General features: G+C 41.3%; 1 pseudogene; it reads right to left on the bottom strand.

The window, feature by feature from the left end:
- Positions 1-29,125: 29,125 nt before the first annotated feature.
- Positions 29,126-29,748, bottom strand: LOC110205959 (large ribosomal subunit protein eL14 pseudogene; annotated as a pseudogene).
- Between the last annotated feature and the right edge of the window lie 42,341 nt (positions 29,749-72,089).

The raw sequence follows: 72,089 nt of genomic DNA, 5'->3' as shown, positions 1-72,089 counted from the left end.
ATTCCAAATTGCCATCCCAATATAAAGTATTTGGACTACATTTGTTTATAAAACTAATCTGGTAAGGTACTTTCTTAATTTTTGAAAATAATTTGTGTATTATTGGTCTTAATTATTCTTTGAAAGTTCAACAGAATTCTTCTGTGATTCTGTCAGGACCAGGAAGTTCTTCCTGCTCATTTTGCAGCTCTTTTACAACTCATTCTATTTCCTTTTCAGAGATTAGATTATGTAAAGTCTCTCTTTTGTCTTCTATTAGCTTAGGTATTTTATATTTTTGAAGGCATTTTATTTCTTTTGTGTTATCAATTCTGTTTGCATATAATGGTAGTTATAATAATTTTATCCCTTACTTTCATTCATTTTATTGTGGTTTCATATTATTCATTTGTTATTGTGTTGATTTGATTTTCTGCCCTGATCTTTTAAATCTGTTTGGCTAAAGATTTATCAGTTTTCTTAGTCATTTCAAAGAACCAGCTTATCAATTTTATAGTTTGGGGGGATTTCCAGTTTATCCCTGTCTCCTTTAATTTTTAATATCACCTGTTTTGTGCTTATTTTGTGTTTATTTGTTGATTTCTAATAATGCATATTTAGTTAATTGATCTGTTATTTTTTATTTGTTGATGAATATTTATAATGATATGATTCTTCCCTTGAGAACTATTTTTAATCCTAGAAATTTTGGCTTCATAGAGTTTCTAATTTAGGATTATATTGGAATAAAAGTAAGTAGTAAGATGCAATGGGACTAGTTCTGGGTTTGGAACCAAAGGAATGGTCTCAAATGACACCTCTACCACTTAATGGACTGTGTGACCATGCGCAAGTCCCTTCCTTGCTCTAGGCTTCAGTTACACATCTATAAGATCAGGAGGTTCATCTATTTATTAAATAAATTAGTTTTCAAATTTTTTTGTCTATTTTTTTTTAAACTCCGAACTTTTTAAACTCAGAACACCAAGTCAGGTAATCATTGACATATAGATAATAGAATAGAACAAGGATGATACATGAAACCACAAATCTCCATTACATTGAAGTTGCTTGTCTTGGTGAGTATATAATAAATTCAACCTGTAAGTTTCAAAGGTCATCTGATTGCCTGTGATTTCTTCTGTTTTTCCTTCTCTTCTCTTTTGTGATAAATAAATGATTTAATGAATCACTCATCTCTCTTGACTCTTCTATTTTTTTTGGGGTGTGTGTGTGAGAGAGAGCTCCCCTACTGCTGTGTTTTTGCCCCATTCTGTGCCTTGAGTCTATCCAGTCTTTCAGAAGGCATACTTCATCACTGCTCCTCTGGATTCTTGGTTGGTCATTGCACTGATTAAAGTTCTCCAGTCTTTCTAAGTACTTTATCTTTACAACATTGTTGCTCTCTAAGCTGTGGCCCCTGTCCTGCTGAATTCTCTCTCTATTTCCCTGAAACCATCCCTTTAATCACTTCTTATGGCACAATAATGTTCCCTGACATCCATAGACCATCATTTTTCTCCCTGCAATTTCCCAACTGATAGGCATCAACACAAACTTGTCGAAGCCTACCATGAGATTGGATCTGCAGATATAAAAACAAAAGCAACACACCTCTGGCCTCAAGGAGTTTACCCTCCATTGGAGTGGATGAAGTGTGTACATTTTTGTTGTTGTTCAGTCATTCAGTTGTGTCTGATGCTTCAATACCCCATGGACCATAGCACAGCAGGCCCTTCTGTCCTCCACTGTCTCTCAAAGTTCACACAAGTTTGTGTTATTTTTTCCATGATGCTATCTATTCATTTTATCTTCTGCAGTCCCCTTCTCATTTTGCCTTCAATCTTTCCCAATATCAATGTCTTTTCCTGTAAGTCCCATCTTCTCATTATGTGGCTAAAATATTTAAGCTTCAGCTTCAGTATTTAACCTTCCAGTGAATAGCCTAAATCATTTTTTTTAGTATTGAGTAATTTGATCTCCTTGATTTCCAAGGGTCTCTCAAAAGTCTTCTTTAGCACTACAATTCAAAAGCCTCGATTCTGCGGTGCTCAGCTTTCTTTATAGTCCAACTCTCACAGCCATATATTGGCTGGAAAAACTCTAGCTTTGACTATGTAGACCCTTGTCAGCAAGGTGATATCTCTGCTTTTTAGTGTGCTATCCACATTTGCCCTAGCTTTCCTTCCAAGAAGCAAGCATCTTTTAATTCCATGGTTGCAGTCACCATCTGTAGTGATCTTTGAGCCCAAGAGTATAAAATCTGACACTGCTTCCATTTCTTCTCCCTCTATTTGCCAGGAAGTGATGGAGCCAGTCTCCAAGATCTTAGTTTTTTTTTTTCTGTTAAGCTTCAGTCTGGCTTTTACATTCCCCTCTTTCTCTCTCATCAAGAAGCTTCCTAATTCCCCTTCACTTTCTGCCATCCAAGGGGTTTCCTCTGCATATCTGAGACTGCTGATATTTCTCCAGACAACCTTAATTCTTGCTTTTGATTCCTCCAGCCTGGCATTTCACATGAAGTACTCTGCATAGAAGTTAAATGAATAAGGTGACAATATATAGCCTTCTTGTACTTTTTTTCCAATCTTAAACCAATCATTTGTTTCATGTTTGGTCTAACTGTTAATTCTTGGCCCACATACACATTCCTCCAGAGACAGGTAAGGTGATTTGGCACTCCCATCCTTTTGAGGATCCAGGGAGGATAATGTACATAGAGAAGTCAATAGAAAGATGTCTAAAATAGGGGGAAGCTAGGTGGCACAGTGAATAGAGCACCAGCTCTGAAGTCTGGAGGACCTGAGTTCAAATCCGGCCTCAGACCAAACACTTGACACTTACTAGCTGTGTGACCCTGGGCAAGTCACTTAACCCCAATTGCCCCAAAAGAAAAAAGATGTCTAAAATAAATACGAAGTACCATTGGGGGAGTAGTCACTAGTAACAAGGGAGTATCCTTTGAGGTTTCATGTGGGAGGTGGCCCTTAAGCTGAACCTTGAAGGAAACAAGGGATACTAAGAGGTGCAGGTGAGGAGGGATTGCCTCCAAGTCTGGAGGAAAAGCCTATACAAATGCATGGAGGTGGGAGATGGAATATTTTGCATGAAGAAAAACAAGTAGGCTGCTTGGCCCCAAAGGAGAATACTGTACATGAAAGGGAGTGATGTGCAATGAGCCTGGAGAGATAGGCCAGAGCCTGAATGTGACAAGTTTTAAAGAGCAAATGGAGGATTTTTATTTTATCCCATAGACAATGACAGAGCATTGTAACTTCTTGAGCAGGTAGGTGACATGTGTGTGACTGGAACTTTTAGGGAGAACAAAAAAGGGGCTTAGTAGCTTTAGGGCTGGCCATCTCAAAATCTGCAATACTCAGAATTATTCTGTAAGATGTTTCCATAGTGGCATTGATTTAAAAAGATGTTAATGAGCTTTGGTCTGAACCTACATTGAAAGCTCTCACCACTGGTTTTGTAATTCCAGTGGAGGGCCAGGGCATCTGAATATGATTGGGTTTGGGCCCTGTGGGCATGTACTAGCGAGATGACTTTAGTGAAGAGAGATTGCTTTGCTTAGCTTCAGTTTCTTCATCTCATAAAATGAAGATAATGACATTTGTCACCACTGATCTCAAAGAGTTTATTCGTTCATTCAACAAACATTCACTGAGTAGGTTCTGTGTCTAGTACACTAGACTGGGTATTAGGCAGATAAGTTGTGGTTAGATGACTAGGCTTTGAGTCAAGAAGGCTTGATTTAAATCGGGCTTCAGTCACCGATAGTTGTGGAATTTGAGGCAAGTCATTTGACTTTGGTTTGCCTTGGTTTCCTTAACTGTAAAATTGTGATAACAATAGTAACTACCTCTCAGGGTTGTTGTGAAGATGAAATTAGATAATATTTGCAGAGCACTTAACATGGTGCCTGGCATAGAATAGGTGCTACGGAAATGCGTGTTGTTGTTGTTATCATTAATATTATTTTACTGGGGAAAGGGACCAAATGGTGAGGAAAACCTTCTGGAAAACAAACATTTGTGGAGATAGGACCTGCCAACTGTATTTGCAGGTGCTGAAATCCCCAGCCAGCACCATGGCCCCCAGCTACTGAAGACCTGCAAAAGAAGGCTGTTGCCTCCAGCATCTGTCTTGTCCCTCTCAAAGTGGTCAACATCAGAAGAGGAGATAGTGTTCTTGATGGAAGTAACACCATAGAAGAGGCAATGTCATTGGCTTTTCTGTTATACTCTTAATGATCATGGGGATATCCCACCACCTACTCAGGGCTGGGTAACCTGTGGCCTTGAGGACACATGTGGCCTTCTAGGTCCTTGGGTATGGCCTTTTGACTGAGTCCAAATTTTACAGAAGAAATCCTTTCATTAAGAGAATTTGTTCTATGAAGTTTGTATTCTGTCAAAGGGCTGCATTTGAGGCCCTAGAAGGCCACATATGACCTTGAGCCTGCAGGTTTCCCATCCCTGAGTCCCAGATGGTACAATTGATAGGGCACTGGCCTAGGACTTGGGAAGACCTCACTTCAAATGTTGTCTCAGGCACTTACTAGTTGAGTGATTCTTTTTCTTTTTTTTTTTTTCTAGCCCAAAGAATTTTTTTTAAGATTCATTAATTTATCTGTTTTTAGTTTTTGACATTCACTTCCTCAAGATTTTGAGTTCCAAATTTTCTCCCCATCTCATCCCTCCCCCAACCCCAAGACAGCATGCATTCTGAATACCCTTTCCCTAATCTTCTCTCCCTTCTATCTCCCTCCCCCCATCTTATCCCCTTCCTCTTCTATTTTCCTGTAGGGCAGGATAGATTTCTGTACTCCCTTACCTGTATATCTTATTTCACAGTTGCATGTGAAAACAATTTTTTAACATTTGCTTTTAAAACTTTGGGTTACAAATTTTCTCCCTTCTTCCCTCCCCACCCATCCTCACTAAGAAGGCAAGCAATTTGATAAAGGTTATACTTGTGTAGTCATGCAAAACACTTCCATAGTATTCATACTGTGGAAAACTAACTATATTTCCCTTCATACTATCCTGCCTCCCATTTATTCTATTCTTTCTTTTAACACTGTGCCTCCTCAGAAGTGCTTGCTTCTGATTACCCCTTTTCCCAATCTGCCCTCCTCTCTATCATCCCCCTTCTCTCTTATCCCATTCCCCCCTATTTTCCTGTAGGGTAAGATAGATTCCCATGCCCAATTGAGTGTGTATGTCATTCCCTCCTTAAGGCAAATCCAATGAGAATAAGATTCACTCATCCCATCTCACCTTCCTTCCCCCACTTCCCCTTCATTGTAAAAGCCTTTTCTTGTCTGTTTTATGTGAGATAATTTACCGTGTTTTACCTCTCCCTTTCTCCTTCTCCCAGTATAATCTTCTCTCTCATCCCTTAATTTTATTCTCCAGATATCACCCATTCATCTTCAACTCACCTTGTGCCCTCTATCTATCAAGCTATCTATACACATATTTTTTTCACCCTCCAACTATCCTAATACTGACAAAAAGTCTCATGAGTTACAAATATCATCTTTCCATGTAGGAATGTAAGTAGTTCAACCTTAATAAGTCCCTTATAATTTCTCTTTCCTGTTTACCTCTTCATTCTTCTCTTGATCCTTGTATTTGAAAGTCAAATTTTCTATTCAAATCTGGTCTTTTCATCAAGGATGTTTGAAAGTCCTCTATTTCACTGAATGTCCATTTTCCCCCCTGAAGGATTATACTCAGTTTTGCTAGGTAGGTGATTCTTGGCTATAATCCTATCTCCTTTACCCTCCTAAATATCAAAGTCCAAGCCCTGCGGTCACTTAATGTAGAAGCTGCTAAATCCTGTGTTATCATGATTATGTTTCCATAATACTTGAATTGTTTCTTTCTGGCTGCTTGCAATATTTTCTCCTTGACCTGGGAACTCTGGAATTTGGCTACAATATTCTAGGAGTTTTCCTTTGGGGATCTCTTCCAGGAGGTGATTGGTGGATTCTTTCCACTTCAATTTTACCCTCTGGTTCTAGAATATCAGGGCAGTTTTCCTTGATAATTTCTTGAAAGATAATGTCTAGGCTCTTTTTTTTTAGGCAGTTGGGGTTAAGTGACTTGCCCAGGGTCACACAGCTAGTAAGTGTGAAGTGTTTGGTCTGAGGCCGGATTTGAACTCAGGTACTCCTGACTTCAGGGCCAGTACTCTATCCACTGTGCCACCTAGCTGCCCATAGGCTCTGTTTTTGATCGTGGTTTTCAGATAGTCCAATAATGTTTAAATTCTCTCCCTTTGATGTATTTTCCAGGTCACTTGTTTTTCCAATGAGATATTTCACATTGTCTTCTATTTTTTTTTCATTCTTTTGGTTTTGTTTTACAATCTCTTGATTTCTCATAAAGTCATTACCTTCCAATTGCTCCATTCTAATTTTAAAAAGTATTTTCTTCATGAGCTTTTGGACTTCCTTTTCCATTTGGCCAATTCTGCTTTTTAAGGCATTCTTCTCCTCATTGGCTTTTTGGACCTCTTTTGCCATTTGGATTAGGTTATTTTTGAAGGTGTTATTTTCTTCAATATTTTTTGAGTTTCCTTTAGCAAGCTGTTGACTAGTTGTTCATGATTTTATTGCATCACTCACATTCCTCTTCCCAGTTTTTCCTTACTTCTCTTACTTGCCTATTTAAATCCTTTTTGAGCTCTTTCATGGCCTGGGACTGATTCATATTTTTCTGAGGCTCTGGATGTAGGAACTTTGACTTTGTTGTCTTCTTCTGGTTGTATGTTTTGATCTTCTTTGTCACCAAATAAATATTCCATGGTCTGACTTTCTTTTGTGCAGTTTGCTCATGATCCTAGCCAATTTCTTTAGTTTTAAACTCTTTCTTAAGGCAAGGGTCTGCTTCCAGTGTGGAGAATGTACTGTCCCAAGCTTCGGGAGTTTTGTGCAGCTGTTTTCAGAGATAGTTCTAGGGACCTATAAGTTTTCAGTTCTTCCAATGTGGTATGATCAAGGGCAAGGTGTTTACTCCTTTCCTGGCTTGTGCTCTGGTGTATGAGTGACCACAAGTACTCTTTTCTGCCTTGGAACTGTGAGGAGGATTCTCTCTTCACCACCACTGCAAGCCCCACCATGCCAGCACTCCTCCTCACCCCAGGATTGCCATCTAGAACTGTGACCCAGATTCAAGCACAGGCAAAGCAAGAGAATCCTGCCTCAGCATCAGCAAAGAGATCCCTGCAATCCCTCTCTGATCAGCCACTGAATTCCCCCCCAGTCTGTGGGCCAGAAGCTCCAGAAGTAGCTGCCACCCCAGGATCGCACCAGGACTGGGGCTGGGACCAAGCTTCTCTCTTACTGAGGCCATAGACTTTTCCTATTGACCTCATAAGTTGTCTTTGGCATTTTGTGGGTCGAGAAGTCTGGAAACCACCACAGCTGCCCCTGATTCAGTCCTTTCAGCCCTGCTCCAGGTTTGCTGAGGCCTAGTCTTTCCCTGCATGTACATCTATGCTGAACTACGTTTCCCTCCAACTCCGGTGCAATAGATCTTTCTAATCAACCATCCAGGTTGTCATGGGCTGGAAATTTGTTTCACTCTGTCTTTTGTGGGTTCTGCTGCTCTAGAATTTGTTTAGAGCCATTTTTTACAGGTATTTGGAGGAGTTTGGGGGAGAGCTCAAGCAAGTCAGTACTTTACTCTGCCATCTTGGCATAGTTGAATGATTTTTTAAAAAATAATTAATTTGTTTTGTTTTATCAACAATCACTTCCATAAGCTTTTGAGTTTTAAATTTTTCTCCCCCTCCCTCTTCCATCTCCCTCCCCAAGATGGTGCACAATTTGATATAGGTTATGCATATACATTCCTATTAAACATATTTTCACATTAGTGTTGTTGTAAGCAAGAATTAGAACCAATAGAAGAGCCACCAAAAAGAGGAAACAAAACACAATAGAAGGAAATAAAAATAGCAAATAGTCGGCTTTGATCTGCATTTGAACTCAACTGTTCTTACTCTTAGTGTGGACAGCATTTTCCATCATGAGGCCTTTGGAGATGTCTTAGATCCTTGTATTGCTGAGAAGGGCTAAGTCTATCAACATTTGTCATCGCACAACATGGCTGTTACTGTGTACAAGGTTCTCCTGGTTCTGCTCACTTCACTCAGCATCAGACCATACAAGTCTTTCAAGATTTTTCTGAAGTCTGCCTGGTCCTCATTTCTTATAGCACAAGAGTATTCCATTACATTCATATGCCACAACTTGTTCAGCCATTCCCCAGTGGATGGTCATCCTTTCAATTTCCAATTGTTTGTCACTACAAAAAGAGTTGCTATAAATATTTTTGTACATGTGGGTCCTTTTCCCATTTGTATGATATCTTTGGGATACAGCCTAGAAGTGCTATTGCTAGGTCAAAGGGTATACACATTTTTATAGCACTTTGGCCATAGTTCCAAATTGTTCTCCAGAATGGTTGGATCATTTCGCCACTCCACCAACAATGCATTAGTGTTCCAATTTTCCTATAAATTCTCCAACATTTATCATTTTCCTGTTTTGTCATGTTGGCCAATCTGATAGGTGTGATGTGATACCTCAGAGTTGTTTTGATAGATGGCTTTAATTTCTTCATCTGAGAACTGTCTGTTCATATCCTTTGACCATTTATCAACTGGGGAATGACTTGTATTCTTATAAATTTGCATTTCTCTAATCAATAGTGATTTAGAGGAATTTTTAATATGACTATAGATGACTTTAATTTCATCTGAGAACTGCCTGTTCTTATCCTTTAACCATTTATCAATTGGGATAGTTGAGTGATTCTTAAAACACATTTATATAGCTTTGTAAAGTCGAGTGATTTACAAATATTATCCCATTCCATCTTCACAGCAACACTAGGAAGTAGGTGCAATTATTGTCCTCATTTTACAGATCTGGAAACTGAGACAGACAGTGATGAAATGATTGCTCAGGTGATACAGGTAAAGTGTCCGAGGCTGGATTTGAACCCATGGCTTCCTGATTCTAAGTCTAGTGCTCTATCCACTGCATCACCTAGCTGCCTTTTTCTTATCTAAAAGTGATCCCTTCTTAGGTGTTTTGAGCTCTAAATCCATGAACCCATGAAGTGCTTCGTTGTTTTAGCTGTCTATCTGGGTTGTCTTCTCCTATTAGAAGGTGAGCTCTCTGGAAGCCTGGACTGTCTTGCTTTTCCATTGGTATTCTCAGTACTAAGCACCTCACTTTTTTAAAAAAAATTTTATTAATTTATTTTGATTTATCAACAATCACTTCCATATGCTTTTGAGTCGAAAATTTTTCTTCCCCTTCCTCCCCCTACCCTCCCCAAGATGGTGCACAATCTGATATAGGCTTTACATTTACATACAAATTAAACATATTTTCACATTAGTGAAGATGTAAGTAAAAATTAAAACCAATAGGAGGAACCATCAGAAAGATGAAACAAAACTCAACAGAAGGTAAAAATAAGTGATAGTGATTTGACTTTCACAATTCTTTCTTTGGATGTGGACAGCATTTTCCATCCCCAGGCCTCTGGAGATGTCTTAGATCCTTGTAATGCTGAGAAGGGTTCAGTTTAACAATCTTAGTCATTCCATAATGTGGCTGTTATTGTGTACAAAGTCCTCTTGGTTCTGCTCACTTCACTCAGCATCAGACCATATAAGTCTTTCCAGGTTTTTCTGAAGTCAGCCTGTTCATCATTTCTTATAGCACAATAGTATTCTATTACATTCATATACCACAACTTGCTCGGCCATTCCCCAATTGATGGGCATCCTCTCAATTTCCAATTTTTTGCCAACACAAAAAGAGCTGCTATGAATATTTTTGTACATGTGGGTCCTTTTCCCACTTGTTTGATCTCTTTGGGATATAGCCCTAGAAGAAGCACCTCACTTTTCAAGGTGAGTGTTCAATTCACTTATTCATTCATTTAGAAAATACTAAAAAAAATGTGTTATTGAGAGAGGAAGCATGGTCTAGTGGAAAGAGCTGGATTTGGAAGAAGGAGGTCTGAATTCAAATTTGGGTCTGATATGTACTGCTGGCTGACCACAGTCAAGCTACTTTCTCTTTCTGAAACTCAGTATGCTTAGGGGCCCTCTGAAGGTTAGTGATTCTAGGGATCTGTGACTAATCCTTTCTCTTCATTGTGTAGTGACAGGGAGGCTTGTCAACTGGTCAATCAAGCAGTATTTATTAAGCACCTACTATGTTCCAAGCACTGTGCTGGGGTCTGGGATATAAAGCCAGAAATGAAGAATGGTCACAGTCTGCAAGGAGCTTCCTTCTTTCAGGGTAGGCAACATGTACTGGGGTAGAGAAGTAACAACCTCCCCTCCTCCCCACCCAGCTTATGATGGTCCATGGTCCTAGAAAGGTTCCTCCATGAGAAATGGGCATGCAGTGAATTGTGCTTCCCTAGGCCCGAGGCTGCTCTCTGTAGTTTTCCTTTCCATCACCCATCACAGGTGCCTGTTCCTGCTCCTATGCCAACATCTGTAAACAAATGGAAACAACCAGATCAGAGCCTGTTCTGAGGAGATGGGAGGGCTTGGCTCTCCATGCATGCTAGCTGTCCTTAGTGTTCATAATCAATGGAATGCTTCAAGGAAAGGGGCAAGCTTCACTAGAACCCATTTATAAATCCCAAAGATGGGCAGGTAGCCCCATTTCTTGTGCCACCCTGACATTTAATCAAATTAGGATCCATTGCCATAGAAACAGAATTGTGTGTTTACAGAGCAAAATAAAATGAATGATCAGCAGAGATTTTTTCTGAAGAAAGAACATGTGGACAAACATTCTCTGGTTAACCATCAGTTAACCAGGTATAATCTGCTTTATGCATAGGTGGACTAGAAAGTCACCCATATGATGTGATACTTAAAAGTCCTGGAAAATGGCCCTCTGAATATAGCTCTCCCATTTGTTCCCTTATTGGCTAATAATCCTTAAAGTGCCTCTCACAGAAGGCAAAGCCTTTAATTTCACAGCAAGAAACCAGGTTTAGGATGTAATTCTTGGATGTTGCCTTAAATCCACTTCATCCCATCAGTGACTAAGTTTGGAGCCTTTCCTGAGTGTGAGCTGTGGTGCCCATGTTAGACATACTGAGAACTTGAAGCAGAAGGGCCAGCCACAGAGGATGGCCTAGGGCAATGAAGATGAACCTTACCAGATCCACACTTCTTTCAACTGAACACTTTCCTATGACAAAGAACTTATCCCTTCTAGGACCGCCTGCTGGTGCACAAATGTGGGGGGAAATCAGCCATATGCACTTCGATTCTCTAAACAGAAAGGGATCTCAGAGGAGAGCTGGGATATCTCATAGCTGAACAGCAATTACCTGTATACCCTCCAGAATATCTTCAACAACCCCCTACCTGAGACTTTCAGTAATGAGGAACTCTCTAGCAAGGAAGACCATTCTGTTTGGGGATGGCTCTGGTTGTTAGCAAGTTGGTATTCATGTCAAGCCAAAATCTGCTTGCATTTCCCTGTCCCCCCATGTTTCTAGTTCCACATTATGAGGCCAAGTGGAACATAGCAAATCCCTCTTCTCCAAGACAACCCTTCAGGGTCTTCAAACTCCCTTTCCTTCTTATTCTTCCCTCTTCCAGGGCAAATTTCCCTGACTCACTCAACTAATCCTTCATCCCCTTCTTCTCCTGCTAGCTACTCTCAAGATGTGTGTGTGTGTGTGTGTGTGTGTGGTGGTGTGCCTGTGCACATGTATACACATACATGCACATGCATGCTTGTTCAGGTTTGGCAAGGACTGGCTAGTCAGTTACCAAACATTTATCAAGTGCCTACTATCATCTGGGCACTGTGCTAAATCCTGGGGATACACAAAAAGGCAAAACACAGTCTCTGCTCTTTAGGAGTTCACAGTATATGATGAAGAAAGACAACACATAGAAAGATGGAAAAGGAGAGGGAAAGAAGGGGGGTAGGTATGGAGAAAGTGGGCATAATGAAGTCCTATCACCAGGTGGAAATGATGAGGTGTCTGTGCTGGGTGCCTTTCTTAAATAGAGCATCTGGGAAGAGCTCTCAATGTCCCTTCTCCACCCTTTCCAACCAGAGAGAGGAGTCCAAAGGTCAAGAGGTATTGAGGAGGTGTGGGTTTCACAGCTGATTTGATCTTGCTGGAAGATGAGTCTTTAGAGACAATGGTGAAGTCCAAGTGAGGAGCTAGGTGGGAAAGTGGCTAAATGAGCTTTCTGTCATGGAAACTTTCAGATGTGTTGCCTTCCCTTTCCTCCTGACCCCTTTGATAATGAAAGGGTTGGATTCCTAGCCTCCAAGGTCCCTTCCAGGGTCATGTCATGGATGCCATGATGGGGAACCTACCAAAAGGCAAGACATTTTAGCTGGGGATTGCTGAAATTCTTAAGAAATTTCCCCTTATGCTGGCCCCAAACCTTTAACTCTATCCTGTAAAAGACATAGACCCTATAGAATATACAGAAACATTGACTCTGGTAGGAAATCAGAGAAACAGCACATGGAGTCAGAAGTGGTCATAGTGAAGCACTAATTACAATCAGTGTTGCTCACTGATGGATGTTCTGAGACACTCTCAGATGCTGTGTGTGCTAGAAGGTCCATCTGGATACTGTGGTCATGGGAGTTGCTTGCTTAGAAGAAGGTGCTCAACAAGGAAGTGCTTAATTTTGAAAATGCTTTGGCTAAAGGCCTGGGGAGAAATTTTGGTCTGAAATTTAGGGAAATAGATAAAATTTAGAAAGGAATACTTGAGGTGTTTACTTCTCGCTTGTCCCTCATTCCCTTCATGCCATAAGTACTCAAATTATTTGGAGAAATGTTGCATCAATGAAATAAGCAAGAATAGGAAAGGACAGGCAAGGGGGTGGAGACAGCACTGGCTTGGAAGTCCCAGCAGTTAGAGAATTAGCTCTATTAGTATTAGAGAGGATTATCTCCCTGCTTTCTTTCTTAAGTGACCATGTGTGAGTCTCTTATCCACAAGATTGAGCCTCAGTTTTCCTCATCTGGAAAATATAATTTGCACCATACCTGTCCAAATGTTTATTGGAAGGAAAACAAGACACATTGTATACATCATAGTGATATAGGAATTGGAGCGAATTATCATTGTTATGACCATTCCTTTTGTGTAATGAACTACAGCTGAATGTTAATGGTTTACTCCAAATAGGTCAGGAATATTAACATGTTAGGTGAGGAGAAACATTCAGATTTTAAGAAGAGGAAGACAGGATGTACAGTTGGACAGACCGGTATGCACAGAAAAAAAAAGCTGTTGGAAGAGACAGTTTTGCAGACAATGAGGGACAGATGTTCAATATCTCTTACAAGGGTACCAGGTGATGGGAAAATCATGGACAGTATGATTGCCCCCCCCCCAGCCAACCAAGAAGATGTGACTAATCACTGACCCATATGTCAAATTTCTTTCTTTGATAAGTATTAATTTATTTATTTTAATAAGCATTTACTATCTTCTCCTCACACAGCTCCCCCATTGAACAATTAAAAAATGAAAAAAAAATCCTTTTAAAAATAAGCATAGTCCAGCAAACAGAATTCCCTAATTGATCATATCTCTTTCTGCAGCTTGAGTCCATCCCCTCCTGTCTGGAAGTGAGTGGCAGTTTCATTTTCAGTCTTCCGGTCTCATATCTCATCATTCCATTGGTCAGAGGCTGAAAGTCATTCAGAATTGTTTTCCTCTATCATGTTGTCATTCTGTAAATTGTTCTCCTACATCCTTTGCCTTTGCCCTCCATCAATTTGTGGAGATCTCAGTTTCCTCTGAACTTCTCCATTTCATCATTTCTTATGGTATGATAATATTTCATTACACTCATATGTACCACAGTTTGTTTCATAATTGCCCAATAAGACACTTATTTTAAGTTCTTGTCTGCTATGAAACATTTCTGTATACCTATGTATTTTCCTTTTTATCTGCTGTCTTTGAGATATAGGCTTAGCAGTGGTATCATTAGGTCAAAAATGATTCCCAGTTTGGAGACTTTTTGGATAGTTCCAAACTGCTTTCCAGAGTGACTGGACTAATTCACAACTTCACCAACACTGTATTAATGCACCTAGTTTTCCACAACCCTTCCAACAGGCTAATTTCTTATTAATTTCTACCAAATCATTATGAGAATCATTGATGGCCATGGCAGAAGTATCCCTGATGAAAGTTTAAGAAGGGAATAGGCCATCATTTCCCTCATCGTGTTACCAAGCAAACCACATCATCATGGTAACACAATGGATAGAAATATGTGTAGAACACAAATCTGATTGTGCTTATTGTCTGCTTGATCTGGTAAAGCAAAATTTGGTCACAAAGATTCTTTTCCAATGATGTCTCCCATGTATATCTGAGTCATGCTACCTTACTTGAAAGATGCAATAATTCTCAAAGTTAATATTAAGCACAAGACAAGCTCACCAAAGGTGTTCCGTGAACCATGAACTATGCCCAAGAAGAAGTTAAAAAAGTTTTAGTTCAGTTTAAAGCTTACTTAAAACTGCACTAATACATTTGGGACACTATGCCAGACTGTTGGATTTTCCCCAGCTGGGAGCAATTGTAAAAAGGTTAGAAGACTATTTCTGACAAGACATTGTTTACCAGGATGTCTGGAGCAGTGAGGAGAATTTGGACTGAGGGTCAAGAGAAATGGGATCTGGCCTGGCTTTTTTGGGCCATTCATTGGCACTCTCTAGCCACTGTTTCATCATCTCTGTTAGCAAGGGGTTGAGCCTGATGGTCTCTGAGATACCCTCCCAGCATGGACATTCTAGAGTGCTATGATCCCATAGACCTTTCCCTGTATGATATTCCCTGAGTGATATTCAGGTTCCTGCATTGTCTACTAGGCTGGCATGGTGGCCCTCCTGGCCTGGTCTGCTCCAACTTGTTTCTTGCCCCCCCCATTTCTTCTCTTCTCACCCTCCACCTCCCCGTTGCTCACAGCAATGGACATTTGATAAAATGTGTCACTGTCCTGGAGTCACAGTTGTTCCTGGCTGAGGAGATGGGGCCAAGTACAGATTCCTGCCAGGCTGGCTGGTGGCAGCAGCTGTGGCTCCTCCCTCAGTTACTGGGAGCTAAGTAGAATGATCTCCTATCGCTCTATGTCTAGGCTAGTCCCTTCACCCAGGGGTGGTCAATCTCAAGCAAGCTGGTCATCAAGGCATGGAATGATCTAGCAGCTGCCAATGGCTGTTGTGATCTTAGAGCAGTGGGCTTCAAAACAGGGGTGGAAGTGGCCCTGCTGGGTCTGCCGTGAACACACCCCATCTAGAGTACTGTGGTCAGTCCTAGTAAGGAGGCAACTTGGAATGATTGGTGGGATGAAGAGAAGGGAAGGCTGGATCCTGATTATTGCCTTTGAACATCTGGAGGACTTGCTTGTGGATGAGAGGGTGCACTGGTTTTGTCTAGCTTCAGAACTCAGAACTAGGAGTTATAGAAGAAAGTTACAGGACAGCAGCTTTTGGCTAGTATAGGGAAGATCTTCCTGACAATGAGAAGCATTCTACAAGGGAAGGAGGGAGCATGGCAGGTAGTGAGTTACCTGGTACTGGAAGTCTTTAAGCCAAAACAGAATAATCAATGGGCAGGGACATGGGGGGTGGGAGGTGGGTAGGGAGCTATTCTTCTAATGATGAAGTTGGAGTGGATGAGCCATTAGGACCTTTCCAGTTTTTATTAGGTACACTGTCACTGACCAATCCTGTACCAGGCTAACAAGATGATTTAGGAAGGCCTTAGAGGCTCCTCATTGGACAAGGACATTACTTTGTGGTGGCTACCTTTTAAAAAAAGAATTACAGCAAAAGAAAAATAAATGTGTATGTGAGAGAGAGACAGAGAGACACACAGAGACACAGAGAGAGAGAGAAAGGGGAAGGGAGAGGGGGAAAGGGGGATACAGGAAAGAGAGAGAGAAGGAATATAATCTGTACAACCCAGAGAATAAGATATAAAGAGAGGATTTAACTCAAGTGCATAAAATCTTAAATGGTGTCAATGACTCCTGACCAAGTTGCTATTTTGGGCTTGCACAGAAGGTGGAAGAAGGACCCATAAATGGAAATGAGGTGGGGTGGGGGGAGGCCAATATGGATTGAGAATGCAAGGCTCATTCCAGAAACAATTAAATGGTATCTGGAGGGAATTGAATATTAAAGTTGAAATGCATTTTAATGGGCTGTGTGGCCTTTCCTTGCTCTCCCCTGGAATTGGCTTCCAAGCATTCCTAAATTTTGTAGCCTTAACCCCAGGATAATGCATGAGGTCTGTTATTGGATCTTTTCTGTCCCCAAGTACTATCAGTGTCGGGCTACTTTAGTAAGAGCAGTACTAGTAGTCATAATACCCAGCCCAAGGATTGGCCTTTTGATTTCATTGGTTCCAGGTGAGGTGAGGTGAGAAGAAATGGGGAAACTCTCTCTGTCAAAGATTTGGTCAGCACTTCATAGTCCTGGACAGCTCCCCAGAGCACTGAGAGATTTGTCCAGGCTTGCATACTCAGTAAGAATGGGTCAGAGATGGAATTTGAAGCTAAGGCTCACACCTCCTCTCCTGTTGTGACAATAGTGACAACAAGAATTCAGTTTTTCAAAGCTAGTACTTACCGAGTCCTTTAAGATCTTCAAAGGGCTTTACAAGTTGTGGAGGACCATAAGGTTGTCAATTTAGACCTGGAAAGGCCCTTGGATGCTATGGGGTTCAACCCTCTGCTTTTATCTATCTATCTATCTATCTATCTATCTATCTATCTATCTATCTATCCTCATCCAATGAGTTGGCTCATCGAGGTGGGGCTTGGACCCAACTCTCTAAAGTCCAGGGGTGGCATTCCTGCCCTTAGGTCCAAATCCCATTAGACATTTATGGCCATGCGACCCCGGCCAATTCCCAAGTGCCCCAGCTTGTCCTCACACTGTCTTTACCTTTGAAGTAAGACTAATAAGGCCCATGTAGAACTTGTCTCATGGGGCTGTTGGGAGCCTTCTGAGATTCTCACAAAGACTTTGCAACCGTGAAAAAGCTATGTCAACCTGATGGAGTATTGATACCAATGATTCCTTAATTAAGCAGTTGGTATTTTCCCTGAACAGACTTCCCTTAGGGAGGAGGCTTCTTGTGGCCTGTGTGCACTGGTAGCAATAACTACAGTTTTGGGAGTGGGATTAACTGGGCAGTCCTTGAAAGCCCCTTCTCTCACAGGAAGCTTACAGGCTCTGCAAGCTCACTCCCCCAAGCTCTGCCCTAATTGAAAGCTGAAGAGCCACTGCCTGCCAGAGGATGCTCCTTGCCCATGAAAGCACTAGACCCACCTGAAGCTTCAATGGTCTCTTTCTGACCTCCTTTTCCTTGATTCTAACTCTCAAGCAAGATGGAAAAGGTAAAGGATGAATGTTCTGGGTCCTCTGTCCCCCTTTCTCTCTAAGATTCTGTCATTTAGAAGAGGTAAGTGGCCCCTTTTCATCTAGGGAGCTCACCTGAATTGAATTTTGTCTGTCTCTTTCTGTCTCTGTCTCTCTCCCTCTGTCTCTCTCTGTTTCTTCCTATTTCTCTCTCTAGACCTAACACTTGGCCTGGGTCATCCCTGCCAGCCCTCCTTGTTCAGGCCTTCCTCCTTGTTGGCCTGGGCCTGCTATCCCTTCCTTCTCACCTCCCTTCTGCTTTGCCCTTTCCCAGCTGCCAAGGAAATCTGCAGAGATGAGGTGGTGGTTCTCCTGCACAGAGCCTTTCACCTGAAATTTGGAGGGCTGGGTTCAGTCTTTCTCTCTGAGTTTGAGTTTCATCAGTAAACCATGGAGTTAATAATCCATGCCCTCTCCACCTCTCAGCTCTTTTGGGAAAAATGCTGTCTGAAGCCTCAAGTGGTGAGAAAAGGGAGTCTTTTCATTCTAAGCCCCAGGTGTGGCTCCTCTCTCTCTGCTGCCTGGAGACCAGAGCCCAATAGCCTTAGCCACTGATGGTCAAGGCCCTTCTTTCCAGTCTTTTCTCCCAGTGTTTCCTCTAGAGGGCACTGGCCCCATTCCCAACAGTCACCTTGCCATCCCTCCCCCACCCCCATGACATAATGCCTCCCCACCCAAATTTGCCCATTCTGTTCCCCAACCCTGGAATGCCATCACTTCCTTCCCATTGGCATCTTCACATACACAAATCTTCCCTATTGATTATGGCTGGCATAGACAATGCTTCCCCCATAAAGTCTTCTTTGATCTCCCCAGTCAAAAGCTGTGAATACTCACAGCACCATTTGTGCCCCTCTCAAGTACTTGCAGCATACCCCATGTTGCACCTATGTCTGGTGGGAGTTGGAGTACAAGAGACCCAGATTTGGATCCCAACTCAAATGTCTACTTGGGCAAGTCATTTTCTCTGAACCTCAGCTTCTTCATCTGTAAAATGGGAATCCTAATAGTCCCTACCTCCTAGGATTTGGGGAGGATGGATGAAATGAAATGAAATCCAATGTTTTGCAAACCTGTGAACAACTAGAATAGCAGGAGTAGTTACAAGAATTGTTATACCGAGAAATTAGCGAGTTGACCACCCAGGTTAATTTTAAATTGTGGACTTTATTATATTAGCGCGCCGCTGCCAGGGATATCACATCGAAATCAAGCAGCCCTCATCAGGGGTCAAGCCAGGGTTTATATAGGGAGTATACAGGACAGGGAGGGGGATGGATCTTTGAAGTCTGGCAAGAGGAAGAGTTTTTTTTTTTTTTGGCTGGTCAAGGACACCTCTCTCCCTCTATCTAGATATGATAATGCTCTGCAAACTTTCTCACAATGGAGGCTTCCAGAGATATGATCTGAGGGCTGTGGCCTGAGCAGCCAGATAAGGGTCTTGCTAAGGAATTTGGAGGTTTCCAGAGATATGATCTGAGGGCTGGAGCCTGAGCAGCCAGATAAAGGTCTTGCTAAGGAATTTGGAGTTTTCCGTGGCCTAAAGGGTTCTACTACCTAAATGGTAAAATAATGTTCTGTATTACAGAATGACCTGCCCCTCTTCCCCACTCCACACCTGTGTGTGAGCTTCCATTGCTTAGGCAGTTGGCTCTCTCCCCTCCAAGCCTGACACAGAAGCAAACAGGAGATGCTTGAGAAATGTTCATTAAATTGAATGGAATTTAGGATGTGGTTACCTGCATGACTTAATTACTAGTGCAGGTAGGCCCTGTTTGCTATTCTTGTCTCTGTGGTCATGTTGTTACTCTCTCTGTTGCTTTCATTTAGAATAAAGTGTTTTTTGGGGAAAGTTATTAGCAGTTTCATGTGCAATCATCTTTTTTTTTATTCTACTGTGTTATGGAAATGCTTGTTTTATTTCATAAAATAAAAAAATTAAAGTTATTAGCAAAAGTTTCAGAGTTGCATCAGAGAGAGGGAGAGGAAGCCTGGTAAAATAGAGAAGATACTTAGCTAGGAGGCAGGAGAAGGTCAGAGTCACTCTCTCTCCTCTTTAATCCGCCCACACTTGGTGACCTTGGCCAAGTGGCTTCCTCTCCTGGGCCCTGGCTTCCTCATCTCTAAACCAGAGACCTTAAATCATTGCTCCAATGATAGCCCTGATAGTCCATTGTCTAAGTATCCCCTAGCTTCAATGTTTTGTATTTTTAGGATCCTCTCAGCTCTCATGTTAAATAACAAGTTTCCTTCTCAAATTTGGTGTTCTTAAGGGACCAGTCTCTTATGAGAACAAACATACAGGTGAGTTCTTGAATGATTGGTTATCTGAAACACAGAATATTGAAGCCAAGAAGGAGTGCCTGTTGTTCAGTCATTTCAGTCATATCTGACTCTCTGTGGCCCTATTTGGGGTTTTCTTGGCAAAGAGACTAGAGTGGTTCGCCATTTCCTTCTCCAGCTCATTTTTTACAGATGGGGAACTGATGCAAACAGGGTTAAGTGACTTACCCAGGGTCACCCAGCTAGTGTTTGTGTTTGGATTTGACCCAGGAAAATGAATCTTCCTGATTCTGGCCCATTCTATTCACTGCACTCTCTAGCTGCCCCCAAGAAGGAACTTAGGACATAGAATACAATGTCAGAATTTGAAGTGACCTTAAAACATAGACAATAGAATGCCAAAGCTGGAGTGGGATTGAATGGGGTGGGGTGGAGGGAGTTTGGAACAGAGACTTTCAGAGCTAGGAAGGGTCTAAGAATACCGAATGTCAGAGATGGAAGGTGCCTTAGAACAGAAAATGTCCCAGCTAGGAGGTGTGTTGTTAGGACAAGGAATGGTACAGCTTTCAAAGTACCTGGGAACCACAATACTACCAGAGCTGAGGGGAACATTAGGCCATAGTTAATAGAGCATCAGAGCCTGAAGGGACCTTGAGGTGATTTTGGGGGTCCATATCCCTCCCATTACTTAGGCAAACTTGGGACCCAAAGAATTTCAGTGATTTGCCCAAGGTGGTTCTGGGCTCTATACTCAGCAGACTCAGGTCTCCAAATCTTGGACCAGCATTTTTTTCTTCTACCTTTCACTGCTGTTCAATAACTGAACGAATGAATGAATGAATGGATAGATGAGACTTAAAAAATACCATTGGCTTCTTGCTCCCTCTGGATCTAGAGGAGCAAAGGCTGTCTATGAAAGCAGGCATACTCTGTCTAGTTGTTGGGCAGTGGTGGATCAAGGTCCCACAAAAGCCACAAGCATCCATTGTTGATTAAAGAGGAGATAATTTCTCTCTGAGAGCTGCACAGATTGGGGGTGAGGTGGTGAGGGGGGTCACTATTGGAGTGAGATAACCCACATTTCCAATGCATGACTTCCTGTGCAGTCTCTGAGCCATTTCTGAACAAAGAAAAACTATCCAAACCCATGGTTAGAAGGCTCCAGAAGCCTTGAAGATATTCACTGAAACATCATCTTTTATAACAAAGAATAAAAGGAAGCAAAAGAGCGCAATAAATATAAACAACATATCAATGACGCGGAGCGGCTCCACCTCTGCAAAGGTGCAAGATGAGGTAGCTTCTCATAACATGTCTATGGGGCCAAGTGTAGTTATAATATTACAGCATTAATATTTTTGGCAAGTTTTCTAGTTTTATGAAATATTTCCCAATTACATTTAAGACATTTTATACCATTCATTTAAAAACACATTGAGTTCTAAATCCTCTCCCTCCCTCCTGCACTTCCCACACCCCTTTTAGAAGACAAGTAATATAATATTCATTATACATGTAAAGTTATGCAAAACATATTTCCAGATTAGCCATGTTGCAAAAGAAAACACGTGTGTGTGCGCACATGATGCACACACCCACACACAATAAAGAAAATAAAAGAAAAAGTCTGTTTCAATCTGCACTCTCTTCATCAGTTGTCTCTCTGCAGGTGGCTAGCATTTTTCCTCATGCATCCTTGAAAATGTCTTGGATCACTGTCTTGATTAGAGCAGCTAAGTCTTTCATAGTTGGTCATTGTACAGTATTACTGTTAGTGCGTCCAGTGTTCTCCTGGTTTTACTCATTTCACTTTGCATGAGTTCATGTAAGACTTCCCAAGTTTTCTGACAGTATCCTGCTCATCATTTCTTATATCACAATAGTGTTCCATCACAATCATATGCCACAACTTGTTCAGCCATTCCCTAATTGATAGGCATCCCCTTAATTTCCAATTGTTTGCTACCACAAAAAGAGCTGCTATAAATATTTTTGAACAACTAGGTACTTTTCCCTTTTTTATGATCTCTTTGAGATACAGACCCAGTAGTGGTATTGCTGGGTCAAAAGGGATGCAAAGTTTTATAGCCCTTTGGGTATAGTTCCAAACTCTTCTCATGGATAGCTGGATCAATTCACACTCTCCCAACAATGCATTAGTGTCCCAGTTTTCTCATATCACCCTCCATCATTTACAATTTTCCTTTTCTGTCATGTCAGTCAATCTAATGGGTATAGAGTAGTATCTCAGTTGTTTTAATTCACATTTCTCTAATCAATAGTGGTTTAGAGCATTTTTCATGTGACTATTAATAGCTTTGATTTCTTTTGAAAACTACTTGTTCAGATCCTTTGACTATTTATCAGTTGGAGTATGGCTTGTATGTGTGTGTGTGTGTGTGTGTGTGTGTTTTAAATAAATTTGGCTCTGTTCCCTGTATATTTGAGAAACGAGGCCTTTATCAGAGAAACTTACTATAAAAATTTCCCCCAGTTTCCTGCTTTTCTTCAAGTTTTGGATGCATTAGATTTATTTGTGTAAAACTTTTTTAATTTATAAAATCAAAAATATTTATTTTACTTCTCACAATCTTTTCTTTCTCTTCTTTGGTTATTCTCTTTCATTATCCATCCATCTGACAGGTACAATTTTTCCATACTTCCTTAATTTACTTATGATGTCCCCTGTTATGTCTAAATTGTTTTTCTACTTTAACCTTATCTCGGTATTATGGTGTGAGATGTTGGTCAATGCCTAGTTTCTTCCAAATTGCTTTCCAGTTTTCCTAGCAATTTTTGTCGAGTGCTGAGTTCTTACCTCAAAAGCTTATATCTTTGAATTTATCAAACACTAGCTTACTGTGGTCATTATCTACTGTGTATTGTGTATCTCATCTATTTCACTAATCTACCACTCTATTTCTTTGCCAGTATCAGATTGTTTTCATGGTTAATACTTTGTAATAGAGTTTGAAATTTGATACTGTTACAGTGAGGGTCTGCTTTTTTTAAGATCCCCCCCCACACTGCTTCCCTGATATTTTTGATCTTTTTCTTCCAGATGAATTTTGTTATTTTTTCTAGATCAATAATATAATTTTTGATAGTTTGATTGGTATTGCACTGAATAAGTAAATTAACTTGCTTAGAATCATAATTTTTATTATATTGGTTCGGCCTACCCATGAGCAATTAATATGTCTCCAGTTGTTTAGATATGTTGTTATTTCTGTAAAAAAATGTTTTTTAATTGTGTTCATACAGTCTTTGGAGTTGTCTTGACAGTTTGACTCCCCAGTATATTATGTTGTCTGTAGTTATTTTAGTTGGAATTTCTCTTTTTATCTATTCCTGCTGAGTTTTTGTTGGTAGTATATAAAAATGCTGCTGATTTATGTGGGTTTATTTTATATTCTGCAACTTTGTTAAAATTATTCATTATTTTAAGTAGTTTTTTTTTTCAGTTGATTCCTTAGGGCTCTTATCATATCTTCTGTAAAGGAAGATAATTTTGTTTCCTCAATACTTATTTTTATCCCTTCAGTTTCTTTTTCTCATCTTATTGCTATAGCTAGCATTTCTAATACAACATTGGATAATAGTGGTGATGGTGAACATTCTTGCTTCACTCCTGATCTGATTAGAGGGCTTCTAATCCATCCTCATTACAGATAATGCTTGCTCTTGGTTTTTGGTAGATTCTACTTATCATTTAAGAGAGGATGCATTTATTTCTATACTTTCTATTGTTTTTAATAGGGTATTTTGTCAAAAGCTTTTTTTGCATCTATTGAGACAATCATATGATTTTTTGTTGATATTGTTACTGATATGGTCAATTATACTTACAATTTTCCTAACATTGAAGCAGCCCTGCATTCCTGGTATAAATCCTACCTGATCATCGTGTATGATCTTTGTGATATATTGCTACAATCTCCTTGCTAGTATTTTATTTACAGTTTTTTACATCAATATTCATGAGGGCAATTGACTTATAGTTTTCTTGCTCTTCTTTTTGACCTCTGTGGTTCAGGTATCAAAATCATATTTGCATCATAGAATGAATTTGTTAGAACTCTTTATAAACCATTTTTTTCATGGTTTATATAATATTGAGATTAATTGTTCTTTAAATGTTTTGTAGAATCCACTTGTAACTCCATCTGGTCCTGGGTATTTTTTCCTAGGGAGCTCATTTATGGCTTGTTCAATTTCTTTTTCTAAGATAGAATTATTTAAGGATTCTGTTTGTTCATCTGTTAATCTGGGCAATTCATGTTTTTATCAATGTTCATCCATTTCATTTAGATTGTCAGTTTTACTCAGCATTTCATTTAGATTGCTTCATTGTTGTTTCCACTTGCAATGCTGTAGTCATTCTGGTACTGCCTATTTTCCCTTGCATCAGTTTACATAAATCTTCCCTTACTTTTCCATATTCATTATATTCAGTAGCATTGTTATTTTCACTACATTAGCAAAGCCTAACCATGAGCACTGAATATTTCTCCAATCATTTAAAAGAAGTACCTTAAGTAGCATTTTGTAACCATATCTATATATGTATTGGGAAAGCTTTGCGCTTTCTAATGCTTTTGAATGGTATTTTCTTTTCCTTTCCTTGGGTTTTGTTATACTGATATAAAAATGCCATTGATTTTTGTGGGGATTTTCTAACTTGCTACATTTATTGGAGCTTTTAATTATATCAACTGGGATTTTTCTGATAGGAATTGAATAAAAGCAAATGACATCCACAGGAGTTATCTTCTAGTTTGTTAAAAGGAAAATCGATCATGCCCTATGAGCTTGGCTAAAACAGCAAGCCAATCAGGCATCAGGCTTTGCACTGTTAGGCCAGCCTGGTGGTGGAACAGCTTCAGCCAGTCCCCTAAGGCTGAGTTGCCTGGGGAGTAGGGAGGAATGGGGGACAGCTTTTCTCCCATGTTCCCCAAAGGTTGGAAAATGTGGACTTCTGTTAGTGTCAGCAGCCCCAGAACTGCAATGCTTGCATTAAGCGTCAAAACCAAACAAGACTCACCAAAGAAAGGCTTCAAGACTCTACAAGGACTCTGACACTTGGAACCCGGCTGAGAATTGTCTAGAATAAAGGGAAACTTCATGAGGATTCCACAAGGAATGAAAATGACTTCCCTAATTAGAAACTCTGAGCCAGTCCTTTGCCATGTATGCCTACTGAGGTCGAACTCACTTTCCCCTCAACTCTGTATGTACTTGTGAGAGAGAATGTCCCATGGTTTTTGGAATGGAGATTGCTTTATAACCAACGTTCTCAAGCTACCATCTTATTAACTGATCAATTCTAAAAGCTAAATTAACTCTTAACTGGCTAGCAATTAATGTGGAGCAGATTGGATATAGGTCCATGAACACTGTTATTAAAAATCACCTCCAATTCCTCACAGTATCCCCCCAGAACCCAGAGGGCAGGAGTCATCACTCACCCTCTGGGGCTCTGATCCATCAGTATGAGTGAGGGTCAGGAAAAGGAGCCCGGAAGGAGTGATGCATTAGTATAGCTAGAACTATTTCTAGAAGCAGCTAGGTGGTACAGTAGACCTGGAGTGTGAAAGACCTGAGTTCAGATTTGGCCTTAATACTAGTTGTGTAGCCCTGGAGAAGTCATTTGATCTCTGCCTCTGTTTCCTCAAGTATAAAATGGGGATAACAATAGCATCCAGCTCTGAGGGTCATTGTGAGGAGTAAATGAGATAACATTTGCAAAGTCCTTTGCAAACTTCAAAGCACTAGGTTTAACTATGAGGAAATGGGTCATCCTTACTTTATTCCTATATTTATTGGGGAAACTTCCACTGTTTCCCCATTATAAATAATGCTAGCTTTTATGTCTAAATAGGAACTTTTAAACATATGAAAAAGTTAATTTTATGGTTATGCTTTGCTGAGGTTTTTTTGCATAAATAAGTTTTATACTTTCTCAAAGGCTTTTTCTTGAATATATTGATATAATCATGTATTTTTGTGTTTAATATTATATATAGGTATATATGTATGTATATATGTATATGAGTGTATACATATGCATGTATATGTGTATATGTATACATATACATATGTGTGAGTGTGTGTATTTTGTGTGTGTGTGTGTGTGTGTGTGTGTGTGTGTATAAACACCTTGAACGGAACTTTCATCCTTGGTATAAATCCCACTTGATTATACTGAATGGTTTTTTGCATAAATTGCTCTAGAGTTTTTACCATTTAATTTTTTAAAGGTGATATTCATTAATGATATTGGTGTATCATTCTTTCCCTTTGATTTATCCTTCCCTGGTTTAGATAATACGACTATAATTGTCTCATAAAAAGAATTTAGCAGAGTGATTGCTTTCTCCCTTTTTTGAAAGATGAGTTTGTGTAGTGTAGGTATTATTCATTTTTCTTTAAAAGGTTTGTTAGAATCCTCTTGTAAATTCATCTGGACCAGGACCTTTCCTTAGGAATTCTCCAATGTTTCCTCCATTATGGGACACAGCACTTGATCTTTCTCCTGCTGTCTCTGCTTCTCTTTCTTTTTCCCTATGTCTTTTGTCTAGGGGAGGGTAAACCAGAATTCTCAAGCTCTTTGAGTTCGTGTCAGATGGAGGAGCTAGGCTATTTAGCTCAGAGGTGAGAAGACTCTGGGATATCTGATAACTTTCTTCAAGTCTCTGAGTTGATTTCATATGCGAGGGAGATAAGACTTTTCCTAGTTGGGCTCTGAGGAGAGGATCAGGAGCAAGGGATGAAAGTCACCCAGGGCCAAATTGAGGCTTGTAGTCATCAAAAAAAGCCCTAGCAGTTTGAGCCATCCAAAGGAGGGATGGGTTTCTTCAGAAGATCACGACCCCCACCCCCCACTGGGCAGGTCTTCAAACAGGCTGGAGGTCCAGATGAGTGGGGAATCCTTTGGGCTATAACTTGGACCAGAGGACCTCTGGCATGCCTCTCCACCTAAGAAGTTCTGTGATTTTCTTTGTGTCCCACTTTCTGACTCTCCTTTTTCTGATCTCTGTCTCTTCTATGTGCACATACATAAACATATAACAAACATGTATATACACATATCTATCTATCTATCTATCTATCCATTTATCCATCCATTTCCTTACCTATCTGTTGATTATTGCCTCTAACTCTCTTTTGTCTCTATCTCTCCATATCTCTCTTTCACAGGATGGTGAAGGGCCCTGAGACTCTTCCATATGAAAATTAGCTGGTGGAATCTGGGGTACCCTATGCCTAGATTGCCCTCCTTCCTTACTCATCTCCTTCAGACATCCAGCTTCCAATGCCCAATGTCCTCTCGAGAGTGGAGCTCCTGTCATTCACTGATTTCAGCATCCTATATCTCTCGCATGCAACTACATAGAAATATCCTCCATGGACAGGTTTTATTTCCCTTGATAGTTGAAAAAGCTCGTTAAACTCAGGTACCATGGTGCATAATGAGCCTTAGATTAAAATCAGAGGAACTAGTGGCTGGTAAATAATGGTGTTGGGCCCCTTACTCCCCTATGCTGGGACTCAGTAACCCTCTTCAGGAAATGGGGCTGGGCATGTGTGGGATTAATGTCAAGGTCCCTTTCCACTCATGAACTTCAATCTTTTTCCTTTTCGTGTTTTCCCCAGCACCAAGCACAGTACCCAATACATAATAGTTATACAATCATGGAATTGCCAGAAGAGCTGGAAGGGACCTTAGAGGCCACTGAGTTTAACTCCCTCATTTTACAGGTGAGGACACTGTGGTCCAGACAGGAGAAGTAACCTCTTATTATCAGATAATTGAATTCAGAGCTGGAAAGACCCTTCAAGGGTATGTAATCCAACCATGTCATTTTTACAGATGAGGAAACTGAGGTCCAGAGCACTGAAGGGTCTTACTCGAGGTCATATAAGGAATAAGTAACAAAGCCAATATTGGAACCCTCATCTTCTGACCCCAAGTTTAGTGCTCTTTCCACTGAACTACACTGTTTCCATAAGTGTCTGGGTTGAATTAATCAAATCTCCTTATATCAATATGAATGTCTTGAAAACTGAGCTTTTAGGAGTGCTTTCTTCCAATGTTCTCAGCTCTTGAATTTTCACTCCTCCTGCTCATCAACTTAGGGGTCTTAACTCCCTCCTACCATCAAGTTCAACATTCAGTATACATGAGATCATTGGTGTGGAAGCCTCTAAGGTTGGCATTGATCCCAACCCTTCATTTCTAGCCTTGGCAGATGGCCCTCATGCCTTGCTGGAGCCAAGAGCCTGGTCTCCTGCTGGCCTGGTGGTGCTGAGCCCCTCTGTGATTTAGCAGGACTGTTCTGGGATGACAGGCCATCCTGGAGGCCTTCCAAGCTTAGTCCATTTGGCTGGGTCTTTGAGAAGCCAGGATCCATCTCCCTTCCTCCTCAAATACACTAAGACCTCAAAGGACATATGAGTGGAGGCCTCTCTTCCTGCTAGGCAGAATTGCTCTATACTCAGCATTTAGAACGTGGGCTTATGCTCTGTCTCCACCAATCCCGCTGCTCTTGTAATCAGGCCTGGGTTTGGCAGAAATTACTCTAAGTACCACCTTGTTGACTGAACCAGTGATTTGAGTTACAAACAGCCTGCCTTCCTCCCTAATTAAGCAAAATAGTGATTCCCATGGGTTCCCATTTGCTGCCGGCTTCTTAAGGAAGATTTCATCACGGGGCAGCCTGCTCTGATTGCTAACCCCGGCTTTTGGAATGACTCTGGGGAACCATGGTATGGCAGAAAGAGCATGAGGTTGGGGATCAGGGGATTAGGGTTGAGGGAAAGCCTCTACCATGTGCCTCTTCCTCCATGAATTACCCTTTCTGACCCTCTGCTTTCTTGTATATCAATATGGAATTCACACTTCTGTCATGGAATAGGGGACAGAACTGGCCTCAAGTCAATAAGAGCTGAGTTCAAGTCCTGTCTCTGACACATTGTTATATGCCTGGGAAAGTTACTTAACCTCTCATAGCCTCAGGCAGCTTTCTATGGCTAGATTGCAGAGAATGTGGCAACCTGCCTAAGTGGATGGAGACTCCTCACCTGGGAATTCTCTGTCTCAAATGAACTAGAACAGAGGTGGGGAACCTGCGGCCTCAAGGCTGCAGGTTCTCCATTTCTGAACTAGAAGATTTAATACTAAAGAAAGAAAAGATTAAACAAATTAATGGAGGTAGAAGAGGTGATTTGGGGGTAGAGGGTGGGAGAGGTGAGACAAGTGAGTCATTCAGAGAATGGGGAACCTGCAAGACATCCTGGTTCCCTGAAATAGTTTGGGTTTTTTTTGTGTAGAAAAATCTTTATTTGATTTCTGGCAGCCTCTTATTTTTTGGCCTTTGGAGCAGCAGTTTTCTGAGTGGGTCCCTTCTGGACAGGTCCCTTCTTGGCTGGGGCCTTCTGGCCGGAGGCTTTCTGACATTTCTGAGCCTTCTGGCTGGGGTGGCCTTCTGACCCTCAGCCTTCTTTGAGGGGACCTTCTTGGCAAAGCCCTTTGCAGCCAGTGCTTTCTGGGCAGCCCCCTTCTTAGGAGACCCCTTCTGGGTGGACGCCTTCTGGAGCTTCTTTACTTCATGGTTGATATTTGGTTTCTCATTTTCTTGGCCTTCATGACTTTGTAACAGGCAAAATCTGCCATCTTAGCTTTCCTTTCACTGGCTTCAATCTTCTTGGCCTATCTTGTGGCTTTCCATTTTGTGTTGATCTTTTCTTTCTCCCAAGCAGCCTGGACATACTTCTGATGAGCACTGTGTGGGAACTTGAGTACGAAGTCTGTAAAGTTGCATACATTTAAAAGGCATGGCCTGCCTCCTCACATCACTGCATGGGCCATCAACCGAAACCGTGTTCTGATCAACAACATCCACAATAGCCACCAGCTTGCCGGCATGTGGCCCAAAGGAAATGTAGGCCACTCGGCCAGTTTCCACATAGCACTTGAATACCATGTTGGAGGTGCTGAACGAGAAGAAAGAGGGTTTTTTTTAATATCACTTAAGTTTATTTCAGATGTGACAGCAATGCCATGTTAAAAGTGACAGGTTTAATCCTTAACTGTACCAAGTAAACTCAGGCACTTAAGTGTTTTTAAAAAGCTATTCCTTCCTAGGGCAGCTAGGTGGTGCAGTGGATAGAGCACTGGCTATGAAGTCAGGAGGACCTGAGTTCAAATGCAGCCTCAGACCAAACACTTGACACTTACTAGCTGTGTGACTCTGGGCATGTCACTTATCCCCAATTGCCCCACTAAAAAAAAACCAACCAACCAAACAAAAAGTTATTCATTCCCCCCAAAGGAGGGAGCTTTTCTTTCCCACTGGCCCATAGCATAGTTTCCTGGTATTTCTGTTATGGCCAACATATTCTTCATTATTTCAACTGGTGACCAAGCTGCTGGGAAAATTTGAGAACAGCCTTTCCCACAGACGGCCTCTACCTGGATGAATGTTATTATTTGCATAGATTTTGTTTGCGTGCTCATCCCCTTGGAAACTTTGTTGATTAAGATCCTATATACATTTTTAACCATTAAAGCACTAATGGATGTTTGCTCTAATGGTCTTCCAATTAATGGGATTCCTCCTTTCCTAAAATACCAGAAGTAATGAAAATGTCCTCCACACCTAAATAATTGTTCCATACTGGATGCCGTATTTCAGTCTCTGTTGACCTCACTGAGACATGAAAACCATTCTTCCCTTTCTTTTCTCTCATATTCCCCTCTTCCTCAGTAACAAATTTGCTATCACTACCAGTCCCATGACCACTACTGCTCTTTACTTTCCCTCAAAACTTTCACTGATAAGAGTTTTCGGATCAAGTGTTCTATTAGCGAGTGTGTGGGGTGAAGTACAATAGTGAGTCCATATGAGAGGTTGCCCATATACTGAATTGTTTTTTTTCTTCCCCCTTATATAATATGTACTTGTGGTTCACAGTGACACAGCTACTCTTTGATATAGTTTTTCAATAACTTTTAGGGACACATTTACAGAAGTAAAGATGGTTCACTGGAAATGGTTTTAGAAATGGGAAGTAAAGTGATCTCAGGTTAGTCATATACATATTACAGTCTGTATTTAATTCTGGACACTTAAAAAAAACAAACAAATAAAAAAACCCCCTGAAGTTCTGTGAGTTGAATGTTTTTTTTAAAACTCAAACACAGTCAATTTTCTTAATAACTATAATCTGAATTTCATCTACATATGAAAATCAGGACCTCTTTTATGCACAGCTTAGGTCTAAAGTTGCTGTAGACTGTGGATCAGGAACTCATTTGTAGATTTCCAGTGTGGTCAATGACCACTCACTTCACTTATTAATGACCTCCTTTTTGGATGCATTTAATTATGGTGCCCAAGAGCATCCTAGATGAAGAAAGTTATGATTTCATGCAGCATCTCTTGAAAAGTAAGATGCTCTGAAATGTGTAACACAGGGCCTGTTTGTCACCACTTCAGATGTGTTGCTTCCCTGAACTGAGTGCCCCAGGAGTAGCAGTAGGAGGAAGGAGAAGTTCTGGAGAGCCAGGTTTCGGTTTTTGCTGCACTCAATGACTAGATGTGTCTTTAGTCCTGACAGAGAGAGAGCCCTGAGCTAAGCATCTGCATGAGAGAGATATGGCCTTTCTCTAAGATCAGGACCCTGCCTTCAGGGGCTTTAGAGATCACTTGACTGCAACACCAATTTAAATATGCTAAATGTCCCAGAAAGGTAAAAGAGTGGGAAAGAACTAAGTGAGGGAGAGCTGTGCTTTTCCCAGGTGAGACACCAGGAAGTTCTTCCTGGGGGAGGTGGCCCATGTCTGGTTTGGACTTTGGAGAATAGGATGCCAACAGGTAGAGAAAAGAGAGAGAAAAGGGCAGGCCAGACAAACCATTCTGAACTGATAGACCACTCCCACAAGAGTCCACACAGCTTCACCCTGGATTGGGTTCAGAACATACAGCCTATACCCCAAAAAGGCAGGTTGGATGGACCTCACACTCCAGATGAATCAATGGAGAGATGTGGCCACAAAGAGAGCAAAAGCCTTCTCAGTCTGCATGCAGAGAGGCCTGGTGTCCAAGAGGAGGGAGGTCATGTTCCTGCCATCTGCTGCCTGGCTCTGACCAAATCTTTGAAATTTTGTCTTTAGTTCTGGGCACGAGCTTTTAGGAAAGACATTGAGAAATTGGAAGACATCCAGAGGAAGGGAACCAGCCTCAGGAAGTGCTTTGAGAGTGTGCAATAGGAAGAGTAGTCGAAGGAGCAGGTGCTGTTTAGCTTGGAGAAGAGAGCATTGGACGGGCCTTCGTGGGGAAGGCTTGTTTTGTTTCAGTCTTATTGAGTGGAACTGGGAGCAACCAGTGGAAGGTACAAAGACAACAATTCAGACTGAACTCAAAGCCAGGCCTTCCCAACCCTAAGGCTGTCTTCCTATCTATTATACTGGGCTGCCTTGTCCTGAGCTGCTATCTCACCATTAATGACTCATCTCTGATTCCCACAAAATCAAACCACCTGCTTCGTCACTTCTCACAAACTCATTTCTCACAAACCATTTATTTCATAGCACATTACACATTTTGCCCCAGAATCAAACTCAAGCTCATAATTTGACGAATTCAACTTCTCCTTGTCATGTAGCAAGACAATATTTTATCTCCAATTTTATAGCAGAACTGGAGACTAGCTTAGAGCTCACTGAATCCAATTCTTCATTTTGTACATGAGGCAACCAACAGTCAGAAAAGTGAAATGAATTGTCTGGTTTTTTTTTTTTGGCTAGGCAAAAGTGACTTGCCCAAGGTCACACAGCTGGTAAGTGTTAAGTGTCTGAGGTTGTGTTTGAACTCAGGTCCTCCTGATTCCAAGGCCTGTGCTCTCTCCACTGCACCCCCTAGCTGCCCCCAAATGAATTGTCTAACATCCCATAACTAAGAGAGTCCTGGATTCGAATTTGGGGCCTCTTAATTCCAAAGCTTGGTTGTTCAATTGTGTTACCCAGCTCTGATGTGCCACGTGCAATTTTGTAAGTTCTCTCCCAGCTGTGACATTCCCATTCCATAATAAGGCACGTTGTTGAAGCAGGGACTGCCTGGTTTACTTATATTTGTATCTCCTGTGCTTAGCCCACTACCTGGTATAGAGTAGGTGCTTAATAAAATATTATTTACCTCCCTCCCTCCCCATATTCTAGGCTTCCTCCCAGATCTCACATTTTCTGTTCTAAATGCCCTCCCAGCTCTGACATTGCATGTTGAGAGTTCCCTTTAAACTCTAACTCTCTATCTATACACACTAGAATCACAGTTTTGGAGGTAAGAAGAACCTTCTCCAACCCACTTATTTTACATACAAGGAAACTGAAATCCATGGAGGTTAAATGATCCTCCCAAAGTCAATCATGTGCTGAATGGCAGGGGTGCTAACATTCCAGCTCTCATGATTTGGAATCCATCCTTCTCTTCACTGCCCCCTTCTCACTCCACTTCCCATGTTCTATGACTCTGCCTGGGAGCATGAGGATTCTTCCTTGGCCTTTCCAGACTCTGCTAAAGTCAGGATTTAGAGATCAGTCCCTGGTCATCCCAGAGGATGTCAGTCGTGTCTGGGCTGGACTTCATGCTGATTGCTAAGGGGCAGTTCACTTAGAAAGTCAATGTGTGATCTGAGAGCAGCTGCCCCAGCTTTGAGAAGAGAGGCCAAGCATATTTCCTTGGAGGAGAATCCTGTGTGTGAGTCCATTTGAATGAGCATGAACAGCAGAGGAAAACCATTCTCAGTGCCAAGGAAGTTAGTGCCCGGGGGGACCAAGTGACTGCAACTAAGCCCCAGACGAAGGGACTGCATCAGTGCTTCACTATCAGGGTGGCCCTTGCCATTTTCTTCTCCTCTATTCTGGAGGACAATGTTTTGGTAAGGAGCCTACTGGAGAGCCCTCCATAGAATTACCCAGTGTCTTGTCCACGGTGGCTCCTCTTACATTCTTAACCTGCTGGTGATGTGGGCAGCCAGGGAAGATGAAGAAGACTGGATTTCTCTTGGCAGATCAAACTAGTGGCAAGAGAGGACAATACCTCACAGAGCTATGGAATGGGAGATAGGAGACCTAGGTGCATCCTCAGACCCTCACTCACTCGCTGTATCATCTAGAACAAGAGATGGGATACATCTCTTACCTCCACGTCTCTGCCCAAGGCCTGCCTGCCTTCAAAGCACAGGATGGCTACCACTTGCTAGCTGAAAACTGATTGCCCTGGTTCTTTGTTCTCTCTACATCCTCAAATTACTTGGAATCACTTTGTATGTACTCTGGATTTATTTCTCTGTATCACTATAAGTAGCCTATCAAAATGTAGAAAGTGATGAACTTAGTGTTAGAAAGGCCTGGGTTCAAATCCTGCCTGAGACACTTATTAGCTTGGTGGGATCCACAGGCAAGTCCCTGACCTTTATAGAGCCATGGGGGTCTTCTTTGGAAAATGGTCTTAATACTTGTCTTGCCTGCCTTACTGGGTTGTTGCAATAAAGCTGCTTTGGGAACACTAAAACAATACAAAATGAGAGTTATTATTTGCCTTCCCCTCCCAGTGGCATGTCAGAACCTTGAAGTCAGGGGCTGTTTTAAAAGTTTTATTAAATTAAATCAAAGTGAAATTAATATGATAATTCTGGAGTATATTGCATAGGGCTGGCACAGCACAGGCATTTAATGAAGGTTCATTGAATTGAATTTAATTGAAGTCACTTGCTGCCTCTTGGCCATGGTTTTGTCATCTGTAAAATGGAGATACCAATATCAGCTCTACCACTGTCATAGGATTATTTTTAAACATAATTTGAGCCACACCATGAACTCTAAGGGGGCAGTGTGGTACAGTAGACATGAAACTTAAGAAGAATGAGTTTCAAATTCTGCCTTCAACATGCATGACCCTGGGTGTGTCACTTGACCTTTTTGTGTCTCAGTTTCCTTATCTGTAAAAAGGGTATTGGGCCTGATGATCCCTAAGCTCCCTCCTAGGTTTCAATGTATGAGGCTATGAATCTATGAGAACATTAGACTTCGAAGAATCCTTAGGACATTTTGAGTCTGAGCTGGGAGGGAACTTAGAAATTGTCACTTTTTACTTCCTCACTTCCAGAGGGAAAACATTTTGTCTGTGAGCCGGTGCCACTGGCCTTGTTGCCGTTCCTTCCAGCTCTGAGCTTTGGACACTGGCTCTTCTTCCATGCCCATCTTGTTCTCCTCCCTCCTCTGTCCTCCTCCTGAGTTTCCTGGCTTCCTTCCAAGCCAAGTTGAAGCCCTGACTTAAGAAGCTGTTGTGATCCTCCTCAGTGCTGGGGCCTTTTCTCTGACATCACTTCCTGCTAACTTGCTCCATACATATGTATCTAATTGGATATATGCACATGCACACTCACATACACATCTATATCAGGGACACACAAATATGCTATGTATATATACCCACATGTGTCTGTGATGTTTGGACCTTGTTTTTGGCATGTTGACTCTGCCATTAGACTGTGAGCTTCTTCAGAGTAGGTATTATTTTTGTCTCTCTTCTCACTCCTGGATTTAACATGGTGCCTCACAAACAATACTCACTTAATAAATGCTTTTTGACTGACTGATTTGTCCAAGTTCACTAAGTAAGGCAGTGGCAGATTCTGGACTTGAACCTCCTTCCTTTGATTCCCAAACCAGCATAACTGAATGTAGAACTAGCTTCCAGGGCTCAGTGGGAAGAAGAGCTGCAGACAAATGCAAAGAGGAGGAAGGGAAATGAAAGTTTGACCTTATGAGTAACTGGGAAATGCTAGAGCATTTGCAGAACCCTGTGCTTGCTGTGAGAAGGGGAGAGAGCAACCTTGGACATGTTTCCACACAGTAATAAAAGCATGTGAAGATAAAATAAGGTCGTGGATGATGGGGCTGGGGGGTGGTGTTTGGAAAGTGAATGAGTGTGAATGAAAGGAGTTACTATGAAACTGAACATTGGTTCTGTCCTCTGGAATAAAAGGTTTGTAAGACATATCCAACCCACCTCCCCCCCCCACTCCCCATCTGTCCACATTTCCACTCACCTACATGCCCAAGGACACTCCCCCCATACACAATACACATTCTTATATCCCCAAGACATATCCCCTCTGCTCTCTGGCACAGTAACACATGCATGCTTTTGCCCACGCACGTATTCCTTGATCATCCTTCCCCCAAACAGACATATTTGATGCTACCATCCTTTGGATTCGTTTCCAAAAAACTGAATCTGACTATTGTGATGGGGAACCAGGCCAATGGTACACTGGGGGCACTAAAATCCATTGGCATAAGGACTAAAGTCCCTCTTCTATAGGAGAGGTTGATATTTTCAATAAGCCATGCACCAATACTCCAGTATGGCAAAGTCACCTGCAGGCATGGTAAGTAGGGCGTAACTGCTTTGAGGGCAGACATTCAGACAACTTCATCCCAGTGCTTCAGAAATATGATGAGATTATTTCACTGAGTCATGAAGGACAGAATGGAATTCCTTATAGGCATGTTTCCTAATTGGTCTACCTTCCTCTCTCCCTCCAATCATTTTTGTCACATGTCTGCCACATTGTCCTATGCATCTGATCAAGGTTTTAGAACATATGGCAGTGCCTACCAAGTAACGGTCAAACCCCTTAACATGCCATTCAAGGCCCCCTGCAACTTGGGGACCTACCTTTCAATTCAACTCAATTCACTGAAAATTTATTATGTATATGTGTAAGGCACTGTGGTAGATGCTGGGCATATTTAGAAGGAAAAAGAAAGGGAAGAAAAACTAGTCCTTTACTCTGAAGAAACTTATAATCTTATGACTGGGAGATGCACCATATAAACCCATACATCAATACAAAATCATGTTAGGAAGCAGAAAACATCCTTAAGTCAGGGGATTAGGAAAGGCTTCATGGAATAAGTGGTACCTGAACTGAGCCTTGAAGAAAACCAGGCATTTGAAGAGTCTCAGCCAGAGAGGGAATGCCTCCGAAGAATGGAGGACAGCCTGTACAAAAGGCCTCAAGTGGGAGATGGAATTTTACAATTAGGGATCAGTGTGTGGTCTGGTCCAACAGGACTATCACAGTGAAAGGAATATTGCCAAACAAGCTTAGAAAGGGAGCCAGGAGTGACATTGCAAGACCTGAAAAGCCAGGCTGAGGGGCTTCTCATCTGTCCTGGAGGCAATAGGAAATTCCTGAAGATTGGTGAGTGGGGACATGAAAGACATGATCAGACTTGCGCCTTAGAGTGCTTCATTCGGCAGCTCTGTGGAAGATAGATTGGGGGAGAAAAGGCACTGGAAGAAGGGAGACCATTGCTCCTAAAGCTATTGTAATAATCCAGGCAAAACAAAGCCCAACAGTAAGACATAGAAAGAGAAATTCCCTTTAAAGTCACTGTAGACATTATAAAATATTTGGGAGTCTACCTGCCAAAACAAACCCAGGAACTCTATGAACACAATTACAAAACACTTTTCACACAAATAAAGTCGGATCTAAATAATTGGAAAAATATCAGCTGCTCATGGGTAGGCTGAGCTTATATAATAAAAATGACAATTCTACCTAAATTAATTTACTATTCCATGCCATACCAATCAAATTCCCAAATAATTATTTTATAGAGCTAGAAAAAATAATAACAAAATTCATCTGGAAGAACAAAAGGTCCAGAATATCAAGAGAATTAATGCAAAGAAATACTAGGGAAGGTGGCCTAGCCATTCCAGATCTTAAATTATATCATAAAGCAGCAATCATCAAAACCACTTGGTATGGGCTAAGCAATAGAGTGGTGGATCAGTGGAATAGGTTAGGTATGAAAGACACAACAGTCAATGACGACAGCAGTCTACTATTCAATAAACCCAAAAGCTTCAACTTCTGGGATAAGAACCCACTATTTGACAAAAACTTCTGGGAAAACTGGAAAAGAGTATGGTAGAAACTAGGCATAGACCAAAATCTTATACCATATACCAAAATAAAGTCAAAATGGGTTCATGATTTAGATATAAAGGTTGATACTGTAAGCAAACTGGGAGAGCAAGGAATAGTTTACCTATCAGATCTGTGGAGAACAGAAGAATTCATGACCAAACAGGAGATAGAGAACATTATGAAATGCAAAATGGATGATTTTGATTACATTAAATTGAAAAGGTTTTGCACAAACAAAGCCAACGTAAGTAAGATTAGAAGGCAAGCAGAAAGCTGGGAAATAATTTTTATAGCCAAAGTCTCTGATAAAGGCCTCATTTCTAAAATTTATAGAGAACTGAATCAAATTTATAAGAATGCAAGTCATTCCCCAATTAATAAATGGTCAAAGGATATGAATAGGCAGTTTTCAGTGAAAAAAATGCTCTGAATCACTATTGATTAGAGAAATGCAAATCAAAAGAATTTTGAGGTACCACGTTACACCTATCAGATTGATTAACATGACAAAACAGGAAAATGATAAATGTTGGAGAAGATGTGGGAAAATTGGAACACTAATGCATTGTTGGTGGAGTTGGGAACTGATCCAACCATTCTGGAGAGCAATTTTCAACTATGCCCAAAGGCTATAAAAATATGCATACCCTTTGACCCAGCAGTACCACTTCTAGGTCTAGATCCCAAAGAGATCATAAAAAAGGGAAAAGGACCCACATGCACAAAAATATTTTAGCAGCTCTTTTTGTGGTAGCCAAGAATTGGAAACTGAGGAGATATCTATTAGTTGTGGAATGAGTGAACAAATTGTGGTATATGAATGTAATGGAATACTATTGTACTGTAAGAAATAATGAGCAGGTGGACTTTAGAAAAACCTGGGAAGACTTGTATGAACTGATACAGAGTGAAATGAGCAGAAGCAGGAGTCTGAATGAAGATGGAAGCATACTATTTGCTCTCCTTTTCTTTTGTTGTTTTGTTTTGTTTCTTCTTTCTCATGGCTCCCCCATTAGTTCCAATGCTTTGTTACATCATGAATAAAGTGAAAATATGTCTAATATGAATGTATAAATAGAGCCTATGTCAGATTGCACATCATCTTGGGGAGGGGTAGGAGAGGGAGGGGGAGAAAATTTAAAACTCAAAATGTTGTGGAAGTGAATGTTGAAAACTAAAAATAAGTTAACTATTAAAAATAATAATAATCCAGGCAAGAAGTTATGAGAAATGGAAATAGAGCAGCCAAGTCAGTAGAGAATAAGGGACCAATGTGAGAACTGTTGGGGAGGGAAAGGTGAGAAAATTTGACAAATGACTGGCTGTGGAGGATGGAGAAGGTAGAAAGTATCAAGGATACAGCAGAGAGGAGTGGAGAGAATGCTGTATTGGGAGCCAGGACAACCTGAGTTCAAATCCCACTATTGACATTTACTAGCTATGTGACCTTAAGCAAATGGCATAACCTCTCTGGGTTTCAATTTCCTTCTCCGTAAAATGAGGGTGTGGTACTAGGTGACCCCAAAGGTCCCTTCCAGCTTGAGATCTCTTATCCCATGATCCTGTGACCTGATGAGGTGGTGATGCTAGGTGACCCATAAGGGCAGTAAGGCCAAAACCAGAAATGGGGAAGTTTGGAGGACAGATCATTTATGGGGAAATAGAGTGAATTTCCCTTTGGGATTCCTCACTGCCCTTAAACTGACATTTCTAGCATGGGTTTCACCTCCCATTGGTCTGGTTGAGCTGCTTTTTCCATTTTTAGGTACCATTTCCAGGGAGTCCTGTAGTACATGAGGGACTGCCAAGTTAGACTACAAATGTGGGAGCTCCCGCCATTGATAAGAAAGTAATTTGTCAGAGCAATCTTTACAGATCTTTTCCACTTTCCATCTGGTTGGAGTGTTCCTTCTTGTTCCCATTTGTCACTTTTAGTTCTTTATATTTCTTTTTAAAATAAATTTCCTGAACTAATATTATTTATTTCTTTTGGTATTTTATCACATTAATTTTTGATTCTATAGCCTATCTTCTCTCCAGAGAACCATTCTTCATCCCGAAGAATGAAAAAGAAAGATTTTTCCTAAAAGCAGCCTCTCAAAAACAGAGCACTGACTCTTTATCTGCAGTATTCTATTGCCACACTCACTCCCCTCTGCCAAGCAGGGAGAGAGGCCCTTTTTCTCTTCTCCCATCTGGGAACATGTTTGATCGTCATAATTCACACTGTTCAGTTGTTGTTCTTCTCATCGGCATTACCGGCTGTGTTCTATACAAGGTTTTCCTGGCTTCCTAGTTCTGCTGACTTTGTGTCTCATCAGTTAATATGACTCTCCAGGCTCTTCTCAGTTACTCATGGCAATTTTGTCTTTCCTTGCAGTAACATTCCATTCCATTTCTGGATCACTGTTTGTTTAGCCATTCCCTAATCAATGGCCATCTTCTTTGTTTAGCATATCTTGCTGCCACAAAATGGTGTTTATGGAACCTTTCTTTCAGATTTTTATCTGCTTGGGGCATATAAACAACAATGTGATACCCGCATCAAAGTGCATCACATTTGGGATGATTCTTCACATTTCGTCTTTAGACACTCTTGAGATGACCTGGCTTATTTGTGTACACCCAAATATCTCCAGGGTGGGGGGAAAACCAGCCTATTCAGAATATGATGTCTCTGTGTGCCATGTGTTCTACTCAGCTTTACTCTTTCCCTTGATTCGGATTTGATTTATATCTCTGTTCCAACGCTTTGGTGGTCTGAGTGTGCACAGATAGGCGATTTGGAAAATGCTCCCACACTGTCAATATCACTTCCTGACTTTTAAGGTATAACCAAATAGTCAAAACAATTGTTTAATACTATATATGTAATATATACATATGTGTACATATATGTATATAGACCAAATACACATTATATACAATATATACATATACACACATATATATATGTAAAGACATCAACATACACATATATGTCTATGTACGTATGTGTATATATGGGCAGGTAGGTGGTGCAGTGGATAAAGTTCCAGGCCTGGAATCAGGAAGTCTCAAGTTCAAATCTGGCCTCAAATACTAGCCATGTATTTAACCTTGTTTACCTTAGTTTCTTCATCTGTAAAATGAGCTAGAGGAGGAAATGGCAAACTATTCCAGTATCTCTGCCAAGAAAACCCCAAATGAGATCACACAGAGTTAGACATGACTGAAATGACTGAACAAAATGTATATATATACACACTAGATATACACTATATATGTATATATATACACTTGTGTGTTCATATGTGTTCACATGTATGTGTGTGTATATATATATATACATATATATGTACACATTAAATATAAGCTTTTTGTACATATGTGGTTTGCCATGTCCTTTTCCAGCTCATTTTGCAGCTAAGGAAACTGAGGCAAACAGGGTTAAGTGACTTGCCTAGGATAACACAGTTAGTAAGTGTCTGAAGCCAGATTGGAACCCAAGAAGATGAATCTTCCTGACTCTAGGCCTGGCACACTATCCACTGTACTACCTAGCTGCCCCTATAAATACATACACACATATGTATATATATGTGTGTGTGTGTGTGTGTGTGTGTGTGTGTGTATGTATGTATGTATGTATATGTATATGCATATGGAGAGTGAGAGAGCCCATTAGTGTAACGAAATACTACTGTAAGGAAAAAAAAAAGGCCAAGATGAATAATTAAGGAAAGCATGGGGAGACATTGAGTCATACCACATGAAATCAGCAGAACCAGAGAAACTAACATCTGAAGAATATATCTAGCAATGTTAGTGATGAGAATAAGGCAACAGTGGAGTGAGAATGATCAGACTTTGTCCCTCCCAGATGAGAGAAGAGCAAATGTAGCCCTCTCCCTTCTTGGCAGAGTTGGGGGACTATAAGGAGAGAACTTAGTATGTACACAGTCAGTTCCTCTATTCATTAGTCTTTGTAAAACAGCATCTGTGTGTTCCATATAGAGATAGAGAGAGATACTTGCCACATCCAGTGCCTTCTGACCCTTTCATCAAAGAAGCATCTATGATAAAGAAGCCTGAGATTTTTGGGAAGTTGACAAGCCTTCGACTTCCTCCATTTCTTCATCCTAAGCCATATTTTCCATATTTGCCCTCCTCTCTGATGACTCTTTTTACTTGTAATCACTAGATATTAAGGTTTATCTTGGTTCATTTAGAAGGCTGGATTGAGGACCTCCTAGGGTTTATTTGCTGTTACATGGCTCAGGACAACAATCAGTTAGAGTGGCATGGTGCCATAGAGAGAGTGTAGACCTAGAGTTAGGAAGACCTGGGTTTCAGTTTGACATCGGATACAACCTATATGGCCATAAGTATTGTCAAGTCTGAATCTGTTTCCTCACCTATCAAATAAAGATAATAACTATGGTAACCCATCAGGTTGTTGTGAAGCTCACATGAAATAATGTGTGTTAAGTGCTTTGTAAATCTTGAATCACTACCTAAGAGCCAGCTATTATCAATAGTAACTTACTTCCCCCTGATTTGGCAAACGAGGAAGTTGAGGCCCAGAGAAGCTAGCTGCTGAACCCCATCTCATCCACAAATACCAGAGCCAGTATCAAACTCTGCCTCCAAGTTCTCCAGCTCCAAATTCAGTATTTTTTTTCCTAATAGATGGCACTCTCTTTCTTCTCTCTCTCACTAGAGGACTTGAAACAGGAAGCCACGTTTCTGTATGCAGGAGAAGAAATGCTTTTCAGGTGTGGTTTGTGTCCTATACCCTTTCTTTTCTGTTCCACCCTAATCCTATAACTCATTGCCCTGTCCAAGGTCTCAAACTATGTTAATGGCAGACTGGCATCTCAGATTGAGACCTCTCACCTTCCCTGCTGTTACCCCTTTCAAAGTTGAGCCGAGCAGTAACCCCTGCCCAAAATTCAGACCTGGGAGAGGAAGACCTTTTCATATTCCCTGGTTGAAAATGGGCTTCTCCAAATAAAGAGGCTACCTTAAATATGCAATGCTCAAGGAACGCACATTTGTATCTATGGGTCATGAACTGTGTTTGGTATGCCTATTTGGAGAGGCACAGAAGGAGGAAGGATAATTGAGACAAAGTGCCTTTCAGAATAGCCATAGCCTAAGATATGGTTCAAAGAGATACAGAGAAATGGCCTGTATGAGAGATCCACAATCTGACTGATTTTATGTATTCTAATTAGAAACCAGAAAATATTCACACATCTAATTGTGTGTAAGTGTTCCTTTACTTCTATGGATTTGGGGCATTCTTGATGCTATTATAGACTAGGGCTTCTTAAACTTTTTCCACTCTTGACCCCTTCAGGGCTTCTTAAATTGTGGGTCACACGGTTAGACTACAACCCCTCCAATTACCTTCCTATCCATTCTGATTCTCCTCCATGTTTTTCTATAAATTCTCCATGGACGGTCAGCCTATCGCACTAAAGCCTTTCTTTAGTTCTTTTAATATTTTGGTGCTACTTGAGTGTTATTGGGACTACGCCTCCATTGCTTCTCCAGACATCATGTTCCCAAGTTCCTTCACATGATTCCCATATGGCATGGGTACAAGTTCCTGCCTCATTATGGCTTCTCACCTCTGCACCCTCACCAACTTACTATTGAAAATAGTAGATGATTTAAACTCAAACCAGGGCTTCTGACTGAGTTTAGTCCATTCTTTACCCCACTGCCTCCTCTGGGCAGGGGTAGGCCATTCCAGGCACAGTGGTTTATAAACTCTTTGAGAGCAAATCTGCCATATATCTATTTATGTACCTCCAGTGGGGCCTTAATTCTTACACATAATAAGATTTGGACAAATTTGGGTTGAACTGATGTGAACTATTTAGTATGGAAGCCAAGATTGGAACTCAGGTCCCCTGACTCCAACTAAAAGTCTCCCTGCTTCACTGTCCTGCCTAGAATTGTATGAGATGAAAACAAATATTTCCCTACAATGACTTCCCAGGGGGACAGGTGGAATTATCCTTTCAGGTCTGGTTCTTTGTTTCAATGAAGAACTCTTCCTTGAATGTCAAGTTGGATTTCATTTCAAATCACACCAAGCACTCTGCGAAGAGATCCCATTCACCTCCCTCTCTTCAGAGCTGCCTTCTTTGTGGGTCACTGGTTGATGGGAATCTGAAGCAGAGGCTTATAGAAATATCATCTGCCAAACTGTGTTCCCACATGTCACCGGAGGATTGCCAGGCTCCAGAAATTGTGTGTCAGTGACTGCCGTATTGTACACTCCTTGCTTTCATTCATGCCAGAAAAAAATAGTGCTTTGATTACTCAATTACAGCAATTTAACTCATGCTTTTGCAGAGTGAAGGAGGAGAGTGCTCTTGGTTTCAAGCTGATTTTCACTCGTAGGTTAAATTCCCATTGGAAATGCTGACTGGCGGTAATCAGAGAAGACTTTCAGGAGGTGGTGACATGAAGGGCTAAATTCTGAGAAGTGCTACCTGGAGAGATGGGAGGACAGGTGCATCTCCTGCCTGGCCCCTGACTAACCACAATTCTTCTGAGTCCTCTCCGTAAATTGATTATTTCCCTTGGCTTATGTCTCATCAGAGAAGGAACATCCACAATTGACTATGATATAAGAGACACTGTACCTTTGTCCTGGGGTAGTGGAGAATGGAATCAGTCTAATCCAATCCAATCCAATCCAATCTGAGCAAAGCCAATATAGCTGTTGTTGTTTAGTCGTGTCAGCCATGTCCAGCTCTTCATGACCCCATTTGGGGTTTTCTTGGCAGAGATACTGAGTGGTTTGCCATTTTCTTCTCCAGCTCATTTTGCACAGGAGGAAACTGAGGCAAACAGGGTAAAATGACTTGCCCAGGGTCAGACAGCTGGTAAGTGTCCGAGGCCAGATTTCAACTCAGGAAGACAAGTCTTCCTGACTCCAGGCCTGGCAATCTGTTCACTGTACTATGTAGTTGCACATCAAAGACAAGACATTTTGATTCAATTCAATTAACAAATATTCATTAAGCATCATTTATAAGGTACTCATGTAGGTACTAGAGGTATGAACTTTTTTTTTAAATAAATTCCTGCCCTCAGGGAGATTATGACATATTTATATCATGCTTTCCATACAATGTCAGCCCAACAACAATTCTGTGAGGCAGGTTTTAGGGAGAAAGTAAGGGGATAAGCCTTTATATAGTGCCTGCTATGTGCCAGGCACTATGCTAAGTTCTTTTAATGCATATCATCCCATTTGATTCTCACAATAACCCTGCAAGGGAAGTGCTATTATTATCCTCATTTTACAGTCAAAGAAACAGATTCAAACAGAGGTTGTATAACATGTCCAACTTCACGAAACTAGCAAGAAGTGTTTTAGCTACAATTTGAACTCAAGTCTTCCTGATTCCCAGGCCCAGCCCTCTAAGAATTGTGTCACCAGCTGCCTCTGATATTATTACAGGTGTTATTATCCACATTATACAGATGAAGAAACCAAGGCTCCTCATTGTAAGTCTTCAAGAAGAGGCTGGATCAATCTTTGTTTCATACAAGGGATTCATATCGAGGTCCAGGTTGGACTAGATAATCTCCAAGTCTGTGATTCTATTATTATTACTCATTCTCTTAGAAAAGACTCCGCTGTAAATGAGAAAATCACTAAAGCAAGACTTCATTGGCAACACCTACCTGAGGTATCTTGCATGGGTGTCTGAATTTAGTGAAGGACAGCCTACAGGACCCCAAGTTCACATGACCACACAAGAGGCAGATGAAGTGTGGAAATACACTTGATATGGAGATAACTCATAAAATCACAGAGCTGGATGGACCCTCAGAAGTCATCTAGTCTACTCCAAGCCAAGGAAGAATCTCTTCTCCAATATACCTAAAAAATGGTCATTCAGTCTCCATTTAATTTTTTCTAATTATTTTTTTTTCTGTCAGCAAATATCTGCCCTCTCACTCCTATCCCTTCTCCATTGAACATGAAGGAAAAGAAAACTCTTGGTTCAAATACAGAGTCAAGCAAAACAAATTTCTGCATTGGCCATGTCTAAAAGAAATACACACACACACACATACACACACATATATACAGTGTATACACACATATACATATACAAACATATATGTGTATACACATATATCTGATAGGTGAGAGACTTGAGAATTGAAATTATCTATCTGTCCATCTATCCATCCATCTATCTATCTATCTATCTATCTATCTATCTATCTATCTCTATCAATCTATCTATCTATCTATCTACCTACCTACCTACCTACCTATCGGTCTACCTATCTAACTACCCCTAAATTCTATACTCCAAGTCTCTCATCTTACTATCAGAGAGGTGGGTATCATACTTCATCATTAGTATTCTGGAATCATGGTTGCTCATTACTCTTATGAGAGTTCCTAAGTTTTTCAAAGTTGTTTGTCTAGAATATTTTTGTCACTGTATAAACTTGTCTCCTGGTTCTGTTCATTTCACTCTGTATCAGTTCATATAAGTCATTTCATGTTCTCTGAAACCATCTCCTTCATCATTTCTTATGGCACAACAGCACTCCATTTCACCTATATACAATAACCCTTTCAGCCATATGCCAATGATGGGCATCCCCTTAGATCTCCATTGTTTGACACCTCAGAAAGAGCTATACATATATATATATATATATATATATATATATATATATATATAATATATATATATACATATATATATACATATATATATGCATATATATATATACATATATATATACATATATATATATATATATATATATATTTTTTTTTGTATATCCTTAGAGCTTCTCTTCTTTGCACTAATTCCTCTTTTAACCTACCTTCTCTGTAATCCTTCCTTCTCCTTTCTCTTTCCTCCTAGTTTCCTAATTGGTAAAATGTATTTCTGTACTCAAATCTATATATCTGTATTCTATCCCTTGATCAGTTCAGATAAGAATGAAGTTCAAGGGTCAGGTGTTCCTCCACCCTTTCTTCCCTGTTTATATAGACCTCTTCTTGCTCACTCAAATTATGTTAGGTAATTTCCTTAATTTTCCTCCTCCCCCTTTCCAGTATATTCTTTTTCCCTCTGTTTCTATTTTTCTTTTAATATCATTAAGATGTAACAAAACCACTGCATCAGTAATTTTGCCTAACTAGACTCCTTCTCTGACTCCTGATGATGATAGGGTTCAGAGGAAACATATGTCATTGCCCCATATTAGAATGTAAGCCGTTTATGCTTGTTTAGTCATTTATTTACTTTGTTATTTACTTTGTTACACTTAACTCTTGTGTTTAAAATTCAAAGTTTCTACATAGCTATGACCTTTTAATCAAGAATGCTTCAAAGTCCTCTACTTCACTGAAGATCCATTTTTCTCTGTAGAATTATACACATTTTTTTTAAAGTAAGTTATTCTTGACTGTAAGCCTTCCTTTGCCTTCTTCAATATCATTCCAAGCTTTCTGTTCCATTATGATGTTAGCTACTAAATCATGTGTGATTCTGACTATAGCTCCTCAGTTCTTGATTTTACTTATTTTCTTTCAGGCTGCTTGCAGTGTTTTTATTTGACCTAGATGTTCTGCATGTTGGCTATTATGTTTCTGTGAGTTTTTATTTTGTGATTTCTTTCAGATAATGACAGGCAGATTCTTTCTATTTCTACTTTAACCTATCATTCTAAGAGATTTGAGTAATTTTCTTTTAAGATTTCTTGAAATAAGATATTTGGGTTCTTTTTTTTTTTTCTTCTAGGGCTTAGCTTTCAGATAGTCTAATAATTCTTTTTGTTTTCCTCTTTGATCTGTTTTCCAGGTTAGTTATTTTTGTTATGAGATACCTTAAATATACTTCCATTTTTCCATCTTTGAGCTCTGTTTCAATATATTTGGTTTTTTCATGGAGTCTTTGGATTCTTTTTGGTCCATTCTAAGTTTTACAGAGTTTGTTTCTTGGGTAACATTGTGTACCTCCTGTGCCAAGCTATTAAGTCTCTTTCTAACTCTTTCTTCCATAGCCCTCATTTATTTCTAAATTTGTCCTCGAACACTCTTTTTATTTATAAAAAAGCATTTTTCATTAAAAAAAAATCTTACTTTATCTCTTCCAGGAATTCTAGTTGTATTTGTGCCCACATTATGTTTTGCTTTGGGATTTTGCTTTGTAATGTTTTTTAGTCATTTTCTTCTTCTGGGTTTGTGTCTTGAATGTCTTATTAATATAATAGCTTTTTATGATTAGATTTTTCTTCTTCCATTCTTTCTTTCTTTCTTTCTTTCTTTCTTTCTTTCTTTCTTTCTCTCTTCCTTCCTTCCTTCCTTCCTTCCTTCCTTCCTTCCTTCCTTCCTTCTTCTTTCTTTCTTTCTTTCTTTCTTTCTTTCTTTCTTTCTTTCTTTCTTTCTTTCTTTCTTTCTTTCTTTCTTTCTTTCTTTCTTTCTTTCTTTCTTTCTTTCTTTCTTCTTCCATTCATTTCTTCTTCTCATTCTTCCATCCTTCTTTCTAATTTCAGACTTTACATTGGGATTAGGCTCTGAACACATCTGAAGGGAAGATCTGGGTTGATCCTGCTGTAGTTATCATGTGATTATTAAATGTTGTGTTATTCAGGCCCTTAGGGACAACTCAGGCTAGAGACTTTCAAGTTTTCAGTGATTCCAAAGTTGTCTGATCCATGGCAATGTCTGATTGAAGACCTCCCCCCAACCATGGTCTGAGCTTTGCGAATTTCTGACCTGAGTTTGGGTCTGTGAAAGAGTAGACTGCTGCTATCAGCTACTGTTAGCCAACTATGAAGCTGTACCGGTTCAGAGGGACAGCTGTCAGCTTCTCTTTTTACTGGACTTCCTGTTCTGTTTATTCATTTGAAGGATTCAAACTGGGCTAGAAATCAGACCTGAAATTCCACCATTCTCCTAGAGTCTAAGGTAATTTTCTTCTCCTGGGGTCTGATCTATAATGCTGTGGCTTCTGCTGCTTGTTTCTGAACTTCTTCCTTGGTAGGTATACAGTCCAGGACCCACAATTGCTCCTTGCCCTGATATATTTAGATACCTTATCATGAAGTACTCACAGTGACCAAAGATGAGAAGACCATAATGAGGAGAAAATCAGATTCTCCACCATTTGTTGCAGAGAGTGAAGAGGCAGAGATATGGAAAGGATAACATGATATGTTCAACTGATTGAAGTCACTATATCCTTTGATATTCCATGGCTTCAACAACATGATGAGTACATATGTTGATGAAGAGTACACTGGAAAAATGGATTATTGTTTAAGAAATAAGAGAAACAAAAGGTTAATTAATTCTCCAGAAACTTCATGCCTAGAAATTGTGAATATTTGTTCAAGAAAAGAGCCATATGGTGCTGGACAAACTGGGGAAACACTGTAAAAACTGAAATTGACTATCTTACCAAATAGGAAAGAACTAGTAAAGGATGTGAGAGACACATTGAAATCTGCCATCTGTGGGTAGTCCTACTATTGACTAGAAATAACAAAGATAAAAATAGACAGCAGATGTGAAGGACAAAATGTGAAGACACAGAACCATTGGAGTATGATGAATTCAATCTGATCCATTCAAACAGGCCATCATTGTGAAAAGCAGGGAATTATGCCCAGGCAGAAAGATTGAGCTTCATTAGCACCATTTCCTAAAAAGCTTAAGGAGGTATAGTTGTTGCCACAAAAAAGAAGCCAAAAAATTCCAGAAACTAATTACCTTAGCAAGAAAACCTGGGCTATGTTTGCCAAGGAGAGAAAGATTGTAGAAGAGCCAAGGCCAGTTTAAAATATAAATACATTATAAAACACCCTGGAGAAAACTGGGAAACAGTGTGGTTTAATGGAGAGAGAGCTGACCTTGTAGTCATGGATTCCCATGTTTGAGGTCTGGCTCATTCTCCCTGTCTACCAGTCCCTCAGCAAGCCATTTCACTCCTCAGGGTTTCAGGCAAGGCAGAAGAGTTGCTGATTTGTATCTGTAGAGGAAGTCTTCTCACAGGGAGTTCCTCACATTAGTGGAATCATTGCTCCAGACCATAGGACAGAATATGGAGGATGGGAAGAGTCTATGAGCAACATCACATAAAACATCCACAAGCCATAGATGTGGAAACACTATCCATAAAGTTTTTCATGATAGACAGCCTAAGGCACATAGCATAAGAGCATCCATAAATTAAACTGGCATGAGGACAACAAATAGATAAAAATTGCAACAGATTTGTCAAAGGCTCTGGAATCATCTGTTCTTGTCAGAAGCAAGAGTAAGGTAAACTCACTGAGAATCTCATACCTCAGTCCTTGAAATGCTAGAGTAAGGGCACCTGCTCCTACTGGAACATCCTAGAAGTACCCTAGCCAAGGATTTCACCTAAGCCAGAAATTTAGGGTGGCGAGGAATGCAGCCAAGCAATATCTGGCAGTGACCATGACTAGGGGACCAATGTACTGCCAAGCCAAGTCATGGCCAGTGGAACATAGATAGTGGAGTCTGTGAGGTTATGATCAGCAGGGTAGCTCCGGTATATCAGTGACTCTGACACTCTACAAGATTCAGAAGTGGCCATTTCTCTTCCACTGGTGTGTTGGTAAGAGTCACCTAAGCTTGATGGAGAAAGCACTGGAATTCTGCCACTCTTATCATATTTCATTTAATATTGGCCTTGAGCTTAGTGTTTCCTCTACCTGACTAGAGTCAAGGTGAGCACACCAGTGGGGGCTTGTAAAGTATCATTTTCAGGGTATAGGTCAACAGAGTACCTTGAATTCAGATTAGCCACATCCTTGCCACACCCAATGGCAAGTGTAAGTACAGAGAGAAGTCCACCATAGTACTGTAGGACTTACAAATTGCTGTCTGTATCAAAAATAATTTGAAACCATTAAAATGCTAAATAATTGCTCATTATTACTATTAGTGTGGTGAAAGGATAAGATTAACCTAAAGGTGAAATATGTGATATGTTTGAAAATCAATCTGCCCTAGAAGATAGAACACTGGGCTTGGAGGCAGGAAGTTGGGGATTCAAATCTTGCCTTTGATATTTACTGTTCTAGACTCTGACTACATCACTTAATCCCTCTGAGCCTGGGTTTTCTCATATGTAAAGTAGGGATCATAATAGCATGTACCTTACATGGTTGGTGTGAGGATCAAATGAGCTGATGTGTATAAAGTGCTTTGCAAGTCTTAAAAGTTGCAGAAATGTTAGATAATGGAAGTAAAATTACAAGATAATGTGTCAGAGAAGTGCAAAGAAAATGCTAGATGAGGTCTTGGAGGGAGGGAGTTGTTGCATCTGGGGAAGTCAGAAATGGAGGTTAGCATTTATAATATCTTTGGAGGGTGGGGGAAATTCCAAAGATAAATCCAGAGAAAGAGGACATTCCAGGCCTGGGGAAAAAAACAGCATAGGGAGAATAGTGTGGGGGAAGAAAACTTCCTGAGTTTCTTGAAATAAGGAGGTGGGGAATACTTGGATGGAACCCTCTAGGTGGAACTCCCATGGATTTGTGTGGGGGAGAGGGGAGGAAAGGGAAGATATGGAGGCAACAGCCTACTTTTGAGATCATTAATTAGAGGAGATACTGATGGGAGTCTGGCACCAGACAGCACTAATAATAATAATCATATTAACTGCCATGAATAGGATCTCACCGTACCTTCCTCAAAACAGTTTTATAAAGTAGATTTTGGCAGTATTATCTCTATTTTACAGATGAGAAAAACTGAGGCATATATAAATGACTCATCTGTTGGGATTTGGACCTACGTTTTCTTATAGTAATTTCAGCCTTCTTTGTATTATATAATATGGCAAGTTTCATGATTCAACCAATCAACAAACATTTATTAATGGCTACCTATCTGATAGGCATCATGTAAGGTGCTGGGATACAAAGGCAAAAAGGATACAGTCCCTGGCTTTGTGGAGCTTCTATTCTCTCAGATAAGACCACAGGTACATCAACGCCTGCCAGAGAACACAGCTCTCTGGTTCCCCAGTGACCCCTTTTCTCACTCTTTCTTGAATCCAAGCAGTGGATCAGGTAGGAAGGAAGGAAATGGCATTTGTGACATGCCAGGCACTGGGATAAGTGCTTTCAGATACTATCTCATTTGAACTTCACAACAGCACCAGAAATAGATGCTATCATTATGCCCTTTTTATAGTTGAAGAAACCTAGGCAAACAGAGGTGTGAACTTGCCCAGGGTCAAACAGCTAGTAGGTTTCTGAGACTGATTTGAACTCAGTTCTTCCTGACTCCAGGCCCAGCACTCTAGTCATTGCACCACCAGCTGCCTCTAGTGGGCTACAAGGACCCTCCCGATGTGGTTCTCAAATCCTGTTTTGTAACCCCTAGACGTCTCTCCCCAGGGCCTGATGAGAAGCAATGTGCTTGGTAATGCACATATGGACAAGCCCATATCACCCAAGACAATGGAGAAAAGAGCCTTCAGTTGCACCTGGGGAGCCAGAGAACCCCTCCCCACTCTTCTTACAAAGACTAGCTCTCTCCTTCATGCAACCTTACCTGGAAATGGATCACAGGAAGCCTCTAGAAACATTTCTCCTTTCTCACCGATGACACATAAATAGTGCCTGTTGTGACCTTGGCAAGAGAGATGAGCAGGGATGGAAGAAGGAGCTGAATGCCCTTCTAGTACCTCTGGCTATTTGAAGAATGTCAAATGACAAAGAAGAGAGATGTGCCCAGAAAATTCTATGGTAAGAAGGCTAGCTTAAAAAAAAAGTCCCCTCTTTTACTTCCGAAATCCATAAAGTTTTGTTTCTTTGATTGCGGGAGGCTGAAGAGTGATTTCCTTGACATCATTTTCTATTTTCTTCCTCTATTTCTTTCTCCTTCTTTTGTATCCAGGCAGCAGCCAACATTTGACCTGTTTGGAAGATGGATGAACTGCAGGAATCATAAAGATTCCTAAGTGAGCCTTTTGTGAGGAAGTTGTTTCCAGGGGAGTCATTCCCAGTGAATAGTGATTGTAAACTACAGGAGACTAGTTGAAACAGCCATGGAGATCCTGGCCCAGGAGGCTTGGAGCCCTGACTATTTCCACTCCTACATCTAGGGAAGGTAAGAACAGCATGGCAGGCAAGACAAGGGATGCCCCACTGTTCTCTGCCCTGCTTAGGTACCATCTGGTGGGACGCGGTCAGTTTGAAGAACTATGTTTTAGGACTTACATTAATAAGCTGGAGAGAGGATAGAGGAGGGTACTCAGGATAGTGAAGGCTTGAGCTCCTTCCACAAGAGGCTCCATTGAAGGAATTGTGAATGTTTTGGGTGCAGAAGAGACAGAAGCTCCTGGGATTAATGATCAACCCTTTTGCGCATCAGAAAGGCCGCAGCCATGGTCAAAGCCTGGAGGAGGTCTGAGCCTTCCTCAGAGGGGGCCTGTGTCCACTCTCTAAAGCAGCTTCTGAGTCAATGTTTTTAAACTGGCCCTCCCACCTCGGAGCTGAATGTAGTGAGAGGGGAGCAAGAAGTCCAGCGAGATCCTTGTTCAGCAGTCATTCAGCTCTGGGGAATCTGGTTACCTGGAAAGCTTTCCCTGCCTTCCTGGGGCTGTTTTCTCCTATGGCGTAACTGAACCAGGGGACATGCAATCAATCAATCAATCAGGTATTTGTTAAAGACTCATTCTATGCCAGTTACAGTGTGAGATATTGGAAATACAGATACAGTGAGTAAAAAAATCCTCACTGGCAAGGAATTTACATCCTAATGGGGAAGCCAGCCATATTTATATGTATATACGGTGAGACAGAAAAAGCATAAATACAAATAAATATGAAGCAATTCAGTAAAAGGTAATTTGCAATGGAAAAATATTATCAGTCTGAGGTGGGGATCCAGAAAGACTCCAAGCAGAACATTAGTGGATTAGTACCTTCTCCCAATTGCTGGTCTCTAATTTATCCAATCTCTGATTTGTACATCATGGTTTATATGTTGTCTGCACCCATAGACTGGAAGCTCTTAGGGGGTAGGGAGTGTCTTTTACTTCTATTTGTATCCCCAGTCCTCAACACAGGGCCAGGCATAGTGTAGGTGCTTAATAATTGCTTGTTGACTTACTGACCAAAGATGGTGCTGCATCTTAAAGGAAGTGAGGGATTCTGTGAGCCTGAGGGGAAGAGGAAGGGCCCTGTGGTCTCTGGTAAGACTAGGTAATAACCCCTTGGTATCTTGAGGTGAGTGGTAACCACATCCTTGTCAGCAATTGATTAATTCTCTCTGGTGTCCCTGGGTCAGGACTTGTAACCCCCTGAGACTAGGTGTTTCTTTTTGAGAACAGCATTTCTTCTTGCAAAAGTGCAGGTCTGATCATGACACCCCCATCCCTAATCCTACTCAATAAACTCCAATGCTTCCCTATCATCACCAGAACGAAATATACAATTCTCTGCTCAGCATTCAAAGCCCTTGCTATCCTGTCTCTGACTCCACCACTCCCCACGCATACCATTCTGGTCTCCCCTGTGAGCTCTGCAAACCAATAACACGGGCTTCCTTGCTGTTCCTTCCACAAGACCCTCATCTTCCCTCTCTGGGCATTTTCTCTAGCCCATCTTCCTTAATACTTGGAATGTTTTCCCTTGTCATCTTTGTATCTGTGCTTTCTTAAAGCCATTGCCCCCTCCCCCATTAGAATGTGAGCTCCATGAAGGCAGGCACTGTCTCTTGCCTTCTTTTATATCCCCATCGCTCAGCACAGTGCCTAGCACATAGCAGCAGGCGCTTCTTGACTCACCAAAGGGCTGTTACCTGCAAAGTGATTTTGCCAGACCTGAATCCTTATGCACCAGTGCAGAACCCGCTGGCTTTGCTAGGAGTGTGGTGACCTTCAGAACACTTTGTCCACAGGGAAAGCATTTAATTTAATCTTGTCTTCCCATGTTTGTTCATGTTAGATTACATTAAATGAGTTAGTTTTAATCACATCCATGAAATACCACTGGGGCACATAAAACATTTACATAAAAATATTAATTGCCCCTATATCTTCCTTTGGGTTCATGGAAATATTAGATAAACAGGGCAGCATCAAGGGCCAGGCTTAGGGTAATGGGTTAGGAGGATTAGAGCAGAGGGATGCAAACGTGGCCTGGCTCCCCCTTTTGTATTCCATCTCTAATCAAAAGGCTTCCTTGTCTTTTACTGGGAAGGGGCTGAGAAAGTATGAGGCCTCTTGAGATGACTGTCTTGTAGGGAGTAAAGAAGGTGCATTGTAAAAATCCTAAACCAGTACAGAAATGGGAAGCACCATTACTGCTCCGTGTGTGTGTGTGTATGTGTGTGTATTACCTCTATCTGTCTATATGTCTATATAGAGAGAGACAGACAGACAGAGATGCAAAAAGATAGAGAGACAGAGAGAGAGAAGAATTAAGCCATTCTTTGCTTTGGCATTTTGCTTAGGGGTTCCTTCAATAAGCATCTGAGGTCAGGTGGGAGAGCATCTTGGGGTAGGCAGAAATGTCCCTGGACTAGATCTACCTGATTGTACATCAAGTGAGGATGATGTCCAGGACTCAGAAAGTGAGATTCCCTCTGCCCTGGTCAGCCCATCTGTGGCATTCTGTGTAAGCACGTGAATATACTGCCATGTGTGTCCAAGGAAAGAAAATTGAGCTGAGGGGACCTCCCTTGATTGCGTGCCCTGCCAACAGCAAACCTCAGTATGTGGCCTGGAAAAGGGGGAGTGATGATGATGATAGATACCTTAAAGGGTCTTCAAGGCTTTGAAGGAATGTCATGGGGCAGAGGGAACAGATGTGGTTTGTTTTACCTCCAAAAGGTGAAGAACTAAGGTAGGCAGATGGATGGGGAGTTGTGGGGATGATGTAGATAGCATTGCCTGCCATGAAGGCTTGTACCTCCAAATCCAGCTTTTGGTTCTCTGTTGTTGCTGTTGTTGTTGTTGTTGTTGTTGTTGTTGTTGTTTAAGGCAGTTGGGGTTAAGGGTCACACAGCTAGTAAGTGTCAAGTGTTTGATCTGAGGCTGGATTTGAACTCAGGTCCTCCTGACTTCAGGGCCAGTGCTCTATCCACTGCGCAATAGCTTTTGGCTCTATGGGCTCATATACCAGAGGCTCATAACTCTATTCCCCTTTGCACCACACAGTTTTCCATCTACTCCATTGACCTCAGCCCCTCCTTGTGCCCCAGGCAAATCCTGAGCTTCCTGAGGGGATCCGTGGGCTACTAGCCAGCCCTGTTTGGCTCTAGCACAATGCCAACCATCCTGTTTTGGATTAGACTGAATTAGGACTGATCACCTATTTGGCTAAGATCATTTCAGCAGGGATGTCAGGTGCAGTATGGAGCCAGGGTCATCGGGACATCAATTTAGAGCTGGCAAGCACCTTTGAGATCCTTTGGTCTAATTTAAGAGGAAGAGGAGATGAAGTGATGAGTGAAAAGGATAATGACAGCTTTTGTAGCCAAATATCTCTTTTTCTTGCTTCAAGAGTTCTGGCTTCTGTCCTTGTGTATGTCAGGGTAGCGGGAGGTGGGGGAGTGTTGCTTCCCCCACTGAGAAGTCTGGAAAACAATGTAACTCAAGAGTGACTCTAGCTGAAGAATTCATCATGCCATGGCCACCTTGGTCAGGAGATTTTCTGAGCCCAGCAGTGACTCCCAATCCCATTTCTTCCCTTAGCCTGACTCCACCCAAAAAGGCACATAACGATTGATGGGTTAAGTGTGATGGCAATCCTCTGGCCTCCAATTTTCTCATTGTAGAAAGAAAAAAGAGGAGGAGAATTGCACTAGAGGCTATGGAGTAGAGTGGAAAGAATCCTGACTTTGGTGCCCCAGGAACTGTATTCAGGTTTCAGCTCGGACACCTGCATGACCTAAGGCAAGCCAAATCATCTTTCTTTGCCTCAATTTCCTCATCAGTCCAATGAGGGGATTGGAGCCATGGTACCTCAGGTCCCTTCCTGTTCTAGAGTCATGGTCCTAGCACTAAGTTGTTTTGCACCCTTGTACATGTAGTACAGAGCAAAGATTCTTGCATGCAGTTAGGGCATTATAAAGGCTTTCCCCCTTTCAGCCAGAACAATCACAAAAATCTTCAATCTCAATTGCATGTTGATAAATCCTTTTTACTTGCCTGTCACTAAAGAGACTTCTCTGTTCTCTTGACTGATATGGTGTTGTCCATGTTCACATGTACCGAGAATATTTTCTCTTCTCTCTGGAAATGACTCTTGTTTTATCATCCAGAATCATCCAAAATTATCTGATACAACAACTATGATGTAATTACCCCCTTTCATCAGGGGAGTTTAGGAAATATTTTATGACTGCATATTAATAGCAGTAATATTTACCACGAATAATATCACAGAAAAAAAAAGATTTCCTTTCTATAGTTGGGCATATGGATTAAGTTGGTACCTGCAATGGATGTTGTGTTGTGTTTAAATCTACTTGTGTGGGTAGCATATAAATATTAATTAGGTTTATTTTCTATGCACGGGGTTCAGCACACATGGCAGCCCCAGCCCAGATCACCACTCTCATTTCCTGCTTTCTCCCGAGTAGGGATGATTACATTTGTGACGGTACAAATAGATTTTCTGCAGGCATTAAATTTTCAGTAAACAGCCCCAAATTAACAGCTATTTATGACATTTTACTCCCGGGATTGAATTCAAAGCATTCTCCCAGTTTACAGATATCTCTGATTTCTTCTGCTAATGAACCAGGATTTTTCTGTTGGAGGTAAAAGCAGATGTCCACTCTGGTGTTGGAGGGGTCTTTCATTAAGGTCTACTGGTCATGGTTGTGTGATTACCCATGAGTAGAGAAGATGGAAAGATGGCCATTTTCCTGTAATTCTGAGAATGAGACTGCAGAGCTGAAATCCCCATCTGTGATACTCCCTTCCTAACCTACAGTAATAGGTTGTGTTTTAATGAAAACGATTTAGACTATTCTAATATCCCCATCAATGTGATGAAGGCCTACCAGGAGTTGAGAGAGAGAGATCGTCTTTCCATTATTCTTGCAGTATGCAGGCAGTAAAGGGAATGAGGGTCAGAGAATGACCTTGCTGGGATTGGGGGTGGAGGGAGGGGGGCCCATCATTGCACTGAGCACTAATGAGTCTATCTGTGATCCAGCTGCCTGCTCTCATATGGAAGAGGCTGGGGGGACCCTGCTGCAGTTGGGTAAGACCTTCAGTATCAGTCTTCCCACCTGGAGGTGTCCCATACCCTCTGCTTCATTCACCCCTTCCTGAGAGGATAGAGAAAGGCCCAGGTCTGGTGATACAAAACCATCACCAAGAGACCTTCCTGGTCCTCTGCAAGTATGACTCAAGCATCTCCCAGGCCAATACGCAAGGCTTTCTGCAGGGGATCTGGACCGAGGCCCTCTGACTTTGTGGCCAGTAGTCTCAGCATTGAGTCGTAAGTTCTACAATCTCAGTCCAAGGGGCCACTTGAAGAAACACCAGATCTGAGTCCCACTAGTTTTCTCTGATGCTGCATCAAAAGGAGTCAGTCCCTGGGCCTAGTGGCAACAACTGCCCCCCTTCTGTTCCTCCAGTTCGACTGCTTTCTCTCCTTGATTGGGGTAACTCTACTCACCCTTTAATCCCAACTCAAATGCTGCTTCTTCTGTGGAGGACTTCATGGGTGGCTGGTGTGGTAGTGAGCTGTCCCCTGAGGCCTTATGGAACATTGACTTCCTCACTGTAGGTCCAACATAGAAATGTGCATTATTGCTATCTGTATTCAATCACCTCCCCCGACGCTCTGGGCTCCATTGGGTCTTATCAAAAATGTGCATCTTCACAGTGTCTTCCAAGACATCATTCCACATTAACTTCACCAGGAGCCTTTCCACTTGCCTTCACACACCCAACTGTGGTGTCTTCCCCCCAAAAAGTGTCTTGTACTTATTTTATTTATATTTACATATGTACATATTATTTTTCTTGGTAGAATGTAAGCTTGTTAAGGGTAGGGACTCTTTCCTTTTTGTCTTTGCAACCTCAGCACCTGGCACTCTTGCCTGGCACATAGAAGATGCTTCATAAATGCTGGCTGGTTGTCTGGTATATGTCTCTTGCCCAGACCCAAGCTGCTGACTCAAGTGTGGCACAGTATTGATTGGCAAACTCAGAGGATCTGCCTTCCATCCCCATCTCTGAAGCTTATGTTCTTTTGGACACTGGACAAGTCACTGTGCCTCAGTTTCCTTTTAAGGGCATTGGACACAAAGGCCCTTCATGCTCTTTTGAGCTATAAATCTTGGACCCCATAACTATGCACAGAAAGTATATAATACATATTACTCTTAATTGAATTATCCTCTGAGTTAGATTATGGGGGAAAAGCAGCCAGTAATACAAAGCCCTCATCCCGGTGCCACTGCTCATCAGCCTCTTTGTCCCAGCCCTGCTACAGCCTGTGAGCTCAAAGGATGTGGTTTCCCTGCCCCTCCTTAGGGAAACTGCCTTTGTCCCCAACCTTAGCTTAGCAAGCCAGTTTTGGCCATCCCGTCTCCCTGAATTCATCTTAGGCAATCTGTTTCTCATCTCTTAGGATCCCTCTCTTTTAGGAGTGAGGAACTTGTGGCCTTCTAGGTCCTTGGGTGTGGCCTTTTGCCTGAGTCAAAGTTTTATAGAACAAATCCTTTTACTATGGGATTTATTCTGTGAGGTTTGGATTCAGTCAAAGGGTGATTATTATCTTTTCTTATTATTTGATGTATTTGCCCTATAAGACAAGACTATATTTGTATATGTATATGTATATGTATATGTATATGTATATGTATATGTATATGTATATGTATATGTATATGTATATGTATATGTATATGTATACGTATACATATATGTACAGATATGTATATAGATGTATGCACATGTGTTTCTTTTTTATTCAGATGTATGATTGAATTGATCTGGGGCATTTCCAATAAGGAAACCCCCCTCCCCAGTGCAGACCAATTTATAATCCTCAGAGTCACCTGGGACCCTGAGAGGTAAGTCCCTGGCTTGCCAGGGGTCCTGCCTCTCTCTGCCATGCCAAGCACCCTCCCATTCACAGTTGACCAACCAGTGTCCATTGATAGAGGGGGAAACATTCCTTAGTCCCTGCTTCTATTTTCACTTAGGCCAGCTTCTTGATCCAATTTCCTCGGGCTTCCAAGGCGCCACTTTCTTTTTTAAATCCTGCTTTACAACACTTTGTGGCTGTTTATCAGCTGTTTCTCCTAAGAGAAGGGAAGCTCCTCGGGCAGGAAGAGTCATCTTTGCTCTGCATCCTCAGGGTCCAGCTTGGAAGGCACTTTGTGTGCTATTAAACCAGGCGAGGGTATTTATATGTGGCCCTAAAGACCAGGGAAATTATGTAGAAAAGGCGTGCACACCATGAGCCTCAACGAAACTGGGAGTGACTTGGAGAAATGCTACCTGCACGAGAAGACAAATTGACAGGTGGATCCAGTGAGGACTGATGAGCTCCCAATTACCAGCAGAGAACCCCGGTTCAGAAACAAGGTAATTAAATGGCCTGTCTTGTTGAATTAATTGACTACAACAGGAAGCTCTGGGTTCTGCTGAATGACACAGAAGCCCGTTGTGGAGAAGGCCCTCTCTCCCTCCCTCCAGCCTCCCTCCAGCAGGCTGGACCTGCCCTTCCCTCCAAGGATATTACCTGCAGCATTTTATGAAATCTCATTCATAATCCTCCGACTGGCCCTGCTGTGAGAGCCTGGGTCTCCTCTAAATTGAAGAAGTTGTATGACTTTCTCGATGTCACACATCAACTCCAAGGCCCAGCTGGGAACAGACACCAAGGCTTCTCACGGCTACTTTGGCTCTGGGACGGTAATTCAGGGAATTTTGGCTGTGACCAGCCCAGGGCAAACAGGGCTTTGGCCAGAGGTACCAGCATGGAATGGGGGATGCTAGGTCTCCTTCCTGTGTAACTCTCTGCCAGCCTGCCTCCTGGGCAAAAATGGAAACAGCCCCACTGTAGCCCTGGGCTCACCTACAGTTTTCTTCCTTATCCCTGATTGATTGATTGATTGGTGTATTTAGTTATTCATCCATATATTTGGTCATTCATTTATTTATTAATTTTCTTACTGTATACAATCCTTGCTAGCCAACTTCTCCTGCTCCCATTCCTATAGAGGGTCTCTTGTGTCTCTCTACCGATACTGACCTGAGCCTTCCTTCAGGGTGTGTTCCCATCTTTGCTTTCAGCCCACCCAAGGCAAAAATTCAATTTTCAAAAGGGAAATATAGCCTCATCCCCTACAAAACCAGAAGGAGCCTCACAGGCTACCTGGGCTCCTTTCATATTTTCCAGAGGATGAAACCAAGCCCCAGAGAGATGAAGAAGTGAATTGTTCGGGGTCATGCTTGTGGACTGGAGATCAGGTACTCAGGCTCCAATTTTCAGGTAGCTGTATCACTTCTCAGGTGATCTCAGGCATAGAGCAGAGGTGAAGTCCTCACTGCTCCCACGCAGTAAGCCTGCCTGCCCAGGTGTGTGCCAGGGGTGTGCTCGGTGCCAGCTCTTCCTGGTTCCAGAAAGCTGATTGTTAAATTTTCAGGGTGAACATTTACGCCTTAGAAATTGACAAAGGGCTCGATTTGATATTTTGTTGATTTCTAGAGCAGGGGTGGGGAACTTGCTGGCTCAAGTCCACATGTGGCCCTCTAGGTCCTCAAGAATGGCACTTTGACTGAGTCCAGACTTCACAGAACAAATCCTTGGGGAACCTGTGGCCTCAAGGCTTCCCCACTCCAATCAAGAACATGCCAATCACTGTGTGTAGCTAAGCTTGAAGAAGGAAGAGGTTATGGCAAGTAAGGGAGGTAAGGAGCTGGGAGGTTAGGGTGTCAGAGGCAGCGTTAATGTGTATGTCAAAGTCCTACAAGACCAGGGTGGGAATTAGGGAGGACAGAGAGCCTATGAGCCAGACCAATGTCTTATAAGTGTTTCTTACAAGACTCCAGGCAGAAGTCAAACGCAGGGCTTTCTACTCTTTGCTCAATGCACTCTCCCATATGCTACCCCATCCCTGGTCCAAGGTGCCCAGCTGTTGGAGCGTGGCCAGGTCATTAATCTGACTAGGCCTCAGTCTCCTCACCCACAATCTGAGCCATTAGATTTGACCTTGGAGGCCTTGTCAGTTTCACTCTTCTCTAATTGTATAATACCTCTGGAGCATAATGACCCACAGCAAGTTCTGATTGATATTCAATGATGTATAGTTTTGAAATGTCTCAGAAAGCTCTAGGGTGACATTGTACTGGAACATGAGAAAATGAGGTTTTGTTTCTTTTAAAGCTGTAATAACAATTAGATTCCCAAGTAAGATTTGAGATCATTGCTCATTTCCCTTGGGAATTCCTCCTGGGCAGAAACAAATGGAGAGGCCACTGGTGAGCCCCTAGCCACATGCTGATGGAGGTGGGGGGTGAGCTCAGAGAAAGACACAGCACAGGAAAGCCAGGGGGCCCAGGGGGAGCAAGGGGGGGGGCCAGGCAACCAAGGCCATGGCACCAGGTAAGGGCATAGAGCTCTGGCTGGCGCCAAGGGTGGGGCTATGACTCTGGCCAAGAAGCTGGGAAATGCTGTTTTGTGTTTGTAGGACAGAGATACTGCCCAATCCTGGATAAACAGACCGACAGATGAATAAATATATGATTCCCAAATACTGACTAGTAACTTCCTAGGACATCATAGGGTTGGGGTTTATATTCATTGGAATGACAACACCATTAAAATGATGGATCCTTGAGGTATTAAAGAAAATGTTAGAATGAAGAGATGCTTAGAACTAAAGAATGTCAGAGCTTTGCAGGATATTAGGACTTAGAAGGTGAGGGCTGGGAGGGGCCTTAGAACAGTGAATGTCAAAGCTGGAAGGGGCCAAAGAACAGGGAAGGTCAGAGCTTAAATGAAACCTTGAGATTATCATTCTAATTTCTTCCTTTGACAGTGAAGGGAAACAGAGGCCACAGTGAGTCAGTTTGCCAGTCAGCACATGTTAATTAATATATATTCTTGGATCCAAATTGATCACTGGATCCATCTTCTGACACCAAGCCCAGGGACATTCCTCCCTGATCAGCTGAAAAGGGCGATGGCTTTGAGTGCCAAAAAAGCCCTGTGAAAATAATCAGCTCTCCTATTTTCAAAACATTTTAAAGTTTCCCAAGGCCATACATTCTTGGAGTCTGATGCCTGCTGTTCAGCCCCCCATTCTGCTATTTCCTAGCTCTGTGTTTGAACAAAATGCCAGGTGCTGTGTACTGCACTTAGTCCTGTCCTTGCCTTCAGGGAGCTGCCACTCACAATGCACAGCATGTAAGTGCACGACCACGTGCACACAAGATATACACAGCGGTTGTCCATGGAAGCTGTTGCTGGATATCTTAGGGTGGTCAGCACTAGAATACAAGTCTCTTGACTGCTCAGCTGGTATTCTTGTCATGACCCTGCACTTAAGGGAACATGGAATGAACTGGAGACACCAAAGCAGTCCTTTGTACATGAAATGGCCATAAAGGAAATTACAAGCACCATCCTCTCCAGGAGGATGGTCAGCTCAGTGGGTACAGCACTGAGCATGGTGCCGTGAAGATCTGAGTTCCAATCCAGCCTCAGAAATTTACTACCTATGTGACCCTGGGCAAGTCACTTCACCTCTGTTTACTTTAGTTCCCTCTTCTGTAAAACTGGGATAATAACTGCACCTCCCTTCCAAGGCTGTTGTGAGGACTAGAGATAATATTTGTAAAGTGTTTATCCCAGTGGCTGGCACACAGTAGGTGCTGTTTGAATGTTAATGATGATGATGATGATGATGATGATAGAAAAAGTAGTTGGCTGTGGAGGGGGCAGGGGAGAACATGGCTTGTCAGTTGGGGAGATGTGTCAGTCTTAGGCATGAGAACAACAGATTGAAGAGAAGAGGGACCTGGCAGAACATCTAGAATATCCCCTTCATTCCCCCAAATCGATTTGCTAGTCCTGGTCAGAGGTACACCCAGGAGCCCCTTGGCTCTGCCTGGGAGCTTCTTCTTTTGACAGTGCCCCAGAATCTCCCCCAGAATCTGCCTTTCAGGGTCATAGGTAGGGTCACCTGAGAGGCTCTGGTTAGTCTTTGACACAACAGGGTGGCATATATTGTGGAACAAGAAGAGAAGGAGCTAGCAAAAATAGCTCTAAGCCAGGAACTGAAGCCAGATTTTGGGTAGAAACCTTTAGGACACGCTGCCTTGGACATGTAGTGGGAGGGTTTTAGATGACTGTGATGATGATGATGGTGATAATGATAATGGTATTTTCATTCATGTACTTTTGAGAATTTATGATGTGATTTGAAGGAGCAAGCATTAGGCTGAGTAAGCTAAGCAGACTGACCTCTGCATCCAGTGCCATATATGGAGAGGTCCCCACACTGCTGTTGTCTAGTGGAGAAAGCTTAGCACAAGAGCCAAGAAACCAGGTTCTAGACTCACTTGTGCTGCTGGTCACTGTATGACCTTCATAAAGTCCTATCACATATCTGGTCTTCATAGCCTTATCTTGAGGCACCATGGCATAGTGGATAGACCTTGGCATGTGATCACATCATCCCTAGAGGCTTCCCTGATAAAACTTGTTGGGAAAAAAATGGAGTCAATTTGCCAATCTATCTATAACAATCTTGTGATTATCTGTGACAGAGGAGCCACCACACTTGGACCCTCTGACTTCAACCCTAGATGTGTAGTACAAAGTATTAGAAATGAGACTTATGAAAATGACCTTAGGAAGAATTAGGCTACACCATGTTCACATAGAGGAAATTAAAATGGTGACTTGAAAGGTTGTTTTACAAGATATCACAGGAAATGGAAAATACCCCCAAACAGATCATTGAAAGAACATCAGCAGCTACTGGCCCAGCTGCCAATAGTCTCATCTTTCTAAAATTTTTATAGAAATGATCTATATCCCATCAGGGAATTCTTAATTGAAATATGGGAGGGAATCAGCAGATGAGCTTTCTGCCCATGCCAATGAATTCATTGTTCACTGACTAGAGCAAAGCATTTAATTTGATACAACAAAATGTTGCCTCAAAGATTCCTTTGCAACAAAAGGCATCCCTTGCAAATGGCATTTAGGATTCCTTCACAGAATCAAGCACAGTGATGAATATGCTTCATGACCCTGATTATTCACATCAGTACAGGTCTAATCCAGAAAGACTTTCGCTGACTAAGATTGTTTGCCCCAGTCATTTTAGGTGTCTTCTACAGGATCCAAATATAAGAAGGCTCCTTATCTGTAGATGATGAGCTCCTTCAGAAGCTCTTGTTTGCTATTATATTACGTGATGACAGTATAGGTCCTCCTCAGTGTGACTACTGATTGCTCAGAAGGTTCTGGATTAACAAACCATACAGAAAAACCAAAATGGATGACAAAAAATATCTACTATTTAGAGTAACATTTGGATAGCCTGTCACTGAGTGACTTGATCAGTGCATGTGTTTGGGAACTGTTTAGCAGATTGACAATTAGATTGAGAGGAAGCATAGTAAAATACATAAAGAACTGGACCTTGAGTCAGGAAGACCTGGGTTCAAATCCCCCTCAGACTTTTACTAGCTGTGTGACCTTGGTCCTTTCTGAACTTTCTGGGTTACTGTGTCTTCAGCTATAAAATGAAGGGGTGAGACTTGATGGCCTCCAAGGTCTTTTCTAGCACTAAATCTTTGATTCTGTCATAAATGATGGTGCCAAATTAAAGAGGAAGAAAAGAATAACCTAGATTGTATTTGGAAGGTTGTACACAATTAGCAACCCTCACCTGTTTCCTAGGACACTCAAAGTATCTTTTCAACACCACTCTTCATGTGATATTGTATGTTGTGAGTATTATAAAGAATCTTAGAATTTTCTCTAAGGTATGGAACTTCCAACAGGCTGGGGGAGACTGAAGATTAGCATATGTAGGCTGAGATAACATTCATAAAACATTTAGTACATTTGGCCTGGCACATAGTGGGTGCTTAATAAATGCTTGTTTTCTTCTCCCTTCCCTTCCTTTCAGCCTATTTTCATGTCTGACACTTATCTAAGGAATCGTCAGGCAAGTATTTTGGAAGCACGCACTATATATGTATATATACGTATATATATATATATATATATATATATATATATATACATATATATACATATATATACATATATATATATATATATATATATATATATATATATATATATATATATATATATATATATGACAATCATTGTTGTAACCTCTGTGAATAGAAATAGAAGCAAAGATAAAGATAGTCCCTGACCTCAAGTAGCTTACATCCTTTGGGGCAAACCAACCCATAAAAGGGAGCTGAAAAGTGGGAGCAGTGAGGGATGCACCTGAGGGTGACCTGTGTCAAAGGTCAGGGAATTAGAAGCAGATCCACTAAAGGGGTGGCACAGATGTGGTTCAAAGACATCATGCCAGAAACACAATCAGAAATGAGATGCTCCAGTCCTGTAGGAAGTACAAGGGGTGACAGAAGTATGTCTTTCATGCATTGCTACTCACAAAATTAGGACAGTAGAGAAAGGTTTTAGTACATTGGGGAGTCTCTCTGTTGAGGATCCATGTGAAGGAAAAGACAAGAATCACCGAGGGTGACATCTCATGGAAGTATTGTGATGTGGTCCAGCAAGGGTTGGGGTCTACTCTCATTGATTGGCATTCCGACATCCTCTTTGTACTCCATCATGGTGTGCAGGTCACTGATTTCTCTAATGCTAAGTCAGCAGAGGTCAGGCCCCATTGGAAACATGGGCCTGTTGATAAACTTTTTGTCTGTCAGAGAAAGATTAACTTGGCTAAGGGTAGAAAGAGGTTTGTTCTACATCTGGGGGCATGATCTCCAGCCATTTCATAATGATGCTTCCAAGGGCAAGATTACTCAACATGGACCATTTCAAAACCCTGCCCCAGCAGACACCAGCCTCACAACATGGTGGCTCATGGTTCTCTTTGGATGACCACTGGCTTTTTTCTCTCTATTTTTCAGTGCTCAGCTCTGGGCCTAGAACAAAGGAAGTGTTTAATGAACACTTGCTGATTGATTAATTGATTGGTTGAGTAGTCATGGAAGACTTCCAGGAGAGGGCAGTGATGGTATCTGATAGATGGAAATGCTAGATCCCTTTTGGTGGAGAAGAACCTCAGTGGAGGTCTAGCCTAACCTGTCAGAGAGCTGTCTCCTGATCTAGTCCCAACCTTTCTTTGTGCCTTTGTGGAGGTTTCCTGACATCTGGATCTTCCTCTTTTCCATTTGCTCAGATGCTTCAAGGCCCAAACCAGGACCTAAGTTCTCCATTGATCAACCAACAAGGCCTTATTAGTTGTCTTCTCTGTGGCAGTGACTGTGGGCATGAGGCAGTCCTTGACCTCCCAGAGCATAAGTTCTAAAGGAAGTGCCTTCTCAACTCCCTTTGAGCATCCTTTCCCTCCTCACATTTTGCATCAAACTTTGGTTGACTCTGCTATGCTGCTATGGCAATGTTCCCTGTGTCATAAGGACAGGCTGGGAACTTTCTGGTTTCATTTGTATAACCCTCTCTGACTCTCTGTAGTACTGCCTCACTCACATTACAAGTTGAAAGGGCTAATAAATGTTGGCTGATTCAGATTTAACAAAATTCTGAGGCCGTGGAGGCAAGGAGCAAAGCCTAAGGAAGCTGGGGTGTGCACAGTTTCCTAATTGAACAAGGGGCTGTCTCCTCCCTGCCTACTTGGAAAGTCAGGATTTCCATCCATAAGCAGATAAAGCCAGAGCAGCAAAACCTATAGGGAGAGAAAGCAATGAAGAACACAGTATTAATTGGCTTTCCAGTCCCTAATAGAATCAGGCTGGGAGTGACAATATTTCTGCTGGAGTGTCTACATACAGAGGGTACTGCAGGGAAGGGCCCCCCACTCACAAAAGAGAGATTAATCTGGGAGTCAGACAACAAAGGGAACAGAAAATTGTACGGAATATGTATTCATATATATACACACACAGACACATATATACATACATATATGTATTACATATGTATGTATGTGTAAATGTGTAGGGCATCTAGCTGGCATAGTGGATAGAGTATTGGGCCTGGAGTCAGGAAAATCTGAGTTCAAATCCAGCCTCAACTACTTACTAGCTGTGTAACCCTGGGCAAGTCATTTAATCCTATTTGTCTCAATTTTCTCATCTGTAAAATGAGCTGGAATAGGAAATGGCAAAGCACTCCAGTATCTTTGCCAAGAAAACCATAAATGGGGTTTTGAACATGGTAGGAAAAAAGATTAAAACAGCAATATATTTGTATGTATGTGTATATGATAGGCACATGTGTGTATACATGTGTTTATATATATATATATATAACATTGCATAGGATAGCATAAACATTCTAGCATATACATGCACATTGCATACACGTATGCATACACACACACACACACACACACACACACACACAAATACACATATCCACTGACATTCTGATATTCCTTGCCCTAGAACCCCTCTCAGTTCTGTCATCCCCTGTTCTATGGCTTCTCCTAGCACTTGGGATACTTGATTGAGGGTGTTGTTTTTATGGTTTTTAAGGAAGGTACATACCAGCCTACCCAGAGAGATAAAAAAGAAAGAAGACACTAAAAGGGGCCATAGCCCATAATCCCTCAGAGTTACTCAGTAATTTGAAGTCATTAAAGACTTCTGTATCTATAAACTCACTTTAAGACCTGGTAACTAGACTGGGCTAACTGGGATAGTGTTCTAGAGTATGGCATTAAAAAGGTACCATATTTTGAGGGCCCTAATAGTACTTGCATTCCTTCCCCAGTGTAGAAATGAAAGCATTACAGGGGTGGAGAAATTCTGACTTTGAGGCCACAAGTGGCCGTCTAGGTCCTTGTGTGTGGCCTTTTGATTAAGTCCAAGTTTTACAGAACAAATCCTTTTATTAAGGGGATTTATTCTGTGAAGTTTGGATTCAGTCAAAGGGCCACACTTGAATACCTAGAGGGTCAATGTAGCCTGGAGCCTACAGGTTCCCCACTCCTGGCTAGCATCTCACAAGAATTAGCAAAAACCCAAATTGACCCAGTATAGGTTTCTCTTGAATTCCTCCTTCTTCTCTCTCCCCTTCCCTCTAACACATGTACACCTGTCCCTTGCCAGAAAATGCAAGCTGTCCTCTATAGCATGGTAACTAACCAAACCCCACTTGGGGCAATTATAAAAATGTACCCATTTTATATGTGGTATATGTATATATACCACATATTTATATATATGTTATATATATATAACATATATATATATATATATGTTATGTGGTATATGTATGTGGTATATATATTATATATATGGTACATTTATATATTATATATACATATATGTGTTCCCTTTACATGTACACACATATTTACATATATGTGTACATATAGGTACGTTTGTGTGTCTACACACAAACATAGTCAATCACATAAAAGATGCATTTTTACCAGCTTGCATCATTGACAGGTCTTTCTGACTTAGTGGTTGGGTCCCTCTCCACTTTGTCAAGGCTTGTGATCACAAGGCTGCGATGGCTCATCTCATGATCCTCATCTCTCTGCAGGATCCCAGTCCCCACTATCCTAGTCTTCATCAGGATCACCATCATTATTATTATAATTCTTGTCATCACTATGCTTAAGGTTATTGTTATACCTCCATAAATGTTCAGAGGTGTCTGTGCTTTGGTTTCCCATCATGCCATGGGAAGTGGAACACTCAGCTGATTGTTTTACATCTTTCATCAATCATGTTTCACTTTGATCAAAATTTGCCAATGGAGTTTGGAATATGATAATCCAGAGGGTAAAGGAATTAGGATTACAATCAAGAATCACCTACCCAGCAAAATTCAGTATAATCCTTCAGGGGAAAAAATGGATATTCAGTGAAATAGAGGACTTTCAAGCATTCTTGATGAAGAGACCAGAGCTGAATGAAAAATTTGGCTTTCAAATACAAGACTCAAGGGAAGCTATAAAGGTAAACAAGAAAGGGAAATCATAAGGGACTTAATAAGATTAAACTGTTTACATTTCTACATGGGAAGATGATATTTGTAACTTCTAAGAACTTTCTCATTATTAGGGCAGTTAGAATGAGTATATATAGGCAGAGGGCACAGATGTGAGTTGAATATGAAGCGATGACATCTAAAAGAATAAAGTTAAGGGGTAAGAGAGGAATGTACTGGGAGAAAGAGAAAGAGAGAAGTAGAATGCAATAAATTATCTCACATAAAAGAAGCAAACACTTTTACAGTGGAGGGGAAGAAGGGGGAGGTGAAAGGGAGTGAGTAAACCTTGCTCTCATCAGAATTGGTTCAAAAAGGGAATAACATACACACTCAATTGGATATAGAAATCTATCTTACCCTACAGGAAAGTTGGAGGGGAAAGGGATAAGAGAAGGAGGTGGAGATAGAAGGGAGGGTAGACTGTGGAGGGGGGTAGTCAGAAGCAAAGCACTTTTTGAGGAGGGATAGGGTAAAAGGACAGAAAGAATAAAATAAACAGGGTGGGGGGTAGGGAAATGCATTTAGCAATAGTAACTGTGAAAAGCTCTATCACTGACAACTCTACCAATTTTAATGGTCAGGAAAACACCCAGACTTCTTCGTAATCCAAGAAGTAATTAATAATCACAGACAAACCGAGAGCTTTCTTAGATTTGGAAGTACAGCCACTACCCCCTGTCAGAATCATTTAAATGCTGGCCTGAGCTGGACAGGCATCCAGAAGAATTAGTGTGTCTTCCCAAGTGCCTGATGTGCCTTGAGGAAAATACAGAGATTGGAGAGAATCAAATGCTCTGTGTATTGTACTCTTGTAAAGCATTAGCATTCTATCTACCCCATCTACAGAACTTCCAAACTCAAAACAGAGCTGTTCCTTTACCCTTTAAAATACTAACGTAATCAGTTCACTCAACTAAATACTTTCTGAAACTGCAAAAAAGAAAAGAAAAGAAAACCAGCTCCATTAGAATATACAAATATTTAAGAACAAAGACGGAATAAGGGCCTTTGTCTTCCACAGACCAGTGGAAATCCCCAGGCAGATCATTTTGTTGTGGGCAGATTAACACAAAGGACAAATCCCAATTCCTTGTATCGAATTAGAAAAGCAGTGTTGTTTGCTCTTGTGTTTATTGCTTCATCAATTCAGTCAAACAAGCTTTTCTCAAGCATCTCCTTGGCACTTTGGAACTTTGCTAAGTCTTGGGGACACAAAGAACCAAAACCTGCCCTCAAGAAGCTGAGATACTAAATACTAGGCATTTTGAGGAAGGAGGGAGATGTAACTAGGGAATCGGGAAAAACTGGGGATGCTACCTTCAGGTGCATGACATAAAAAAAAATCACTCTGTAAGCCTCTGCATTTAGATGAAGAGCCCCAGCAGAAAGGAGGAGCATTTACACTGAGGTTTAAAGGTACAGAGGGCAAGCAACACCATCTTATCCCCATTTTACAGATTAGGAAATGGAAACTTCACGAAATTAAAATGCTCTAAATTACTCTTGTTTAGAGAAATGAAAATTGAAATAACTCTGAGGTACCACCTTACACCTGTCAAATTGGCTAACATGGCAGAAAAGGAAAATGACAAATGCTGGAGGGAATATGAAGGAATTGGGACACTAATGTAATCTTGGTGAGATTATGAACTAGTCCAACCATTCTGGAGAATAATTTGGAATTACCTCCAAATGAGTATAAAACTGTGCATATCCTTGAACCCAGTAATACTGATGAGGTCTAGAGGTTTAGGGGTGCTGGGGCCCCGAGATTGTGAAACAGATCCTGCTTGAATGAATTCAATCCAAATCTTTCAGCCAGAGGAAAAAATAAAGTTTATTAGAGATAAGCCATACAGGCCAGACTCTTAAGGAATCTTAAGTAATCTGAACATTAGTAATGCCCATAGGGATGAGCCGGCATGAGAAAGTCTCAGCATTTAAATGGGGGCCAGGGTGGATACACTAAAGTAACTTTGGTTGACTAGAGGAGGGGCTGGGAAAAGGGTCTAGGTGAGAATTCAGATGAGAAGGTCTGGGAGATTGAACAGACAGTGGGAATAGATAATGAAGGGAACTGGAAGGAAGAAGTTTGAAAGGCATC

Source organism: Phascolarctos cinereus, unplaced genomic scaffold (genome assembly GCF_003287225.1).
Source record: "Phascolarctos cinereus isolate Bilbo 61053 unplaced genomic scaffold, phaCin_HiC Scaffold_1;HRSCAF=81, whole genome shotgun sequence".
Classification (NCBI taxonomy): Eukaryota; Metazoa; Chordata; class Mammalia; order Diprotodontia; family Phascolarctidae; genus Phascolarctos; species Phascolarctos cinereus.
Note: the sequence above shows the minus strand (reverse complement) of the source record. Positions and strands in the feature narration are given on the sequence as shown.